This window comes from Benincasa hispida, chromosome 2 (assembly GCF_027475165.1).
Source record: "Benincasa hispida cultivar pf3 chromosome 2, pf3_genome.v1.1, whole genome shotgun sequence".
NCBI classification, from domain to species: Eukaryota; Viridiplantae; Streptophyta; class Magnoliopsida; order Cucurbitales; family Cucurbitaceae; genus Benincasa; species Benincasa hispida.
Genome location: NC_143479.1, coordinates 56,160,232 through 56,221,179, shown reverse-complemented (window position 1 = coordinate 56,221,179; position 60,948 = coordinate 56,160,232). Strand labels below are relative to the sequence as shown.

Genomic DNA, 60,948 nt, shown 5'->3' with positions numbered 1-60,948 from the left:
TCCACCGTCAGTACCATGGCTCATCCCCCCAATCCCTCTCCAATTAACTCAAATAGCCCACCCACCTCCTCTCCAACCCACACATATGCTTCCCCACCTTTTAGTTCTTCTTCTTCTCTGTAGAGATCGAATCTCGAGCAAAAGCGTGATAACACCTTGCATTTGGTTTTTCCATTTTAAATGAAACAAAAATAGCAAGATTGAACAGAAACAAAATAGGATAAACAACATACTTAGCATGCAATAAAAGGAGAAACAAAGGGATGAACAATTCTTACTTTTGTAGACTCCTAAGCTTCTCGAAATTTCTCTTGTTCTCCACACGAACATCTTCTCAACGATCACCAACACTACCACAAGAATAACCTTGTTATTCTCTAGGATTCCAAGAGTTGGATGAATGGTCTCCAACCTTTGGAAGAGAAGAGTAAGAGAGAGTGTAGAGAGGAATTAATTTTGTGGAGGTTAGGGTATATTTTCACCAAATCAATTCTTGCCCTAAAAGGGCTAATAAGATAACTTTACATGGAGAAGGGTTTACCCTTCTCCAAGTATTTTCCTTTTTACCCTTGATGTCAATTAATTAAATAACCTCTTATTTAATTAATTGACACATTAATTAATTAATATATATATATATAATATAATATAATATAATATAACAACTGGATCCCTACATATTATGGTCCAATCACTACGACGTGCATACTTAGACATTTCTATCATGAGATGAGTTTTGGCAAAAATCTCAAAAGAACATATCTAAGATTTTATTAATTTAGGTAGAAAACTATATCAAAAGTTTATTTTACAAAAAACCAGGATCCATAAAACACTAGCGTAGTGATACAAAAATGCATATGCCTATAATAGTGAGTTTGATGGTTGGCCATTTGAGTGACGTCCAGTTCTGCCACCTACGTTGTGTCCTTACCTACAAAGTCTGTAAAAATAGGATGAGTATATAATATACCCAGTAAGTAGTTCTCATGTAAGGTAGTGACCAAATGCACAATCACATGCAACATGTCCTGAAAACATATGATTGGGACCGAAAACATATAATAACATGTGATGGTCGGTTATGCTTCTAATGTAAATTTCTCCGCCCTGATAGGAAGATGAGAACTTAGGCGGAAACTAACCTATCTGATGATTAGCGGGTCATGCAGTCAGTAGGGCTAGAGTCGCATCCAACATCAACCATTAACATAAACGTAAGATTGGACTAGAGGGGTGCAACCATACATACCCTGTTAGTCCTTAGCATAAACTTGACATAGAATTGGGTCTAGAGGGGTGCAACCATACATGCCCTGCTAGCCCTAGAATAATCTTGACATAAAATTGGGTCTAAAGGGGTGCAACCATACATGCTCTACTAGCCCTAGAAGCATAACCTTTATCTAATTAAAATTTAATCTTATGAACAAACATAATGCATGGGTCCCTTGTCGATAAACGTATTTTAAACATGTAATGCAACATAACAATAACATAATTATGCAACATATTAGAGGTACACTACCATGAAATACTGGTGAGATAACTACTAACCTTGACTGCGATCCTAGTTATTCCTTATGGTTTAATCAGTAGAGCTTTCCTTCTTAAATCAGAAGGAAATTTGGGCAGCATTTCCTTCGTGTTTCCTCCTTCAAACTAACAGAATTACTTCACCCTTTTCACATGATTTTTACTACTGAGTTTTGTTTGAGAATGGGTTTAAATTCCAACCCAAAGCCTCCTATTTATAACCGTTTCTAGCTCTTCTTTGTGTGACAACTCATCCTATAAATGGCTTCTTTAAAATTACTTTGGTTTAAGAATTTCTCTTAATAAGACACCTAATTTTGGCTAACGTTTGCCCTTACGTCTTCAATCTTTGTTTGTATTCAATTTTAGGGTTCTCCATGTATAATCTATAAGATTGTGGCCAAATTCAACGCATAATTCACGCTTCTGTCCAAATCTCGCTCTTTCTGTTCTCAGAATCTAGCTCTCTCCAGCTTTCTCGTTGGTTTGACTCTCGTGACTCTCGCTCCCGCTTCTGCTCCTACTCCCACTCCCGCTCTCGCTCTCCCTAATTTTCTCTCCAATCTCGCTAGTTTTCACGCGTGGGTTGCCTTCACTGCTTGTGGATTCCACTTCCCCTTTTTAACTTTTTCAAATTTTAAGAGTATATGGACAATTAATTCACCTCCAATTCTTCCAATGAATAGTGCCCAAACAAAAAGTTATCTACTGCCCGTTGTCTCCTGAATTAGCTAGCGTCCAACTTCTAATTAATCCTCCCTGATTCTGCCCCCTTATTCATTATTTTTGGATAATTAATAAATTTCTCATTTTTTTCCAATTCTAAATTTCCACCCGATTTTCCTATTAAGTTTATATATTTTTTATTTTTAATTATATATTTTATTTGTTTTCCTGCTTTCTAAATTAGGGTTAAGGTATTACATTTATCATCCCTTTAAATAAAATTTCGTCCCGCTTAATATTTGACATTTAATTCCCTATAGCGTATGTGTACAAATTTGGGTTGTTACATATAAACATCGCATGTTTATATTATTCTATCTCTCTATCATTTCTTAATCAATTAATTAATCAATTAAGTAACTACATTAAATCATATTTAATATAGAGTTAATTAACATATAAATATCACATATTTTTATGTATACATCTCTTTTGGAATCCAGTTCGTATAAATATAATATTTGAATCTCATTCAAATATATCTCTCTTACATAATTTGAATTATAGATCACATCTATAATTAATTATATATTAATCACATCAATATACAATTCCCTCAATTGATTTGAATAATTCAAATCATTCCTCATTAATATTCTTTAGTGGGCTAACAAGGGGACCTAGTGGACCTACAAATCAAAAGCTCTAACGATATGAGATATTGGCTAAACTCATTAACCAAATTAATCAATATTCGTTAACTGTGGGTATACTCTACTAAAGACCCACAGTTGCACTCTTCTCACTGCAGATATATTTTTATGTCCTCGGATATAGACCAATAACAACAAGTTAATCCTTACGAGTGTTCGTAACACCATTTGGGTCAAATTACCGTTTTGCCCTTGGGTTACCTATGTATCCTTAAGTACCAATGCTTATCTAATAAACAACTTGTTTATGGTCCAACCATTAAACAGAAACCTCTCTTGGGCAAGTGAGAGAATATGACCCTTTGTTCAAGTCTCGGAGACACCATTTAAGGGAACATTAATTTACTTACCCTAAAATCAGGAAGAAGTGAATTTCATATTGTATTATTATGTTTTCAGCTCCCCATTCTGTCTTATTCCTAAAATGGTAAACTTATTGAGTCGGCAAATTGGTCACTCTTACCCATACAAATCAAAGGACAATCCTTCGTGAATAGGAGTTCATAATACACTCTGGATTAAGACTAAGTTGCCTAGGTCATCCTATTGAAATAGAAACCTAACTAGTCAACGGTGTTACATCTAGTGGTTACTATTTCACGATTCGATCTTATGAAAACTCATTGAATTGGATACCCCCATTCGCATGTCACCTACACGAACGCATTGGATCATTATGTTTATATCAAATACAAAGTGGGTCGTATCTATAGTGTCACTAGGATAAGGTACCCAACCTTATCTATACTATAGACCATTTAGGTTGTATCTTGAACATTGATCTCTGTATGTCTCCACATACTGTTCAAGACTCATAAAACAATCTTGGATATTAGTTTATTGGATTTAGGGTTATTAAGACAAAATAAAATACATCACAATCAATGACATTTATTGAAAAAACATCGATAACTCTTAATTGATGATGGCTAATTAATTACATTTACTGTCAATGAGTTTTAGGGCATAAAACCCAACAAATTCCCACTTGAACTAAAACTCTAGTTAGTGGGATATACATAATATCGCTCTAAAGCAATAGGAATGGTAAATAAATACAATAAACTAGGGCATCTATATACTTATTACACATATTCCACTTGCCTTAGATTATAAAATGTACATATGTCACAGACATAGATGCTCTAGATGACTCTCGACCACTTTACACGAAAGAGGCTTCGTAAATGGATAACAATGTTGTGCTCCAAACTGATCTTTGTGACAATCACATCTTCTTGTTGCACAATCTCCCGTATCAGGTGATACTTTCTTTAAATATGTTTTCCTTGTTTGTGGCTACGAGGTTCTTTAAAGTTGGCTACTGCCCCACTGTTGTCACAGTATACGGTGATAGGCAAGTCCAGTTTGGAAACACTTCCAAATCACTTAGAACTTCTTGAGCCAAACTGCTTCCTTTTCTACTTCACAAGTAGCTACATATTTCGCCTCCATAGTGGAGTCTACAATGCATCCTTTCTTTATGCTACGCCATACTACAGCTCCTCCGTTCAAGGTAAACATTGATCCTGACTGCTGGTGTTAATGTTCTAAATCGAGTGTATCTTGTAGTTTGTAAAGACAAATTATATATCTAATAAAATAAGAGGTATTTTATTAATGTTTAGACTATATTAAATCAATCCAATAAACTAAGACCCAAGGTTCTTTTATAAAACTTAATCATGTATATGGAGACATACAGGTGCATCACATTTAAATGATAACCTAAACGGTCTGTAGTAGATGGATAAGGTTGGATACCTTATCCTGGTAACACTATAAATACGACCTGCTTTGTAGATGTTACAAATGTTGTAAAGTGCTACAAATGATCTGATCCTAATCATTCATGTGGAGACATGCGAGCGGCGGTATCTATACAAAAAGTTTGTATAAGACCAGACTGCGAAATGATCTAATCATTTGTAAAGTGATACAAATGATCTGATCTTTATCATTCATGTGGAGACATGCGAGCAGGGGTATTCTATACAAAAAGTTTGTATAAGACCAGACTGCGAAATGAATAGTCTCTCTATATAACACCGTTGCTAAAAGAGACTTACATTTCACTAGGATAACCATAGGTGACTTAACCTTAATTCTGAGTGAGTTGTGAACTCCTATCTATGAGGGCAATCCTTTGATTTATATGGGTGAAAGTGGCCTTGTTAGCCGACTCAACAAGCCTACCACTTTGGTTCTCAATGGTTGCTTTGATTTGTGAATTCCTATCTATGAGGGAAATCCTTTGATGATCTCCTTTTTGACGACTTCTTTCATCGCATGATTAAGTTTGCGTTGATTCTCAATGGTTTCTTTGTGGTCGTCCTCAAGACAAATGTGGTGCATGCAGTACGCGGGGCTAATTCCTCTGATATCAGCGAGCGTTCAGCTGATAGCTCGCACATGCTTTTGGAGAATGCTCATAAATGCATTCTCTTGATCAGCGTTAAGCGCGGAGGAAATTATCACTTCTGCCCATGAAATGCGTACTTCAGGTGTGTTGGTAGGGTTTTTAGTTCAAGGGTTGGTGGCTTCACAAGAGAAAGTTGTGTTATTTTTCTTTCTTCCTTCGGTTCCTCTTCTTGCATTACGATCGATCCTTCTTCTTTGTTTGTTTTTGCTACGATCGCATTGCAGGTAGTTACGGATGCGTCGACATCCTCTTCTTCATACTCTTCATAAGACTTTTCTTCTTCAATCAAATTCAAGTCATCTTCCAAATTTTGTAGGTCTTCCGCATCAGGTAATTTCATGGCACGAATTATATTAAATTTGAGCACGACCTGTTGATAGGAAAGGTCGCCTCAAAATGATGGTCACATCTTTATCGTCCTCATAATCTAGGATGATGAAGTCAGCTGGCAAAATAAATGTATCAATCATGATCAGCACATCCTTCACCTTACCCTCTAAATGAACCAGAGATCTGTCGGCCAGTTGGAGAGTCATGGATGTGAGCACAAGTTTCCCCATATTTAGTTGTCGAAAGATTGATAGTGGCATCAAATTTATGCTGGCCCCCAAGTCACATAGGGCTTGCCAATATAGAGTCCTCCTATGGAGTAAGGAATAGTGAAGCTCCCAGGATCGTTCATCTTCAGTGGGATGATAGATTTGGAACTTTGCATTAATACCACCGTGGCAAATTTTCCAGTGCCTCTTTTCTTAGTTACCATGTCCTTCAGAAACTTGGCATAGGTAGGCATTTCCTCAATCGCTTCACTGAAAGGAATGTTAACATGTAATTGCTTTAACATAGATAGGAAGCGTTGGTACTGTACCTCTCCATTTTTGTTCTTCTTTAGCCTCTGAAGGAAATGTGGTAACTGGACTCTCACGGTTCCTGTTTCATTTGACTTTGAGGTTGACAAAACCTCAGGTTCTACTGCTTCATTTTCTTTTTCTTCTTCTTGCATTGCCACAATCGCAAGTTCAGCTACGATGGAGGTTGATCTATTCCGATCCTTCTTTTCTCCCTCTATAGTCTTTCTACTGTGCAATGTCACAACCTGACATTGCTCCTTACCTGAACCCCCTATGTTGCGTGGAAGCTCGGTTGAACTTGGCAGTACCCCTTGCGGTCTATTTTTTAGCTCATTTGCAATCTGGCCCATTTGTAATTCAAGGTTGCTGATAGACGTAGCCTGACTTTGAAGCACCGTCTCATTTTTCTCTATATATTGCTTTAATAGGCCTTCTAGGGAATAAGATTGCGGTGGTTATTGTGAGCTACTTGCTTGGTTGCTCTGTTGACCGTTACTACATTGAAAGAACCCCAATGGCCCTTCTTTTTGTGCCACAGATTGAAAGTTTTGTTGTGGATTCTTATAAGCAAAGTTTGGGTGGTTTTTCCACTCGGGGTTGTAGGTGTTGGAAAATGTGTTGTTCTTTACAAAATATACAGACTGTGGGTTTTGAGGACAATCCTCCATCGCATGCCCATCACCGCAAGTCGCACACCTTGCGGTGTTTTGACTTATTGCGTTAATTTCCCCACCTTGCAGTGTTGGGCTGTTGATCGTCATTCCTTGAATCAAATTCATCATTGCGGTCATTTGGTTTTGCAATGAAACAATAGCACCGTTATTTGCGTTAGAATCTTTGAGTCTTAATCTCGGGTCGCTCTCCTTCTAGTCTTCATAATTCTTGGAGATGCAATCTAGGATATTCTTCGCCTCATCATAAGTCTTGTCAAGCAGACCACCAGCTACTGCCACATTGGCAGCGGTCTGCGAAGCAGGATTCAAACCATGGTAGAAAATTTCCATCTGAAGGCAGCCTGGCAACCCATTATGCGGACAATCTCGGACCAACCTTTTAAACCTCACCCAGGCATTGCTGAGCGATTCGTCCATGTCTTGTTCAAAATTAGTAATAAGTTTTCTTCGTCTCGCGTTCTCTGTAGGTGGGAAATACTTCTTCATAAATTCTCCACCACCTGCTCTCAAGAAGTGATCTCTTCTAGTTCGAGTGAGTAAGCCCGGAACACAAAAGTATTGTAGATTTCAATAAAACTTCGGAGGTGGGCTTGCGGATCCTCGCCACGCCTTCCTCCAAATTGACCTGCAGCCTGGATCATCTGCAGCATCACTGGTTTCATTTCAAATCTAATTCCGTTTAAGGCAGGCCTCATGATTCCCGGAGATAAATCATAGAGGTTTGGCGATGCATAGTCCCTAATGAGCCTATTGCGTTCGTTGGCCAACAGAATTGGATTTGCAATGACATTGTTGTTGTTTGGTGTTTCATTCCTAGGCTACTCCACCATCTCTTCTTTATCGGATTGTGATTGCTATTGGAGGTTCCTTAGTCTCCTTCGAAATATTCTCTCAATCTCTGGGTTGTAGTTCGCCAGAGATTGAGAGTTCTGCAAAGAATTCACAAAAATAACCGTTAACAACTATTTTACCGAAGTCCCCGGCAATGGCGCCAAAAACTTAATGCGTTATTTTATTAAGTGTAGAATATGGATGATATATGTTGATGGCTAGCGTTGTGCACTTAAGTTTCCCCAGTGGAATCCTCTAAGTTTCCTGGTAAGTCCAGGGTCGATCACAGGGACTTGTGAAAATAGTTTGCGTTGATAATTTTCTTATGAAAACTTTGCGGTAACCGGTAAAATAAATAAGGTGGTTGGTTTGTTGTTGCGTTAATGAAAATAATAATAAATGCGCCAGAGTTCAAAAAGAGTTGGCAATGGGAAATACGATGAAATACGGTAAACGGGTTGAGAAGGGTTTCGACTAACACTCCTTAGGTTGTGTTCATGCCTTGCGATCATGCAACATGCATACAATAGTAAACCACCTCTCGGCGTGAATGTCACGGCTTCTAAGGCTAAAACACATGCGATAAATATGCGATAAGTCTACAGGGTTTACACATAAACCTCTATTTCTATTTATGCAATGACAACATGACATTCACACAAATATGCGACCGTATAATATCATTCCTATTCCTAGGATGCATGCGATGCAAGTTGACAAACAGAGCTTATCTCTAAGTCCCTATTTCTTGTTTATGCAGGCCTAATCTTGCTCTTTCAAGTCAAATTCTAACCTAGCTCTCTCGAGACATTAGGTTATTTCTTTAAATTCTCTCTCGAGCAACTCTAAAGGGATGTTTCGCACAGCATAAAACAAGACAATCGCAAGCAATAAACTTCCTAGATCATGTTAGCTTAGTTCCTCTCAACTCATTCAACTAGTTTAGTTACTCATGCGTATTAAGAGAGTGAGCAGATGTAGAAATATAACTTCCATTGAATAGATAAAAGATGAAGTACAGAATAACAATGCAAGTATAGGAAAGAGCCTGGAGCAATTTCTTGCCACCAGGTGTTACACTGTTCTACTCGTGCTCTAAAGATATCCTAGCTTTCGCGAGAGTCAACCCGCTCTCTGCTCTTACGCCCGAAGGTTCTCTCTCGAGCCACCTTAAACGATCTCCGGCGTCACCACTCTTCTCTAGCTCCACCGTGAAATGGAAAAGAGAACTATGAACAGAGGTGTGAACTTGTAAAGTGATGAAGTAATCGACTACTTAACCCCTTCTCTGAAGAATGCACTTGGTATTTATAGAACATCAAAGGTGAAAGGCGGCTTCTCTCTCCTAGCTGTACAGATGGGACAGCTTTAATTCCTGACTGATGCGCCGGATAATTGTCACCGATAAAGCTGGATGTACTTTATGACCGTTATTGGCTGTTAACTTAATTTGGATTCGACTGCTGTCAGCTTTCTGTCCCATCGATCTTAATTGTCCTTTCGTCCGGATGCGCCCACCATGTTGCGATGATTCTTCTTGGGTGGATGTTTGCGAGTACGATCAACGCTAAGTCTTGTGGTGAAGTTGCGCTCGACCAATGTATTCCTATGATCGCATTCTTTGCATTGCGTTAACGCATTATTCTGCACAAAAATATAGAGATCAACTGCCTAATGCGTTGGACGCATGCGACCACAGTATTGTAGAATTTATGCTTAATGGACGCAATTTAACATATTTTATCAATGCAATCCAACATTGTTTAAGAACTAAGTACTATGATAACGTGCATTTCTGCCCGTTATCACACCCCAAATTTAAACAATGCTTGTCCTCAAGCATAAGCTAAAGATTCCTTTAGCAAGTTAGCCACAAAGTTCTTTTCCTAGATTTCTCAAGAATTCTTCATTCAAATCCTATATACTAGAATTTTCTTAAGTCTTATTCAAGTCTACTCTTAAAATATTTCTAAGACCTAGGGACTGCAAGTTTAACTTTCAAAAGGACTTTACTAAATTTTTGGAACATCGCATGATTTATTTCGAAAAGAAAATTTTCTACCGGGGTGATAAAAGATTTATCCTTGCACAAAAATTTTCTTTATTTTTATTTTTTTTTCTCTGACCTTGCGCTGATCTGAGTGCCTTGCCTTCGTTTTGGTTTGCCCCCACGGGTGTCATGCAGACATCCAACTACAAGTATTGCATTCTTTCTCAGACTAAACTCATACCGATTTGGCATTGGAATTGCGGTCATTGATTTATGCGTTGATCTTGGTAACTTACTTTCGTTTTGGCATAGCATACATTAAGCTGCCCACAGCTAAGGCATAGAGAATATGTCCCATATCCTCAACCTCTTAAGGTGTCTTAGAATACCGTTTCTTAGACAAGTGAACCCCATGTCTGAAAGATAATAAACCTTTTTTAAAGTTCTGCATTGAATATCAAGTCAACATTTTATCGATATAAGTTATTTGAGACAGAGTTAGCGTCTATTCTTGCGATCCCTAATAATTTGGATCCCAAGTGAAGGAACCGATGAAGATTCGCAGCGGAAGTGGGGATCGGTCCCAAATCCCAATTTTACATAAACATATAGAATGATTTTGCATTTAAATTAAAATTACAGCATGCAACTATGAAATTAGAAAAGCGAGATAAGGAAGACTAGAAACTCATTAGTGAAGATCAAATCTTCTTCATGTAATCCTCTTCTCCAAAATTGCAACAAACTCGAAACCCTAATTGGGCCACTACCACAAAGATTTTCTCTGTATTCTCTAGGATAAGAATCCAAGGAGTTGTGGGCTTTTGGTATTTTGGAAGACAGGGAAATTTAGATTGAGAGGAATGAGAGGGAGAGATCTTGAGAACTATTCTCAGGGAATTCTTCTATCAGTTTTCCACAGAGTTCTTTGTGAAAAACTCAAAAAATGGAAGAATGAGAAAACCAACAAATCTGTTCATCACTCAAGGACGCACGTTGTAGAGAGAAAAAGGGGGAGGGAGTTACAACTCCCACCCAAAATAATTTTTCAAAAATTTATATTAATTAAAAGAAATTTTAATAAAACATTAATATATATTTATATGACAACTACTTTATCATATAATATATAGTAAACTTTATGTTATATCAAATATAACATGTAACCTATAGTTTAATATTGTATCAAATACAATATAATCTATAGTTTTCATTCTCTCATTAATGCATGGTATTTAATATAAATCTCATTTATACTAAATTTAATTATATGAATCCAATTCACATAATTAATATTTGAATCACATTCAAATATTTATTTCCTCTCAAATAAACTTTATATTATAATGTTCAAATACAATATAGTAATTATATCATATATAAGTAAATTAAATTATATCACATATAATTAATTCCTACAATTAATTTGAACAAGAATCCAAAATTGATTTTTCATTTAATCTCTGTTGAGCTACAGAGGGAACCTCATGGACCTGTAGCTTGAAGCTCCAATGGTATTTGAATAATTAATTAAACTTCTTTAATTAAATTATTCAACATTCATTAGCTGTCAGGCACTCCATTAAAAACCGACAGCTACACTCTTCACACTACAGATATATTTTTGTGTCTATTGGATATAACCAGTCAATAACGTGATGACCCCTCACAAATTACTCGTAAGTATAGCTGGGCCAAAATTACTGTTTTGTCCCTGTAGTTACATCTAACTCCTTAAGTACCACTGATCCCTCTAATGAACAATAAATCATAGTCCAACTATGACCAAACCCCTTTTGGGCCAGTAGAGAGTGTGGCGCCAGATTGTTCAAGTCCCGGAATCAGCCCTTAAGGGAGCAATTTATCTACTTACCTCGACATTGAGAAAGGAGTGAATTCCATCTTGTGTAGCTGTGTTCCCAGCTTTCCAATCAGACGCATCCCCAAAATGGTAGGCTTATTGAATCGATGATCTAGCCACTCTCACCCATACAAATCAAAGGTTTGTCTTCATAAGTAGAAGTTTAAAACTCACTCAAGATTCAGGTCATGTCACCTGTGGTCATCCTGGTTATATAATGAACGGTTAGCAAACCTATGGTCATCCTGGTTATAAAATTTAATTTACTTATATATGATATAATTACTATAATGTATTTGATACATTATAATATAATGTATTTGTGAAAAGAAATAAATGTTTGAATATGATTCCAATATTAGTTATGTGAATTAGATTCATATAATTAAAATTTAATATAAATGTGATTTCTATTAAATGTCATTAGTGAGAGAAAAGAAACTATAGTTTATATTGTATATGATACAATATTGAAACTATAGTTTATATGTTATATTTAATATAACATATAGTTTAATATATATTATATGATATGGTATTTGTCATATGAATATATATTAAATAAATAAATTAATAATTTATTTATTTATTTATTTTTAAATAATTAATTTTAATTTTATTTTAAAATTAATTATGGGGAGGGAATTGTAACTCCTTCCCCTTCTTTTCTCTCCACCACAAGACATGGTTTGGCTGGTTGCTAGTCTTCATCTTCCTCTCGCAAGAAAGAAGAGTTAAGAAAAAAACATATAACATAGAGAAGAGTTTTCAGTTCTTTCCCAATTTTGCTTCCTCTCACAAAATTCTTCTTCCCTCAAGCCAAAATTACCAGAGCCCCACGCATTCCTGGGTTCTCAACCCTATGTTATTGAGGTTTCCAAGTGGTAATGCCAATTGGAATTCGAAGGTTTCCTATGAAGAAGGACTTCAAAGGTAGGTTTTCTGAAAACCCTAAAATCCTTTTCTTTTCCTTTTAATTTAGCATGTTGTGTTAATTGATAAATTCATGATCTGTACTTTGTCTTTGTAAATTTTTTTCCAAAATGAATTGGGATTTGGGACGATTCCACTTCCGCTCAAGGTTCCCCTCACAAGGGTTCCTTCAATTAGTATCAAAGTGTTGGTTTTAATCCCAAATTGCCAATTCTTTTTTAATTAATTTTACAGTAATGGTGGGATCTAAATTTATGCATTCTGTGTTTTGATTCATGTGATGAATGACTTTTTATGATGAATGTGGTTTGTTAATGGATGTTTTCGAGATAGGGCATCGATTTATGTTTATAATTTGATTGTAAAGGCCCATGTTTTTTGGGGCATAATTGCTATAGAGTCTGTAAATATTTAGTTTTGAGTCGTTCATGATATTTCCCAGTGGTTTTCTGATGATTCGTAGCTGTTTTTGGATGCTGATTTGAGGGAGAACAATTTTGTATAGTAGCAGATTGCACAGTAGCGTTGAAACGCTACGAGCAGCGAACGAAGAAAATTCTCTATAGCATCGTGACGCTAGGCACAGTGTCGCGGCGCTGCGTGGCAGAAAATTTTCTCCCATTCGCTCGTGGTTTGCTCGGTTCAAGTAATTCGAGGACAGTTCGATTGCTAGTTGGACAGGTTTATGCTTGGTCCAAGCGGTTCAAGGCCTGGTTCACTTGTTTCAAACCGGATGGATTTTTATTAATGTAATAATTAGCTATTTAATTGCTTTATTAGTATCCTATCCCGGTCCATTAACTTTTATTTTAAATATACATGTGATTTATATTTTATTATTATATATGTCATATTGTATGTCATATATAATTAAATCCAACCATAGGTTATGCATTTATTTACATGCATCATATTATATTATAAGTGTTATAATATTTGAATATGCATGATTTAATTATATAGCATGCTCATGCATAATATAATATAATTGATATATTATATACATGCATGCATTAATAACATATACATGCATCATGTATAATTTAAGGGTTATCATATAAAGTATAAGTGTATGTTTATATAGTATGTTATTAATGTCTTTCATTTATTTATTTATAATATATAATTGTTATATATATTAATAATGAAATTGAGAATGATGAAGTATGACACTACTTTAGGTTAATTTATAAATGTTATGATTAACTAAAGTATGTCAAGCATGCAATGATTGTTTTTTAATTGTTTCATTTATTTATAATCGTTATAACTAAATGAAATTAGAATTAAAATCAATAATAATGAGTTGCATGCAAACCTTAGGTTATAATCCTATTTTAAAAAATGTTTTAAAACATGATTGTGATAGACCTAAGATCACATTTCTAATAAGATTAGAAATCTAGCTTTAATTTTTTAATCAGTTTAATAGGATTAAATTGATTCTTAATAAAATATTGGAAGTGTAATAAATGTATCTATAAGAGACCTTTCGTCTAAGGCGAGTTATATCTAGGTTGGGGTACTTAAGATGATGGAAACGTCGCACCCCTGCCTGACAACCTACCTGGAAAGGTGAATTAGATAGACTTGTTACATGCATGCAGGTTTGATGAAAGTTTATTAAAGAGTTTAATAAGACTTCAATCAAAATTCGTTAATCATAAAAAACAAGTGTTTTTTTTTTTAGCAAATTAAACGTTTACTTAGTTAAAAATCAGTAATTGGGTTTTTCCTAAGTTAAATAACCCTAGGTAAAACACTCAGTGGGAGAAAAATGGGGTATATGATACTTCAATTTATCCTCTACACATTTCTCCCTGTAAATTCACACTGTGAGATCTACACTCGGCCTCGAGGCACCATGGGTGTCCCTCTACGGGTAGCATTTGTGTAGATCAATATCAAGGCGAATGGAGAGAGTGTTTATAGTAAGTGGGAGTGAGACGTGTGCCAACACATCCCTCGGTCTCTCTCTTTACGTTGAAGTAAAGTTTCATGCATCGCCTCGTGGGATCGTGGGTATTCCCCTAAAGGATGGTAGTTTTGCATGACGTTTTATTCAGTCTCCAGAAATAGATAGGGTTACTTTAGTTTCATGTCCCAATCGGTTTTTTTCCTACGGTTGGCTCATTGGGGCAAAACTCTAGGACCTAAAATGAGGAATTACACTTACAAGAATTGTTAAGTTAGTTTAACGAATTCTGGATCAAACAATGGTGACTAATAATGACAATAGCAATGAGTTGTTTTGTCTATTAGTTGAGAATGTCTCATTTCAGTGAAGGGACACTTGATCACCCTACGTTGATTTTTGTTCTGCCTCACTGAAACATCATTGCAAATTAGATGTCACTTAGGGTACATTAGAATTTTGCTAAAATCAGTTGGTTGTTTTCGTGATTAATGCAAGTTATCTAGGTAGTAATTTGTTCATTTTCAACAATTTATATTATGGCCACCGCTACATTAAACTTGCTTGTCGGTGACAAATTAACGATTGAAAACTATACATCTTGGAAAAACATGATCAACAAAATTTTGATCATCAATGATCTTTCTTTCGTCCTTATGGATGATTGTCCTCCCATTCCTGCTTCAAATGCTCCTCGAAACGTTCGAGAGGCATACGAGCGCTGGACAAGGGCGAACAAAAAGGCCCAAGCATATATCTTGGCTAGTCTTATCGAAGTCTTGGCCAACAAGCATGAGCCCATGCTCACTGCCCATGAGATCATGGAGTGCCTGAGGGGAATGTTCGGATAGTCGTCCGCATAGCTCAAGCATGACGCTCTAAAACACATCATCAATACCTGTATGCCAGAAGGGGCATCTATATGAGAACATGTTCTCAACATGATGGTCCACTTCAATGTGGCAAAGATGAATGGGTCTTTCATCGATGAAGCCAGTCAAGTTAACTTCATATTGGAATCTTTCCCTGAAAGTTTCCTTCAGTTCCGTAGCAATGCTATTATGAACATGGTTGACTACAACCTAACCACCTTTCTTAATGAGCTACAGACCATTCAATCCTTGCATTAAAACGAAGTTAGAAAGGTGAGGCAAATGTTGCTTCGTCTTTTAAGAAGTTCTATAGAGGTTCAACCTCTAGAACTAAGTCTGTACCTTCTTCCTTCAGCGGAAGGCAAAAGCTATCTCTGGAGTGTTGTACAAGAAGGAAGAAGGCCACCCAAAGCTGCAAAGGGAATCTGTTTCCATTGCAACCAGGATGGTCATTGGAAAAGAAACTGCCCCAAATACTTGGAAGAAAAGAAGAATGCCAAGCAAAGTAAATTTCATTTACTTGTTTTGGAAACTTGCTTAGTGGAGAATGATGATTCTGCCTGGGTTATAGAGTCTGGCACCATTAACCATGTTTGTTCTTCATTTCAGGAAATTAGTTCCTAGCGACAACTAGATGCTTGTGAGATGACGATGCGGGTTGAAACTGGGCATGTCGTCTCGGTTCTGGCAGTGGGAGGTCTCCAGTTGACTTTACAGAATAAATTCCTTTTATTAGAAAATCTTATGTAGTTCCTGGTTTGAAGAGGAACTTAATTTCTGTAAAGTGTCTTTTAGAACAATCTTATTGTACAAATTTTTTAGTTAATAAAGTGTTTATTTCTAAATATGGTGTCAAATATACTTGTTCAGTTGAACTAGAAAATAACCTTTATGTGCTAAGACCGTTAGCAACTAAGGCACACCATAACACTGAGATGTTTAAGACTGCAATAATTCAACATAAAAGACTTAAAATTTCTCCTAAAGAGAATACTCATCTTTGGCACCTAATTTTAATAGGATTAAGAGATTGGTAAAGAACGGACTTCTAAGCGAGTTAGAAGAAAATTCTTTACTTGTATGTGAGTCATGCCTTGAAGGCAAAATGACTAAGAGACCTTTTAATGGAAAAGGTCACAAGGCCAAAGAACCTCTCGAGCTCGTACATTCAGACCTTTTTGGTCCAATGAATGTTAGAGCTAGAGGAGGTTTTGAATATTTTATCATCTTTACCGATGATTATTCCAGATATAGGTATGTTTATTTAGTGTAACATTGTTGGGGTTGATGCCCTAAAGTCTCATGTCTTGTAGTTTGTAAACAGTATGTACGAACGCTTTTGTTGTTAATATATGATATTTACTTCACATTTTATATTTTTTCTCAGTTACTTGTTTTATTTGTTTTACCATAAACCAATAAACATAAAATCCCTGGTTATCTGTATGTGACTCAAGCATGTATATGGTGACATACAAGTGGATCATGTCTTGAGTGATAACCAAAATGGTCTGTGTATATGGATATAAAAGGGAAACCTTATCTTGGTAACGCTATGGATGTGGCCCGCTTTTTGGAATGGTCACAAGTGTTGTGACTTGTCATAGATGGTCTGATCCTAATCATTCATGTTGGGGACATGCAAGCGAGGGTGTCCTATACAAAGAGTTTGTATAAGACCTGACCACAAAGTGTTAACGTCTCGTTATATAATACCGTTCATGACAGAGACTTCACTTTACTAGGATGACCATAAGTAACATGACCTCAATCCTGAGTGAGTTGGGAACTCCTGCCATTGAGGGCGGTCCTTTGATTTGTATGGGTGCGAGTGGCTAGGTCGTGAATTCAAACCTACCATTTTGAGGATTCGTCTAATTTGGGAGTTGGGAACTCAGCTATACAAGATCGAATTCACTCCTTCCCCGATGCAGAGGTAAGTAGATAGATAGCTCCCTTAAGGGCTGATTCCAGGGCTTGAACGATGTGGTGCCACACACCTTCTCTTGGCCCGAGAGGTGCTCACACATAGTTGGACTATGTTGTATTGTTCATTAAAGGAATCAGTGGTACTTAAGGAATGAGATGTAACTACAGGGGCATAACAGTAATTTGGCCCAGTTGTACTTACGAGCATCTGTGAAGGGTCATCGTACTCATGATTGGTTATACCTAATGGACACAGAAATATATCTGTGGTAAGAAGAGTTCAGCTGTTGGTCTTTAGTGGAATGTCTGACAGTTGATGGATGGTGGATTTCGTGGTTAAAGAGTTTAGTCAGCTATTCACGAATCGTTGGAGCTTCAAGCCATAGGTCCATTAGGTCCCCTGGGTAGCTTGTATAAAGTCGAGAACCAATGTTTGAGTTAATTTAAAATGTTCAAATTAACAAGAGGAAGTTCGATTATATATGATATAATTGGATTGGTTAATTATATATGATATAATTGGCTAAATGTATGAGATACATTATTTTGGAGGAAATTAGATATAAATATGATTTCTACCAAGTAGAGGAGAAAATACTATAGTAGATATGTGATATCAAACTATAGGATAAAAATATAATATGATTATATTTATTAATTAATTAGTTGGTTAATTATATGATAATTAATCCAAAATTCACATTCGAACGTGGGTTAGAGGGGCAAGGTCAGTTATTGTAACCGATGAGATAAAATGAAAATTTTTTTCATTTTTGAATGGTTCAATCGATCGCCCAAAATATTTCGAGAGCGCGCGTTGGTAGATTTGTAAACGATCGCTTACGTAAAACGAGAGACTATACGATAGTCCTCTCCGCCTAAACGATCGTCTACCTAGCGCCTAAACGATCGCATGCTATTTTTTACATGATCGGATAGCTTCTTTAAACGATCGTATAGTGTGTCATTTTTGCTAAACGATCCTGTACCATTTTCTAAACGATTGTTTAGTAAAACCTACACGATCGTATAGCTTCTCCTAAACGATAAGCATTCTGCTATGCAATAGCAGTTTTTTCCCTCCCACATGCTTATCGCCTACACAATTCGTGTTTCCTCTTTCTTCTACCAAATTCACCAAAGATCACCCTTTGGGTTTTCACTCCGAGAATACCCGGGGCTCTTTAGTGGTGGTGTCGTTCCCATGGCGTTCGTGTTCGTGCGGTTGTTCGTGCTGCTATTATTGACGCTGCTGCTGGGCATTGGTAGATCGTGTAGAGGGTTCCACTGCGGTGAGTTCCAAAGCGTCGAAGACTTCAACTGGTATGGAACTCTCTCCCTTGTTATTTATCTTGTTCTTAGTATGCCGATAATTAGTGTTTGTTTGGATAACTATATGTTTGTAATGTATAATATGTATTTCAGTCACTGTGAGATCGGAGCGATCCGAACGCGCTCATGGAACTCTTAGATATGAGATCCTTCAAACATAAGTCTGAGTCTTTTGAAGAGTTCAAAGAATTCAAGGCTGAAGTTAAAAATGCATTAAACATAACGATTAAAACATTTTAATCTGATCGAGGTGGATTATGGTTCTAACATTCTAAAACTATTTGATAGCACATTGAATAGTATTCCAACTCTCATCACCTGGTACACCTCAGCAGAATGTTGTATCAGAAAGGAGAAATCGAACCCTGTTGCACATAGTTTGGTCTATGATGAGTTACGCTTCCTTACCTGACTCATTTTGAGGTTATGCAATAGAGACTATAGCGTATATTTTGAACTGTTTTCCATCTAAGAGTGTTAATAGAATACCTTTGAAATTATGGAATGGATGTAAAGCTAGTTCTAGAATCGAGCTGAGTTGTTTACTGCCACACGAGGAGAGTCTCCTACTACATTGTAGGTCTAAATGCATGAAGCCCTATTGTAATTAGTTTACATATCACAAACGTTATGTATTTGAGTTTTGGGAGTGTGGGACAAAAGAAGTTGATTGTTGTGTAGTTTTTTAAAGTTTTTTGTTGAGAGGAGTAGATTTAAGAAAAGGATGGAGCAAGAAGCTGCAATAAATGTTGTGCAATTACCTCCTCGAGCCAACAACGTGACAAATTCAATAGAAGGTTTACTTCGGTACTTTCAAGCAAAGGAAGCTTTAAACCAAGTTATAGTGGTTTTTTCAGTTTTAATTCGGGCAGAGGAGGAGGATTTCCGTCTATTAGCAGTTCAAGATGACCATCTGAGTCCACAATAGGTTCACAGGTAAGATCAACCATTGGTGCATCTACAGGTGTTGAGAGGATACCTATTTGTATAGAATGTGGTAGAGGTCACTAGTGTCCATGCTTTAGAAAGAATGATGTATGCTTCAATTGTGGACAACCTGAACATTTTCACAAAAATTATCCTAAGTTATTGCGATAGGGCAATACTACTCAAAGAACCATTTCTCAAAAATTTGATCAGCCAACTATGCCAACAGCTTCCAAAGGTGAAGGTTCGAGTGGTGCTAAGCAGAAGGCACCAGTGGGTCGCCCCCATGCTCAAAGGAAAGTATTTGCAATGACCCAACAGAAAGCTAATGAAACACCTGATGTCGTGACTGGTATGTTAATTGTTTTTTTATAAACATGCTCATGTATTGATTGATCCTGGTGCTATGCATTCTTTTATGTCATGTGTGTTTATTGTGGGTGTTAATAAAAAGTTAGAATGTTTGTCAGAAGAGTTGTTAATTAGTATGTCATTGGGTGAAACATTTGTGGCTAGAGATGTATATAAAGAATGGACACTACGTGTTGATGGAAGTGAATTGTCTGCTGACCTAATACCCTTAAGTATCCAGGAATTTGATATTATTCTAGGGATGAATTTCTTGTCAAAATATCATGCCTCTTTAGATTTTCATTAAAATGAGGTAGTGTTTAAACAGCCAGGAAAAGTTAAAGTGAATTTTAAAGGCAACAGACGAATTCTACCTACACGTGTGATTTCTGTACTGAACGCAAGTAAGACGTTAAGAAAGGGTTATACTGCTTTTCTAACTCACGTGATAGATAAACGGGTTGATAAGAAGTTGAAATTAGAAGATATACCAGTGGTGCATGAGTTCCCAGATGTTTTTCCAGACGATCTGTCGACATTACCTCCTGATAGAGAGATAGAGTTTGCCATTGATTTAGTGCCTGGAACAGCTCCGATCTCCCAAGCACCATATAGAATGGCACCAACAGAACTGAAAGAGTTGAAAACTCAGCTGCAAAAACTGGTGGATAAAGATTACATTAGACCCAGTGTTTCTTCGTGGGGTGCTCCAGTATTATTCGTGAAGAAGAATGATGGTACACTAAGATTATGTATTGATTATCGACAATTAAATAAGGTAACAATATGTAGTAAGTATCCTTTGCCACAGATTGATTATTTATTTGATCAGCTAAAGGATGCTTCAGTGTTTTCCAAGATTGATTTATGGTCGAGGTATCATCAGTTGAAAATTAAGGAATCAGATATTCCAAAGACAGCGTTCAAGACAAGGTATAGGCATTATGAGTTTTTAGTAATGTCGTTTGGATTGATTAATGCACCTGCAACATTCATGGATTTGATGAATAGGATATTTCTGTTGGATGGACACCATCACGCAGCGGAATAAATCAGGATCCATAAGCATTTTAATTCATTAATCATGCTAAAAACAGAGTATAAAAGGTTTCATGAACATATCTTGGCCGAATCAATGAAATATCCATTTCCAGCTGCAAAATCCTCCTAATCCTTGTGTAGACCACCACAAGATCTTCTCTACTATCCTCTTGGTGCTCTAGATTGAGTTGTGGGACTCAAAATAAGTTAAAATCAAAGGGAATATGGAGAAAGCTCACTGAACAGAACCCATTGAAGAACACTTTTTTCATCCGAATTTTTGAGCAAAAATTCAGTCGGTTCTCTTGCCTTTCTTCACTCCAATCTCTTCAATATATTGCAGACTATCATGCAAAGAGATGTGCTGCATGTGATGCAGCTCATGCTTGGAGTAAAGCAATAGAAGAGGTGGTGGGTTCTTTGTAAGCTACTTTGAAGATGACTTGAAAAATCCATTTTCAAGTTTTGTGTGATTTTCAATTTCAAAAATCTATTTTGATTTTAAAATCATATTTTATTTCTAAAATAAAAATTTATCAATTTTACAAATTAATTTCATAAATTAATTTTCTAATAAAATTAATAAATAATTATTTAAACAATTTAAATAATTCTAATTAATTTAATATCCATATTAAATTAATTTTTACACAAATTCTCCAATTCCTTTTGATTCTAATTTGAACGTTTCAAATTAACTTATCACACTACTCTAAAGCTAATCCATTTCCAAGCTAGTAGGGGGACCTCATGGACCTACAGATCATGGGCTCCAACGATCCGAGATTAATCGACTAAACTCATTAGACCGATCTAACCCCCATTCGTTAACTAATGGGTCACTCCACTAAAGTCCATAGTTGAACTCCCCTCACTGTAGATATACTATGTCCACTCGATATAACAATGATTAGTAAGTTAACCCTTCATAGGTTGTTCGCAATAACGGTTGGGTCAAATTTCTGTTTACCCCCAAAATTACCTCTTGTTTCTTAAGTCCCCATTAATCCCCTCATGAACAATTGTTTTGTGATCCACTCACAAAACCGAGTCCCTCTCATGCCAAATGAGAGGGCGGGATCCCTTGTTCAAGCCCCAAAATCAGCACTTAAGGGAACAACCTCTCTACTATCCCTAAAGCAGGTAGAAGTGAATTTCCTCTTGCACCCTATATCCCCAGCTATCTATCCAGTCTTACCCATGAAATGGCAGTCATATTGAGCCGGCGCTGTTGAGCCAACCCTCACCTATGAAAATCTAAGGATAATCTCAGATAAACAGAAGCAAATATTCAGCTCAGGATTAAGGTCAAGTTACCTAGGTCATCGCTTTGAAATAGTCAGTCTTAAACAGTAAATAGTGTTATAAAGTAAGAGTAACTCATTTTGTGGTCCGATCTTGTACAAACTCTTTTGCACAAGGACACCCCCACTCCTCATGTCCAATATGAACGAATTAGGATGACTTCGTTTGTAGCACTTTACAACTCCTTGTAACAACTACAGAGCAGGTCGTATCCAATAGTGTTACCAGAATAAGGTACTCAACCTTATCCATGTACTATAGATCATTTTGACTATTTACTCGAACTTGATCCACCTTTATGTCTCCACATAAAGTTTAAGTACTCATCCAATAGTCAAGGGACTTTTAGGTTTATTGGAGTTCTATTCAAGCAATAGATCTATTCAATAACACCTTTATTGAATTTTCAGAATAAGCTCCATTGTTTACATACCACGAGTTTTAGGACATAAAACCCAACAATTTCATCCTTACCTTGATCATGTTGAGCATTTGAGAACAGTGTTGTAAACATTGCGAGATATGAAATTGTATGCAAAGTTCAGCAAATGCGAGTTTTGGCTCGAACAAGTGATGTTCCTTGGACATGTGATTTCAGCCAAAGGTGTTTCAGTGGATCCACAAAAAATAGAAGTAGTATTTAAGTGGGAGCAGCCCAAGACAATGACTCAACTACGTAGCTTTCTGGGTTTAGCTGGTTATTACCACTGCTTTGTTGAGGGATTCTCAAAGTTGGCACTTCCATTAACAACTCTAACTAAGAAGAATGCTAAATTGTTATGGACGGAGGATTGTGAAAAGAGTTTTTCATGAATTGAAAAGAAGATTGGTTTCAGCACCTATTATAACACTTCCAACACCTGGTGTTGAGTACGAAGTTTACTGTGATGCTTCTCGCCAAGGTTTAGGGTGTGTTCTTATGCAGAAGGGTAAAGTGATAGCTTATGCTTCCAGGCAATTGAAAAAGCATGAGTGTAATTACCCAACACATGATCTAGAGTTAGCAATAGCAGTGGTGGCGCTAAAGATTTGGCGACATTATTTATATGGGGAAAAATGTTGCATACTTACATATCATAAAAGCTTGAAGTATGTCTTTGATCAGAAAGAGTTAAATATGAGGCAAAGATGGCTATAATTGATCAAAGCTTATGATTGTACCATTGATTATCATCCAGGTAAGGCTAATGTGGTAGTTGATGCTTTGAGTAGGAAGGCATTATGCCCAAAGGCTTCATTGAATGCTATTAGTTCATCTCTTGGATGTGAACTAAAGGGTTGTAATGCAGTGTTAGCAGCAAATAATCAGGGAAGTTTAATTGCACAAATTCAGGTAAGGCCTACCCTAATTGATAAGATTGTTGAGGCACAAAAGAATGATGAAATGTTGAAGCAAATACGAAAAATAGTGGAGAAAGGTCATCAAGCAAACTATGATGTAAGGAACGATGAAGCTGTAATAAGATATAACCATGTATGTGTTCCTAATAGGATGGACTTAAAGCAAGAGATTTTAGAGGAAGCCCATAGCTCAACCTATACAATGCATCCAGGTAACACTAAAATGTATCAGACTTTGAAACAGTTCTACTGGTGGCCTAGGATGAAACATGATATAGTTGAATATGTATTGAAATGCATGATTTTCCAGCAAGATAAACCTATCAGATAGAAAACAGCTGGGCTTCTAAACCCACTCACAGTGCTAGAATGGAAGTGGGAGCATGTTACCATGGACTTTCTATTTGGACTTCCTCACACTCAGAATGGTCATGATGGCACCTGGGTGATAATTGAAAGGTTGACTAAAATAGCAAGATTTTTACCAGTTAAAGCCACTTATTCCTTGGATAAGTTAGCTAAAATGTATGTAGCAGAAGTTGTTAGTCGTTATGGAGCACTAGTATCAATTGTCTCTAACCAAGATTCGAGATTAACGTCGAAGTTTTGGCCAAGCTTGCAATAGGCTTTTGGTACTAAACTTAAGTTTAGCACAGCTTTCCATCCCCAGATAGATGGGCAGTCAAAGCGAACTATCCAGACTTTGGAAGACATGCTTTGAGCCTGTGTGATACAGTTAAAGGGCAACTAAGATTCTCATCTTTCACTAATGGAGTTTGCATATAATAACAGTTATCATTCCAGTATTGAAATGGCTTCATATGAAGATTTTTATGGGAGGAAATGTAGAACCCTAGTATGTTGGGATGAATTTGGTGAAAGGAAGTTGCTTGGTCCAGAATTGGTACAAATCACTACTGGTACTAGTAAGATCATTAGGGAAAAACATAAGATGGCTCAGGATCGTCAAAAAAGTTATGCTGACAAACACCGTCGAGAGTTGGAACTTAAGGTAGGAGATAGAGTTCTTCTGAAGTTTTCTCCTTGGAAAAGAGTTTTACGCTTTGTGAGGAAAGGAAAATTGAATCCGAGGTATATAGGACCATATGAAATCTTGGAACGCATAGGATCATTAGCCTACTGTTTGGCATTGCCAATAGAGCTTTCTAGGATACATGATGTGTTACATGTGTCAATGTTGCGTAAATATTTTTCAGACCCATCTCATGTTCTAGAATCACGATCGCTAAGATTTAAGGAAAATTTGTCCTATGAGGCAGAACCTGTACAAATCTTAGATAGGAAGAAGCAGGTATTGAGAAACAAGACAATTCCACTAGTTAAAGTGTTGTGGAGAATGGAAAAAGCAACCTGGGAAAGCGAACAACATATGAAAGCCAAATATCCTCAATTTTTCTCCTTATGACTTTTAACTGAATTTCAAGGACGAAATTCACAAGGGTACTAACTTGTAAGCCCTTGTTCCTTTTCCTCTTGTTGATGGTTAGGATTAACCTATATAAGTGAGCTTAGTATGTACCTAAATGGATAACTTGGATTGTATGACATAAGAAAGTTTTGATGCTAAATGTTGAAGTTAAAGTTAGAAATTATTTGACAAATGCAAGTTCTTTTAGAGACGTATTAATACTTGTTATTGTTGGAGAAAATTATCATGATTGGCCACTTGACTAGTGAATAGAAGTTGTGTTTGGCTAAGTGTTACAAGGAAAGAAAGAACAAAATTTTGTGGGAAATACAAGTTGGCCAAGAGGGGAGTTAGACTAATTTGGCTTGAAAAATCATTTTTGGATGAATTTCCTAAAATCTAAAATTAATTTAGTTTAATAGGTTATTTAAGGCTACAATGAAACTGCAATGTGCATTTTGAACATGGTTCCCTCGAAAAGTGTTTCTGAAACACCTTACGAGCTCTGAAGATGACGTAAAGGAAGTTTATATTGCTTCAGAATCTGGAGTTGCACAGCACATGTGTTGGTACAAAATCCTAAAAAGTTGGAATGTCGTTCAAAAGTATGTTTATTTGTAGGTTACCCTAAAGAAAGGAAAGGTGGTAACTTTTATGATCCTCAGGAAGATAAAGTGTTTGTGTCGACAAATGCAACTTTCTTGGAGGAGGACCACATCAAGAATTATCAACCTCGTAGTAAGCTAGTAATAGAAGAAATGTCCGAAGAAATGATAAATGCATCAACAAGAGTTGTTGACAGAGTGGGTCTATCAACAAGAGTTGTTGATGAAATTGGTATTTCACATCCTTCTCGAGAGTTGAGAATGCCTCGTCATATTGGGAGAATTGTGCAATAGTCTGATCGGTAGATGGGTTTGATTGAAACTCAAGTCACCATACCAGATGATTGCTTAGAAGATCCATTAACTTTCAAACAAGCAATGAATGATGTGGATAAAGACCAATGGATTAAAACCATAGACCTTGAAATGGAATCTATGTAGTTCAATTCTATCTGGGATCTTGTAGATCAACCTAAAGGGGTAAAACCCATCAGTTGCAAATGAATCTACAAGAGAAAATGAGACCAAGCTAGTAAGGTACAAACCTAAAAAGCAAGACTTGCGGTAAAAGGGTTTACCTAAAAAGAGGGGGTAGACTATAAAGGAACTTTCTCTCTGGTTGCCATGATAAAGTCTATATGAATACTTTTGTCCATTGATGCATTTTATGATTATGAAATATGGCAAATAGATGTCAAGACAGCCTTTCTGAATGGCTATCTTGAAGAGAGGATCTACGTATCTCAACCAAAAGGATTCATCGAACAGGGTCGAGGGCAAAAGGTTTGCAGGCTTAATTGATCCATTTATGGGTTGAAACAAGCATCTAGATCCTGGAATATAAGATTTGATATTGCGATCAAATCTTACAACTTTGAACAAAATGTTGACGAATCTTGTGTTTACAAGAAAATTGTTAACAAAACTGTCGCCTTTCTGGTGTTGTATGTTGATGATATTCTACTCATAGGAAATGAAGTAGACTTTCTAGTTGATGTTAAGAGATGGTTGGCTATGCAATTCCAAATGAAAGATTTGGGAGAAGCATAGTATGTTCTTAGGATCCAAATAGTTCGGAATCGCAAGAACATAACTTTAGCATTATCTCAAGCATCTTATATAGACAAGATGTTGTTTAGATATAAAATGAAAAATTCCAAGAAAAGAACGTTGCCTTTCAGACATGAAATTCATTTGTCTAAAGAACAAAGTCCTAATACACCTCAAGATATTGAGGTTATGAAAAGAATTCCATATGCATTAGCAGTAGGGAGTTTAATATATGCAATGTTGTGTACTCATCCCGATATATGCTATGTAGTTGGAATAGTCAGCAGATTTCAGTCCAATCCTGGATATAATCATTGGACTGTCGTTAAGAACATTCTCAAGTATCTCTGGAGAACGAGAAATTATGTACTCGTGTATCGTGCTAAGGATCTTATCCTTATTGGATACACTGATTCTGACTTCCAGACCGATATAGATTCAAGGAAATCAACTTCGGGATCAGTATTCACTCTGTATAGAGGAGCAGTAATGTGGAGAAGTATCAAACAAAGTTGTATTGCTGACTCCACAATGGAAGCTAAGTATGTAGCTGTAAGTAAAGTGGCAAAAGAAACAGTATGGTTATGAAAGTTCCTGGCGAATTTGGAAGTAGTTCCAAATATGCTCTTGCATGTCACCCTCTGTTGTGATAACAGTAGAGCAGTTGCAAATTCAAAGGAATCTCGAAGCCATAAACGTGGAAAGCACATCAAGCGGAAGTGCCATCTCATCAGAGAGATTGTACACAGAGGAAATGTGATCCTCACATAGATAGTCTCACAATACAACTTAGCTGATCCATTTACGAAGTCCCTCTCGACTAAAGTATTCGAAGGTCACCTAGTAGGACTAGGTCTACAAGATATTTGTCACTAGGGCAAGTGGGAGAATTTATGGGTATCTGATACCTTAGTTTATTGTATATATACCTTTTATTCTCTCATTGTAACTCAACATCGTATATATTTGTATATATTGATCCACTGAAGTTTCAGTCCAAGTGGGAGTATTGTTAGGTTGTGTGTCCTAAAACTAGCTCTTTGTAAAGTTAAACACATTCTATTATCAATAAAGATGTTATTCTTTTGTTCAAGAAAGTTGTTATTGAATATTTAAAATTGCATTCATACAATCTAAATCTAATAAACTAAGATCCATGGCTATTACATGAATACTTGAACTTTATGTAGAGACATAAAGATGGATCAAGTTCGATTAGAAAGCCAAAAATGATCTATAGTATATGATTAAGGTTGGGTATCTTACTCTGATAATACTATTGGATGCGGCCTACTCTATAGCGATTACAAGTTTTTGTAAAGGTGCTACAAACAAAGTGATCCTGATTCGTTCATGTATTGACATGAGGAGTGGGGGAATCCTATGCAATGAGTTTGCATAAGATCGGACCAAAAAATAAGTCACTCTTACTTTATAACATTGTTTACTATTTAAGACTGACTATTTCGCTTAGATGACCTAGGTAACTTGATCTTAATCCTAAACTAACTATGAACTCCTGTTTATTCAGGATTATCCTTCGATTTGCATAGGTGAGGACTAGCTCAACAGTGCTAGCTCAATAAGCCTCCCATTTCAGGGGTAAAACTAGGTAGATAGCTGGGGACATAGGGTACAAGACGGAATTCACGCCTACCCGATTTATGGATAGGAGAAAGGTTGTTCTCTTAAGTAATTAAATCTAGATCTTGAACAAGGGGCCCCACCCTCTCACTGGCCCGAGAGGGATTTGGTTTAGTGATTGGATCATAAACTAATTGTTCATTAGAGGATCAATAGGAACTTAAGGACCAAGATGTAATATCGGGAGTAAAACAGCATATTAACCCAACTGTTATTACGAACAATCTGTGAAGGGTCAACTTATTGGTTATGGCTAAATCATGTGGACACAAATATATCTACAGTGAGGAGAGTACAACTATCGAGCTATAGTGGTGTGACTTGATAGTTAACAAATACTGATTAATTAAGACTAAAGAGTTTTAGCCAATTAATCTTAAATTGTTGGAGCTCATGATCTGTAGGTCTATAAGATCCCTCTACTAGCTCGTAAAACATGAACACCTTGAATTAATAAATTGAGTGAATTTGGAATGATATCAATTTGAATTGTTCAAATTGAAATCCAATTTGAAAATGTTCGAATTGAAATTAGGGTTTGAATTTGAATAGGTTAAAATTCGAATTAGGGTTTGTTTAATTATATACGATATAATTAACGTTTAATTTGTTGAAAATAAATGAAATTGGAGAGTTTAATATATTTAAATATTGATTTAAATGTTAAATTATATGAATATGATTCATGTTAAAATTAAGTGTGTGATTAATTTAGTATTTGATATTAAATTAATTAATTAATTATGTTTAATTAAAAAATCAAATTAATTTCCAACTTTTATCCAATTTGAGAAATTGGACTTGGTTAATTGTGAATTAATCAAATTAATTAATTTGGAATTAATTATAGAATTAATTAAATGAAAATTAATTTGAATTTTGAAATTGGAGAAAGTGGGTTTTTCCCCACTTTCCCCAAGCATGAGGTGTTCCTCATGCATAATCCCACCTAATTCCACTTGATTTCTCAAGTAGCAGCTGGCCTTGATGAAGAGCTTCAGTGGTTGCATACTGCGAATGATTAAAAGTTCCTGAATTGAAGAAGAAATCAGAGTTTGAAAGCTGGAAAATAAGTTTTCTACTACTTCTTCTTCCTCCTCTTCAAACCCACAAAAATATCTTCACAAATTCACTCAAATTTGAGTTCCACCACTCAAATTCAATGCTAAGAATAGTAGAGAAGATCTATTGGTAATTCACTAATAATTTGGAGCTGATTTAACATGAAGAGCAGCTTGGATTCAGAAGAATTCATCAAAGGTATATAATCAAAAACCCTCTTGTGTTTTTCTTGCAAAAGCATGCTTTTAGAACTCAAATTAAATGTAATTAGAGTGCTTATTTATTCTGTTTACTTTTGTTGCATGCTTGTGTATTCCATCACTAAGAAGGCTACTTTATCACTGATGATTTTCTTGTAGACACAAGGTTCATCAACGTTTTGATCAAAACTAAAAGATTTTATCACAGTATCAAATCTAATGTTCCAAGATCTGGACACCTGCTTTAACCCATAACTGAATTGATTCAGCTTGCAAACTTTTTGCTATTGACCTTGACCTACGAACCCCTCGGGCTGAAAAATAAAGATGTTTTTTTCAAGATTACCATTCTGAAAGGTAGTCTTGACATTCATTTGTCATATCTCATAGTCATAATATGTGGCTATGGATATGAGAATTCTTATAGACTTAAGCATAGCAACAGGGGGAAAAATTTCCTCATAGTAACCCCATCTCTCTGGGTATAACCCTTTTCTACAAGTCTAGCTTTGAAGGTCTGTATCTTTCCTGCTACATCTCTCTTTCTTTTATAGATCCATTTACACCCTATGGGTTTAACCTCTCCAGGTAAATCTATAAGTTCCCATACTGAATTGAAGTACATAGACTTAATTTCAAGGTTCATGGCTTTAACCCATTAATCGTTGTCTACGTCATTTGTTACCTGTTTATAGGACAATGGATCCTCAATGTCATCATTTGGTATGACAACCTGAGTGTCAGTTAAACTTAAGTAACGATCAGGTTGTGATATAACTTTCCCACTGCATCGAGGCACTCTCAAGGATTGAGAAAGACGAGACTAACCTGCAATGTTGGCTTCTTCATTAACTCTTGATGAAGGACCAGCTGTATCAAAAACCCTTGTTTATTCTTCAATAACTTCATTTAATACTAAATTTCTATGTGGTTTATGATCTCTCATGTGGTTCTCCTCCAAGAATGTGACATTTTTCGATACAAACACCTTGTTTTCTTGAGGAACGTAGAATAAAACACCTCTCGTTTCCTTAGGGTAACCAACAAATTGGTATAACCTTAAACGTGATTCCAACTTCTTAGGATTTTCCACTAACACGTGTGCAGAACAACCCCAGATTCTAAAGTGGCGTAAACTAGGTTTACGTCCCCTCCATAACTCGAAAGATGTTTCAGAAACACTCTTCGAGGGAATATTATTCAAAATGTGAACTGCAGTCCCTACTGCATACCCCCACAACAAGTTAGGTTGAGCATAGCTCATCATAGAACGAACCATGTCCAATAAGGTTCTATTTCTTCTTTCTGAACATCGTTCTGTTGAGATGTACCAGGTGCTGAAAGTTGGGATTCAATTCAATTTCTATCATATAGTCTTGGAATTCTAAATCCATATACTCACTACCTCGATCAGATTGAAGTGTTTTAATCATTTTATCTAATAGGTTTTCAACTTCAACCTTGTACTCTTTGAACTTTTTAAAGACTTCAGATTTATGTCCCATCAGGTATAAGTAACCATACCTCGAATAATCATTTTTGAAAGAGATGAAGTATTTGTATTCTCCTCGAGCTTTTACATTTATTGAGCCACAAAGATCTGAATGTATGAGTTTTAAAGGCTCTTTGGCTCTATATCATTTTTCTCTAAAAGGTCTTTTAGTCATTTTTCCTTCAAGATAGGATTCACATAAAGGTAAAACTCGCTTAAGAGTCCATTCTTTACCAGTCTCCCAATCCTATCAAGATTTATGTGACCTGACCTCAAATGCTAAAGATAGATATTATTGTTACCTAGAGAAATTCTTTGCCTTTTAGTTTAAGTATTCGCAGCTTTAAACATCTCATGATTTAGAAGTGCTTTTAATTCAGTTGGTCTTAACACATATAAATTGTCTTCAAGTTTAGCTTAACAAATTGTGACACCAATTTTCATAATGAAAGCTTCATTGAATGAAAAAGAAACAGAATATGATTGTTCAATTAAACAAGTAATAGATACAAGGTTCCTCTTAATTTTGGAACTATATAGAAATTTTCCAAAGTTAAATATCTATTTCTGGAAAAAAAAATTAGCAGCTTCCACTACACGAGCTGAAAATGGCGTCTCTCGGTCCAACCTTGAGCATCATTTCACCCTCTTTGAGCTATTGGAAGAAACTAATTCCCTATAAAGAATAACAAACGTGATTAGTAGCTCTCAAATCAAATATTCAAACATTATGGTCATTTTCCACTAAACAAGTTTCTAAGACCAGTAAATCATATTTACCTTCCTTCTCTTTCTTCCTCTCGGCGAAGTACTTGGGAAAATTATGTTTCTAATGACCATCCACATTGTAGTGGAAGCATTTTTTCTTGTCAGCCACCTTGGCCTTGTCCTTGCCTTTCCCAACAGCGAAAGACTTCTCCTTTCCTCCTTTCTTTTTTTGGATCTTCTTAGAACCAAAAGGTAAGGGAACAGACTTAGTTCCAAAGAATGAACCTTTGTGGAACTTCTTGGAATGGGAAACATTTGTCTTTCCTTCTATCAATCCCTTACTTTTCATAAGAGATTGATAAGTCTGTAACTCATTCAGAAGGGTAGTCATGGTGTACTCTTTTTTATTTATAACCGCATTGTTGCGAAATTGGAGGAAACTCTTTAAAAGAGATTCCAGAATAAAAGACACTTAACTTTGCTTGTCAATGACCACGTCATTCATCTCGGTGAAATTGAATTGAACCATCATGTCGAGAACATGTTCTCTCACTGACTAGCCTTCCTTCATGCGCGCATTATAAACGTACTTGAGGGCCTCGTGTCAGATCTAAGAGGATGGTTGTCCAAACATCTCCTGGAGGGACTCCATGATCTAACGTGCAATGATCATGGTCTCGCGTTTCTTGGTAAGAATGTCAAACAAACTTGCCAAGATATAGACTCGAGCCTTGTCATTGGCCTTTGTCCAGCGATCATAAGCATCCTTTAATGCTTGGGATGTATTATGAGCAGGGATTGGAGGACATTCCTTCGTTAAAACGAACTGTAGAACATTTATAACTAAAATCGTATTCAAGTTAGATTTCCACGTTCGTATGAAAACCAGTTAGTTTTTCGTTCTTAAGTAGGGAAAATATTGTGGAGGACATGTTGAAACAAGTAACAAACAAAATGAAAGTATTAGTTATATTTGTCTTAACTCATTATAAGTATCCAATCAATTTAGCAAGAAAACAAGTAAACAAAGAACCATAATTAAACTATTGATTTAGTTTTTGCAACAATACTTTTGAGGTTTAGAGCAACAGCCACCAAAGAGTGATCAGCTACCCTTCCTCTGAATTAATTGAGACAATCTTAGTTAATTACTAATACCAGAAAAAATCTTATTCCTATCGTTTTTCGGTCAAGGATTCATTAACTAGCTTAATTCATCCCATAAGTGTGACCCTACCATTTTCGAATCCCAGAGGTATGCTTCAACAGGCTACCGTAAGGAAAGACAATCATTGAAGATTAACCTAAGAAACCCTATCCATTACTAGAGTTTGCATTATTCTAAATCCTATGATCAGGCCCTCCAAAGGGATGGTCGCTCCAAGATGACATGCAGGCGGACCATAGGACTCTCACGGTGCAACCTAATGAAGGTGATCGTAGGATAAGTTGACATGTGTCCTTCTCCTACTTACTATGAATACTTTTCCTATTTACCTTGGTATTGACCCATGCAAACACTTTCCAAAGTGAGGTCGTGACCAAGGCGACACAAAGCCAAGCATGGATCTCACGATGTGAACTCTCAAGGACGTGAGAGCTAAAAATTGATATATCTCACATATCATTTTTCTCCCACTAAAGTATTCTACTATTTTAGGGTTTTATTATACTTAATTAAACTCTGGCTAATGAATCTATCTAAGTCCTTCTTAATTTGCTCAACATAACATTTATATTGGATGTTTAAACAATACTTGACTTCATTTATTAAACTCTTTAATAAAATCAATCATCTATTGCATGCTTATAAAATATTTGTCCAATTCACCTTCCAGGTCAGTTCCTAGGTGGAGGTGTTCCATTTTCGTCAGCCTTAAATACCCTCACCTAGATAGAATGTTCTTTAGACAAAAGTCCTTTATGGACAATTATTTTATAAATTTAATTTTTTAATGGAATTCATTTTAATCATATAAAAACAAATTAAAAGATTAACCTATTTCTAATCTCATTAGAAATACTTCCAACATTAGTCTATATTTGTATGCAACTTTTGATTATAAGTTTTACCCATTAAACATATAACACCTATATTTTAATGTCATATTAAAACCTAAAATTTGCATCTAATGATGTTGATCAAATATAACGATTATATTTATCTAAGTGGTGTCATGCTTAATGTAAGGTTCATTTTCATTGGAAAAATATGACATTTATATTTGTCATCCATGAAAAATAAACATGCATATTCATCAATCCACCATACATTATAACATTTATAACTTTGTATGATGCATGAACATACTTAATTAATCACGTATCAAAATAATATAACACTTATATTATGATGCATGGACATGCTAATTAAATCATGCATCCATAAAAGATAACACTTATATTTAATCATGATGCATGAATATGTTTATCTTGAGGTGGGATTTTTGAATCTATATGATATACATTGTGTAATATAAACTCAAACATTATTTTAAACATACATCCAATGCTTAATAAATTAAGCAGCAAATATTGGACCATATTTTAGCTCTCTAAAAAATTAATTAAACTAATATAACTAATTTATATTTATTCAATTAACAAAAATAAATAAAAACTACATAATATAAGAAAATCTGCTACAAACAACCAAATAGAAGGCTCAAACTCACGACCGTCAGACCCCTCGCGTGCACCTATGATGTTTGGAGCATTGCATTGCAGAAGAGTAGCGTTGCAATGCTACGGATGTTGTCTATCTCGCTTGGCCCTCTAGTGTCGCAATGCTTCGATAGCAGCGTCACGACGCTGCAGTCTAGAATATTCTCTTTTGCTACATTTTGGTTCGAACATGGACCGAAAACCTCCGTTTTCTCACCGATCTCTTCAGCAACTCTTGCTCCTTGAACAACATGGACTTACAAACTTGATATAAAAACATAAATGCTTAAAAAGCAACGGACCCTTACCTTCATAGGATAGCAAGCTTGAACATAAACGAAATAGGATAAACAACATACTTAACATGCAATAAAAGGAGAAACAAAGGGATGAATGATTCTTACCTTTGTAGACTCTCAAGCTTCTCAAAATTCCTCTTATTCTCCACATGAACATCTTCTCAATGATCACTGATACTACCACGAGAATAACCTTGTTATTCTCTAGGATTTCAAGAGTCGGATGAGTGGTCTCCAACCCTTGAAAGAGGAAGAGGTAGAGAGAATGTAGAGAGATTGTGGAGAGGAATTAATTTTGTGGAAACTAGGGTATATTTTTTACCAAATCAATTCTTGCCCCAAAAGGGCTAATAAGATAAATTCATATGGAGAAGGGAACCATTCTCCATAGTATTTCCCTTTTTACGCTTAATGTCAATTAATTAAATAATTGCCAATTAATTAAATAATCATATATTAAATCTAATTTAATATATAGTTAATCAATTAATATATATAAACATCATATGTTTATATTCTTCCACATCTCTATCATTTCTTAATTTAAGTAACTACATTAAATCATATTTGATATAAAGTTAATTAACATATAAATATCACATATTTATATGTATACATCTCTTTAGGAATCCAATTCATATAAATCTAATATTTGAATCTCATTCAAATATATGTCTCTTACATAATTTGAATTATAGATCACATATATAATTAATTATATATAAATCACATCAATATACAATTTTCTCAATTGATTTGAACAATTCAAATCATTCCTCATTAATACCTTTAATGAGCTAACAAGGAGACATGGTGGACCTACAAATCAGAAGCTCCAACAATATGAGATTAATTGGTTAAACTTATTTACCAAATTGATCAATATTCGTTAACTGTAGGTACGCTTCACTAAAGACCCACAACTACACTTTTTTCACTGCAGATATATTTTTGTGTCCATGGATATAGACCAATAACAGCAAGTTAGTCCTTCACGAGTGTCCATAGCACCAATGGGGTCAAGTTACCATGTATTATTATGTTCCTAGCTTCCCACTCGGTTTTATCCTCAAAATAGTAGGTTTATTGAGTCGGCAAACTGGCAACTCTCACCCATACAAATCAAAGGAGAATCCCTCGTGAACAGGAGTTCATAATACACTCAAGATTAAGACTAAGTTGCTTAGGTCATCCTATTGAAATAGAAACCTAACTAGTCAACGATGTTACATCTAATGGTCACTATCTTATGGACTGGTCTTATGCAAACTCATTGCGTAGGATACCCCCACTCAAATGTCACCTACATGAACGCGTTGGATCATGATGTTTGTATTAAATACAAAGTGGATCGTATACATAGTGTCACCAGGATAAGGTACCCAACCTTATCCCTAGGGGTGATCATTGAAACATGCTTCAGCGGTATAAAGCATGTGACGTGGCCAAAGGTTTTCATCAGAGTCCAAGCATTGATTTTTTTTAGACATTCAGTCCTATTGTCAAGGCCTCCATTATTCGAATGGTTCCATCTCTTGTTGTCTTTTTGAAATGAGGCATTCGGGAACTTGATTTCAATAATTCTTTTCTAAATGGTAACTTAGATGAAGATGTGTGTATGGCTCAACCTCCGAGGTATGTTGATTCTCATTTTCCCAACTATATCTGCAAGTTGAATAAAGCCATCTATAGTCTTAAACAAGCCAGATGCACCTGGAACAAAACTTTGTAAAATACCTTGCTATCTTGGGGCTTTACTAATAGTTGTTCAGACACCTCACTATTCATCTATCAATAAAGTACTTCCTTAGATCTTGTTCTTGTCTATGCTAATGATGTTATTATCACTGACAACACTCATCCATTAATTGAGCAGTTTGTGAAATAGTTAGAAAGTGTGTTTGCTCTAAAAGATCTTCGAGTGTTAAGCTACTTCCTCAGCATCCAAGTTTCTTGGTTGAGTTCTGGGTTGTTAACACGATCTAAGTACATTGGTAACACGATCGAGCGACGAGTTGACTATACAATAGTTACTCGCTTGCTCGTTGCTACATGATCGAGTAGTAAATCTATACGATAGGCTTCATCTTCTAAACAATCGAGTACATCGTCTATAAGATAGACAGTCTTTATCTCCCACTTACTCGATGTTTACCTCCTATTTTCCTCAATCCAAGATCTTACAGAGCTCACAACTCCTAGATTCTCACACCGAGAATACCAAGGTAACCATTATGGTGGTGTTCTAAATTCAGCTCGAGAATCTAGTTTGACTCAATTGGGTTCGAGGTGCATCCAGTTATTCATGTTGTTGGATGTTTCGTTCATTGTGTTCATGTTCGTGCTGACTGAACGGTTTGTTGAACGATCGAGGGATATTTGAAGAAGAGTTCTTCAAAGGTACGCATACTCTATCCTTTGTATCTTCTTGTAGCATGCTGTAATTTCTAATTATGCATAATCTGTTTGTTTCTGTTTAAGACTGTAATTGTTTATGTTCATTCTGAATGGGATTTGAAATGATCCACTTCTGCTGCTCATGGAGATCTCTGTTTAGATTTCCATCAATGGGTATCGGAGCCAGATTGTTCTGATATTCCAAATTCCATTGTTGTATTGAACTTCCTTTACAGTCGTGGTGGGTATTAAGTTTTTTACAATGTGTTTAAGAGTTAAATGTGTTTGTGGATGTGTTGATGGATGTTTACAGGATGATTGCCTCTGTTTAAAGCATTCATTAAATTTACAAAGTGTTAATTTGTAAGGGCCTCTACATTTTTGGGCATAATTAACAAGAAATTTAGTTTGTATTCAAAGTGTTTAAAGTTTTTTTTTTTTTTTTTGAGTCATTCATGATGAAGTTTCAAAGCATGGAGATGTTGTTCTCATTGAGGAAGAAGACCAAAGGTTGGTCGCATCGTGTAGCCCAAGCTAAATGATCATTAAGATTTGGCTAAATGATCGTATGAAAAGTTCTACCCGACCGTGTAGTATTTACTAAACAATCGTATAGCTGATGCTAAACGATTGAGTAAAGTTCTTACTCTATCGTGTAGCATTGGCTGCTCAATCACGTGGACGCTTGAGGTAAACGATCGCATAGAGTATTTGATGCTCGTCGTTTAATAGGCGGCGCACTAAACGATCGTGTAGTCCAGCATGCTTCATCGCATAGTCACTGGCTACACGATCACCTGGTATACGATACTTGACGCTTGCTCTGCAATCGTTTAGACGATTATGCTTCACTGCATCATTGTCGTCTACTTGATCGTTTAAGGCATGCGTTGCACGATCGCGTGACCTTCATGTTTCATCGCATAGTTAAAGGTACTCGATTGTTGCTAAACGATCATTTATGCTCATACAGCGTTGCTAGACGATCACAAAGAGCTGGATCAAGGAGATGCGACTTCGCCCGGACAGTTCAAGACTCGGTTTGCCTATTTGAACTGGTGGACTCAATGCTCTTTGTAATAGTTAGCTTTATTTTTTTCAGGATTTGGGGCTAATTCTCCCGGTCCATCAACTTTTACTTGATGTACATGAGATGTATATTTTTTTTATATGCCATAATGTATGACATATAGATTTAAACCCACCTTAGGTTATGCATTTTATTCCTGCATCATATATTATAAGTGTTATAATATAGTAAATGGCATGATGAAATTATAAGAAAGCATGCTCATGCATCATATAATATAAGCGTTATATTTATACATGCATTAAGCAGATTCATGCATCATCTTTATATTATAAGAGTTATAGTATAAGGGTGTATGAGAGCTTGTATGCTTGGTTCATTACTTTGTTATATAAGAGTTATATAAAAGTAGTAATGAATGAACAATGTATGGACCATGACACTTAGGCTTATTTATAAGAGTTATGAATGCCTTGTGAATGTGTTGCTTTGCATTATGGTTGGTTTTAGTTGTTTCCTTTTATAAGAGTTATAATGGAAATTAGAACTAAAATCAATAAGAAAGAGTTGCATGCGAACTTAGGTGAACTCATGTTTTAAAAGGGTTATAAAATTTGATTGAGATAGACCTAAGTTCATGGTTCTAATGAGATTAGATACCTAAGTTTAATCTTTTAAATCAGTTTAATAGGATTACATTGATTTCCATAGAAGATTAAATTTGTATTAAATCTATCTATAAGAAACCTTTTGTTTAAGGCAGGTTTTGGCTAAGCTGGGGTATTTAAGCTGACGGAAACGGAACACCCCTACCTGGGAACCTACCTAGAAAGGTGAATTAGATAGATTTGCTACAAGCATGCAACAGTTGATCAAAGACTTCGTCAAAGTGTTTAATGAATGATGATCAAAATTTGTTCAACTTTCCAAAGTAAGAGTTACTTTTGGGCAAACCTAAAAAGTCACTTAGTTAAAATCATTAACCGTGTTTTTTCTAAACACTAGTTTTAAAATTCTAATTGGGAGGAAAAGATATACAAGTTTCTCCCTAAATGTTCACACCGTGAGATTCATGCTTGGCCTCGTGGTGCCCTGGGAGCATCCCCCTTCGGATAGTATTTGCATGAGTCAATATCAAGGTGGACAGAGAGAGTATTTATAGTAAGTGGGTGAATGATGTATGTCAACATGTCCTGCAGTCTCTTTCATTGGTTTTCACCATGAGAACTTCTTGCACAGCCTCGTGGCGCCCTGGGAGCGTCCACCTTCAGATGGTTTGTGCAGTTGGTCAATATCAAGGTGAACTTCAGAAATGGATAGGGTCGTTTTAGTTTTTGCCCTAATCGGATTTTTTCCCTTTGGATTGGCTACTTGGGGTGGAACTCTAGGATCTAAAATAAAGGGTCACACTTACGGGAAATTGTTAAGCAAGTTAATGATTTCTTGACCAAATCAATGATGGCTAGTCGTTATAGGAACAAGAGTTGTTCTAGTGTTAATGATTGGTTGAGAGTGTCTCAATTCAGAGGAGGGGTAAATTGACTACTCTTCGGTGGCTTTTGTCCTAAACCACTAAAGTGTCATTGCAAAACTAGATGTCACATGGGGTTCATTTAGATTTTGCTAAACCAGATTGGATTTTGTTTTCAAGAGTATTTGCTAAAATCTAATGTAGATCAATGTGTTTGTTTTTTCAGCAACATGTCATTATATGATTTTCCGTTAGTTGTCTCTTTTAATTTGAACAATTACATACATTGGAAAGAGTCTCTTAAAACATATTTCGTGGTAAACGACCTTGAGTTTGTCATGGTTGAGGAGTGACCTCAAGTTCCAACCCTTGATGTACTGCAAAATGCTCGTAATTCATATAAGGTGTGGATGAAGGCTAATTCGATGGCCCAACTTCACATTTTGGCTAGCATACCTGATGCATTGACCAAAAGGGTTGAGAACATGGTCATTGCATGTAAGATCATGGACTGGTTGCAAGAATTATTTGAACGTCAGTTCTCACTTTTTAAGCAAAAAGGGATGGATGACAAAGAAACTAGTAGTATCAGTTCCTGAGATAACCTCCAGTTTTTCATAAATATCAAGGGACTAAAAGAGAAAGTAATTGTTGCTGACTTAGATGAAATTCATCGACAAGAATTGTTCTCTGAAATGGAACTTAGAGCTTATTTAGGTTTTGATACCGATCCCACTACTCTCTACAAGAGGAAAAAGTCTAAAGATAGTAAATGTGATCTATTCGTCTTGGAGACGTGTTTGGTAGAGAATGATGATTCTGCCTGGTATACTTGATTCAGGTGCTACTAATCACATAAGTTCTTCCTACCAAGGATTTAGTTTCTGGAAAAAGTTGGAAGATGGATAGTTGACTCTTTGAATCGGTACTGGTGAGGTTGTTTCAGCTGTTGTTATAGGCAGGCTGAAGTTATTTTGGGACAAGAAACATTATCTGTTACTGGATAATATTTATGTAGTTCCTCATATCAAGAGGAACTTAATTTCAGTTTCTTGTCTGATTAAACACGGTTATACCGTCTCCTTTTCTGAAAATAAAGTGTTTATTTTCAAGAATGGTATGGAGATTGGTTTTGGTTCAATGGAAGATAACTTGTATGTACTAAGGTCGTTAGTCATAAAAGCCTTGCTTAATACTAAAATGTTCAAAATAGTGAAAACTGCAAAAAGACCAAAGGTTTTTCCTAAGGAAAATGCCCATCTTTGGCATCTAATGTTAGGTCACATCAACCACAATAGGATTGAGAAGTTGGTGAAATTTGGACTTCTAAATGGTTTAGAATAAAAACTCTTTGTCGGTATGCGAATCATGCCTCGAAGGCAAAATGATCAAACGACCTTTTACTGGAAAAGGTTATAAAACCAAGGAAACCTTGGAGCTTATACATTCAGACTTCTATGGTCCGATGAGTGTAAGAGCTCGAGGTGGGTATGAATATTTCATCTCTTTCATAGATGATTACTCAAGATATGGGTATCTATACCTAATGTAACATAGGTCTGACGCTCTAGAAAAATTCAAGGAGTATAAGGCTGAAGTTGAAAACTTGTTAGGTAAGAAGATAAAAACACTACGATCTGATCGTGGTTGAGAGTATATAGACTTAGAATTCCATAACTATATAATAGAACATGGAATCACGTCCCAACTCTCAACCCCATGTACACCTCAGCAGAATGGTGTATCATAAAAGAGAAACAGAACCTTGTTGGACATGGTTCGATCTATGATGAGTTATGCTCATCTTCCAGACTCGTTTTGGGGATTTACAGTGGAGACTGCATGTTACATTTTAAACAATGTTCCCTTAAAGAGTGTTTATGAAACATCTTTTAAGTTATGGAGAGGCCATACAGGTAGTTTACGCCACTTCAAGATTTGGGGATGTCCAGCCCACATACTTGTGGCTAACCCTAAAAAGTTGGAACCGCGTTCGAAAGTTTACCTCTTTGTAGGCTACCCCAAAGAAACGAGAGATGGATACTTCTATGATTTGAGTGAGAACAAGGTGTTTGTATCGACAAATGTTATCTTCTTAGAAGAAAACCACATAAGGGATCATAAACCACGAACTAAGCTTGTTTTAAATGAGATTTCTGGTGAGACTACTGAGAGAGTTCAACAAGGGTTATTGAACAGACTGATAGATCAATAAGAGTTGTTGATGTTAGTTCATCTAGTCAACTATCTCAAGAGTTGAGAGTGCCTCGACGTAGTGGGAGGGTTGCGAACCCACCAGAACGCTACATGGGTTTGACTAAAACCCAAAACATCAGGTCTGATGATGGAGTTGAGGATCCATTGTCTTATAAGCAAACAATAGAGGATGTTGACAAAGATGAGTGGATTAAAACCATGAATCAGGAAATGGAGTCTACGTACTTCAATTTCGTCTGGGAACTTGTGGATCAACTTGTGGGATAAAACCTGTAGGGTGTAAGTGCTCGTGAATCGTCATTCCATTCCAGTGGATGAAGAGTCAGATGTGGGGCTGGCAATCAATGTTCTCTTGGAGCTACAAGAGAAAATAAGGTATAGATGGAAAGGTGCAGACCCTTAAGGCTAGACTCATGGCAAAGGGTTATACCCAGGTCGAGAGAGTGGACTATGAGGAAACTTTCTCACCTGTTGTCATGTTGAAGTCTATAAATATTCTCCTATCCATAGCCACATTTTATGATTATGAGATATGGAAAATGGGCATCAAGACTACCTTTCTGGATGGTCATCTTGAGGATACTATATACATGGCTTAACTAGAGGGATTCATTGTTCCAAATCAAGAGCAAAAGGTTTACAAGCTTAATAGGTTCATTTATGGCTGAAATAAGCATCTAGATTATGGAACATTAGATTTGATAGTGCGATCAAATCATTTGGCTTTGATCAAAATGTTGATGAGCCTTGTGTTTACAAGAAGATAATCAACAACTCAGTAGCTTTCCTGGTGTTGTATGTGGATGATATCCTACTCATTGGGAATTATATAGGTTTTCTGACTGATGTTTAGAAATGGCCAGCTGCCCAATTCCAAATGAAATATTTGGGAGAGGCACAGTTTGTTCTAGGGATCCAGATCATTCGGGATCGTAAGAACAAAATATTAGCCTTGTCTTAAGCATCATATATTGACAAGATGTTGATTAGGTACTCGATGTAGAATACTAAGAGGGGTTTATTACCCTTCAGGCATGGAATTTTTTTGTCTAAGGAACAATGTCCTAAGACACCTTTAGAGGTTGAGGAAATGCGACGGGTTCCCTATGCATCGACTGTTGGTAGTCTTATGTATGCAATGTTATGTATTAGACCTGACATTTGCTATGCCGAAGGGATTTTCAGTAGGGTTGGCAAAAAAACCCGCAAGGACGGGTTGCCGCGGGGCCCCGACCCGAGGGTCAAACTGAAGAAAATATTCAAGGCCCCATCTGGGGATGGGGACGGTATCCACGCCCTGACCCCGACCCCGATTGTTATATTTATATTTTTATAAATTATAATATATAAAAGAATTCATTTATATATATGTTTACTCTTTATTGTTCAGCCCAAGGCCCCAAACTTAAAAACTTAAAAAGCTCTAAATTAAAAAGCCCACTGTACCAAAAAGTTTCCCTCTCCACCTTCCCTTCTGTTCTGCCAAAGATCGAAGTCAAAAGTGCCTCACCTACCCTCCTTACCTACCGAGTACGAGTATCGTGTCATCTGTCGTGCATTTGTGAGTTCGTGAGCCGAGCGTGAAGGAAGACCGATTCGACTGAAGAAGTAAGTAGGCGCTGGCCGTTGGATGAAAACTAAACTTAAAGAAAGACAGAAGGGTGAAGCGACTGGACTAAAGCCGAACTTCGAAAGGTCTTGTCATCTGGGTGTTGCGGCTTGCCATCTGGGTGAGTGGAAGGAAGACCGAACATCTGGTCGTCTAGGTGTTGCATCTGGCCGTTTGGGTAAGCATGAAGGAAGAACGAGCGTATGGTCGTCTGGATGTTACGCTGGCCGTCTGGGTGAGCGTGAAGGAAGACCAAGCGTTGGGTGAAGACTGAAGGCGAATGGCCATGTCTAGGTGTTGCATGAGCCATTTGAGTTCGCTTTAGAAAACCTTAAAAAATAGACGTAATTAGTAATACCTAACAAGATTGTCCGTTCAATGTAATACATGAGTCTGCTTTCAAGACTGTCCATTTGAAAAATAGAAGTATATATTTTGATTCTTTTGTTTTGTTTTTCATTTGAAGTGAAGAAGACTTTGTGTTGTTCCGAGAGGTGAGATCTGTCCGTTCAAGGCTTCAAGTCACTGCTGTCTGAGATCTGTTGCCGTTCAAGCCAGCAAAAATTTCCTTTGCCATTTGAAAAGTATGTTTGTGTATGTTTGAATGCTTTGAATTTTAGACTTGAATATGTTTAAAAAATGTGTTTTAATGCTTTGAATTTTGGGGTTTAATATGTTTGAAAAGTATCTCCATAATTCTAATTGAATGCTTTTGGCATTTGAATTTTAATTCTAAGAAATTATTTGAATGCTTTGAATTTTGGGGTTGAATGCTTTGAATATGTTTGAATGCTTTGAAATTTAAATCCAAGTCTAAAGAGGGTATTTAAATTAAATCTTTGGTAGGTCGAAAATAATGTCTTCATCACCTTCTACAAATAAAGATTCTCCAAGTCGAATTCCAAGTCCAATCCTAGATCCAACCCCAAATTTACTTCATGCTCTTCGAATGATGATAATTTAAATGTTGATAATTGTGTTATTTTTGGTGAGGATATTGAGAAGGGATCTTTAAAGAGGAGATTGACATCGGTTGTTTAGAACCATTTTAAGAAACAAAAAATAAATGGAGTAGACAAGGCAGTTTGTAATTATTGCAAATGAAAATTAGAGGGTGAAAGTAAAAATGGAATCAAACATTTGCATGACCATATTAAGATATGCCCATATAAAGGACAAAAGGACATACGACAATCCCTATTGAATCCTAACAGAGAGAAGAACAATACATTGAGTTTATATAACTTTGATCAGGAAGCTGCAAAAAAAGCATTACCTAGGATGATAATAAAACATGAAATATCCTCTCTCAATAGTTGAGCATGAAGGTTTTAGGGAATTTTGTAATGTCATCCAACAATTGTTTAAGATTGTGTCAAGAAACACAATAAAGAAGGAGATTTTGAAAATTTATGAGACTGAAAAGTTGAAAACCATGACATTGTTGAATGAGATCAAAGGAAAAATTGCCCTTACAATGGACATGTGGACTTCCAACCACCAAACAAAAGGCTATATGGCTGTCACTGCACATTTTGTTGATGATAGTTGGGTTTTGCAAAACAAAATAATCAGGTTTATATATGTCCCTTCTCCACACACTTCTGAGATCCTTCATAAAGAAATAATGGAATGTCTATTAGACTGGAATATTGATCGAAAATTGTCATCTGTAATTGTAGATAATTGTAGTACAAATGACTCTATGGTTAATATGCTTGTTGATAGTTTGTGTGGAAACTTAATATTGGATAGGAGTTTATTTCATATGTGGTGTTGTGCTCATATTCTGAACTTGATTGTGAAAGATAGGTTGGCAGTGATAGGAAATGGGAACGAAAAAGTATGTAGTAGTGTGTCTTTTTGGGTGCATACACAAAAAAGGAGAAATTTGAGGAAACTGCGAATGTTTATGATGGTCAATTGTTAAGTCTTTATTGTTGCACTAGGTGGAATTCTACATATTTTATATTAACCATTGCATTAAAGTAAAAGGCTGTTTGTTATCGATTAAAACAACGAGAGCCAAAGTACAAGTGTTTGCCTTTGGATCAAGATTGGGTATTAGCAAAAGAGATGTGAGAAACTGAAAATATTTCATCATGTGACTGAAATATTTTCTAAATCTAAATATCCTACTGCTAATCTTTTTTTCCCAAAAATTTGTAAATTGAAATTGGCTATTTCTGAGTGGACGAATTCTGGCATTCAAGAGATAAGAGACATGGCTTTAAATATGATTTCAAAGTTTGATAAGTATTGGAAGAAAATTCATGGGGTAATGGCCATAGCTGCAGTTTTAGATCCACATTACAAATTGAAGTTGATTGAGTTTTACTTCCCTAGAATTTATGGAGATAGTTTTTTTCTTGAAGTGGAAAGGATTAAAAAACTTTGTTCGGATTTGGAAACGGAATATCAGCTGAAGCATGAAGGTGAAGGTGATAATTATCACTCTAAAAATTTAGATGGAACCTCACATATATAGAATTTGATGATTTTAATGATTATGACTTGTTTGTATCAAATTCCAAGAATATGAATCAAAAGCAATAGTTTGAAGCATATTTGTATGAACCTGTCTTACCTCGGACATCTGATTTTGACATTTTGAGTTGGTAGAAATTGAATGATGTCAAGTATCCAATTTTACAAGAAATTGCAAGAGATATATTAGTCATTTCGTTATCTAGTATTTCATCAGAATCTGCTTTTTAGTACCCGTGGTAAGATTGTAAGCCCACATCGTAACAAACTTCATCCGAAGACGATAGAGGCTTTGATGTCCACTCAAAATTGGATTGCAACTGAATTTTTGACAGGTTAGTTTGTTTATTTTGTTTTACCTCTTTTTAGCATTTAGTATATTAATAAATATTTTCTTTTATTACAAATATTGACAATATAAGGTACTAGTACGGAAAAATAAATGGTTAAACATTTAGTAACTGTTTTAGAAGATGTAGACAATTCTGATGAAGATGGCATGGTGACTAAGGTATGCTCAAGGATTAACATTATTTTGTGGTCTAGCTTTTTTTTTTTTTTTGTGATATTATTTGTTAATTACATTTTAAATATAGGAATGAATAATACTCACGACTAAGGATGGGATGATGCCCAGAAAGGAGAAAGATTTGAATGTAAAGTCATCGATGAAGAGAGAAAGACGAGCTTTATTGAATTTTAAGTTGTAAACTTATTTGAATGTATAAGACATTTGTCTTTAATTGACCTCCTTATTCAAACTTTATTGAATTTTAAGTTGTAAACTTATCTAATGGATTTGTTAGCTTTTAAATTGTCAATTGTGTTTATTTCATAGATTAGTCTATTATTTTTGTTTATTTTTTGTAGACTAGTCAAAGTTTAAATAAAATCACTTGAATTAAAAAAAATGAGGAATTCGATAAACTTATTTAATGGATTTTTTGTGGACTAATCAAATTTTAATTTTAAAAAAATGGGAAATCCCCACAGGAAAACGGGGAATGGGGCCCGGCGAGGACCCCGTTTCCCTAACGGGGAATCCCCACCCCCGTCACCGCCTTCAAATGGTGAGGACGGGGGCAGGGATGAGGGAGAATTTCCCCCACGAGGCTGAGGACGGGGGATGCCCCCTCGCCCCGCCCCGACCCCATTGCCAACCCTAATTGTCAATCGATATCAATCCAATCTAGGATTAGATCATTGGACGGCAGTCAAAACGATTCTAAAGTATCTTTGGAGAACGAGCGACTATATGCTTGTGTATGGAGATAAGGATTTGATTCTTATAGAATACACAAACGCTGACTTTCAGACTGATAGAGATTCTCAGAAATTGACATCAGAGTCAGTGTTCACTCTAAATGGAGGGGTTGTAGTTTGGCGAAGCATCAAGCAAGGATGCATCGCAGACTCCACTATGGAATTCGAATATGTAGTCACTTGTGAAGCTACTAAAGAGGTTGTTTGGCTTAAGAAGTTTCTTACAGATTTGGAAGTTGTTCAAAATATGTCTTTGTCGATCACACTCTATTGTGATAACAGTGGGGCTGTGGAAAATTCTAAGGAACCTCGAAGTCACCGAAAAGGCAAGCATATTGAACGAAAGTATCATTTGATCAGGAAGATTATGCATCATGGTGATGTGATAGTCACGAAGATCACGTCGGAGCACAACGTTGCTGATCCGTTTACAAAGGCTCTCATGGCTAAAGTGTTTGAGGGTCATCTAGAGAGTCTATGTCTACGGGATATGCGACACCTTGTCTAAGGCAAGTGGGAGATGATACTGGGGTATAGAGTATGCCCTAGTTTATTGTATATTGTACATTAGTATCCGGAGTCATTAGGACAAGTGGAAGATTGTTGGGATTGGTGTCCTAATTCTCTCGGTGGTTTCGTAGTTTGTAAAAATTTTGTATACACATTGTTATTAATAAAATAAATGTTATTTTATAAGCATTTACTAAAATCCAATAAACTAAGATCTGTGGTTATTTCATGTAACTTAAGCATGTATGTGAGACATACAAGTGGATCATGCCTTAAGTAATAACCTAAATCGTCTATAGTATATGGATAAAAGAGGGATACCTTATCCTATTGACACTACGAATACGACCCGCTTTGTAGATGTTACAAGTGTTGTAAAGTTCTACAAATGGTCTGATTCTGACCGTTCATGTGGAGACATGCGAGTGGGGGTATCCTATACAAAGAGTTTGTATAAGACCGGACCACGAGATGATTAGTCTCTTTATATAATGTCGTTGATAATTGAGACTTACATTTCACTAAAATGATCTTAGGTGACATGACCTTAATTCTGAGTGAGTTGGAAACTCCTGCTCATGAGGGAAGTCATTTGATTAGTATGGGTGAGAGTGGCCAGATTGCCAACTTAACAAGCCTACCTTTTTGGGGATTCGTCTTATTAGGGGGTTGGGAACTCAGCTACACAAGACAAAATTCACTACTTCCCCAAAGCAGGGATAAGTAGATAAATTGCTCTCTTAAGAGCTGATTCCAGGTCTTGAATGAGTCCATTGCATACTTTGGAAGAGAGGACTCAGTCATAGTAGGACTATGACTTATTGTTCATTAGAGGAATCAATGGTACTTAAGGAGTTAGATGTAACTACATGGACAAAATGGTAAATTTGCCCAGCTGTACTTACGAGCGATTTGTGAAAGGTCATCGCACTGTTGATTGGTCATATGGACACAGAAATATATCTGTAGTGCGAAGAGTGCAGTTGTCGATCTTTAGTGGAGTGACCAACAGTTAATGGATGGTGGATCTCGTGATTAAAGAGTTTAATCAATTATTCATGTACCGTTGGAGCTTTAAGCTACAAGTCCATGAGGTCTCCTCAGTAGCTCAATGGGTTCAAGTTGAGAATCAGATTTTGGGTTGATTTAAAGTATTCAAATTAATAAGAGGAAATTAAATTATATATGATAAAATTGATATGATGTATTAGATACATTAATTGGAGGAATTAATATAAATATGATTTATATTAAATACCATAAAATAGAAAAAGAACTATAGTTTATATGTTTCATATGATCAAATGTTAAAACTATAGGTTATAAATATAATATGATAAGTTGGTTATCATATTTATTTATAATATATTAATTATATGATAATTAATTATTTTTCTCTAATAACTGAATTGAGTAGGAGGTTATTGGAAGTTTTATGGTAACCATGAGATAAAAAAGGAAAATGGTTTTCCAAAATTATGTTGTTGATTCATGTGGAATTAATCTCACAAAAAAGTCTATCAAGTAAAAAGTGTTTTTACTAAGCGATAGCGTTGAGAGCATACACGATGAGCTACAAGTTGACTATACGATAGTTACTCGATTGATCATTGTTACACGATCGAGTAGAAAATTCTATACGATAAGCTTCATCTTCTAAACGATCAAGTACATCGTCTATACAATAAACAGTCTTCATCTCCCACTTACTCGATCGTCTACCTCTTGTTTTTCTTAATCCAAGATCATACAGAGCCCACAACTCCTGGATTCTCACACCAAGAATACCAAGGTAACCATTGTAGTGGTGTTCTGAATTCAGTTCGAGGATCGAGTTAGACTCAATTGGGTTCAAGGTGCATCTAGTTATTTGTGTTGTTGGATGTTTCGTTCGTGTTCGTGTCGATTGAACTATTTGCTGAACGGGATATTTGAAGAAGAGTTCTTCAAAAGTACGCATACTCTATCTTTGTATCTTCTTGTAGCATGTTATAATTTCTAATTATACATTATCTGTTTGTTTCCGTTTAAGACTGCAATTGTTTGTGTTCATTCTGAATGGGATTTGGAACGATCCACTTCCGCTGCTCATGAAGATCTCTGTTTAGATTTCCTTCAAAAAGGTCATTTATAGATAGATTTGGTACATATTTAATCTTTTATTAGTCAATTTAATCCTATTAAACTGATTAAAAAATTAAACTTAGGTTTATAATCTCATTAAACTGTGATCTTAGGTCAATCTCTATCAAATTTTAAAACTCTTTTAAAACATGATTCAAGCCTAAGTTTGCATGCATGTCTTTCTTATTGATTTTCTTTCTTATTGATTTTAGTTCTAATTTCCATTATAACTCTTATAAAAGGAAACAACCAAAATAATCCACATAAGCTAGACTAGGTATTTATAACTCTTATAAATTTAACCTATGTGTCATGCTTCATGCAATGTCCATTTATTACTATATATAACTCTTATATAAAAAGTAATTAACTAAACATACATGATTCCATACACCCTTATACTATAACATTTATAATATAAAGATGATGCATAAATATGCTCAATGCATGCATAATTATAACTCTTATATTATATGATGCATGAGCATACTCTTGAAGTAATTTAATCGTGAAAACTACTATATCATAACTCTTACAATATAGAGATGATGCATGACAAATGCATAATCTTTAGTGGGATTTAAAACTATATGGCATATAATTTAAACATACATCTCATGTACATTCACAAAAATTAACGGACCGGGGTGATTAGCCTAAAAAATCGAAAATAAAAAAACTATCTATTACATAAACCATCGAGTAAACCGGTTCAAACAGGCGAATCAGGTCTTGAACCGCTCGGGCGAAGCCTCGCTTCCTGATCGTGTAGCTTTTCCTTGTGATCATCTAGTAAAGTTAGTCAAGTAACCACGATCGTGTAGCAACGATCGAGTCCCTTTGACTATGCGATGAAGCATGAAGGCCACTCGATCGTGAAGCGCACCAAGTTTAAATGCAAGCCTAAACGATCGAGTAGACGACAACTATGCGATGAAGCACGATCGTCTAGACGATCGAAGAGCAACCATTGAGTAACACTTACCGAATGATCGTGTAGCCAGTAGATATGTGATGAAGCATACTGGCCTACACGATCGTTTAGTGCCTGCGCGTACCATGTAACGAGTATCCCATACTCAACGATCGTTTACCCCTATCATTTACACGACCGAGTAGCCAATATAAACCGATTAAGTAAAAACTCTACTCATTCGTTTAGCCTGGGCTACACAATCTAACCAACTCTTGGTCTTCTTCTTCCTCGAAGTAAACAACATCTCCATGCCTTGAAACTTCATCACGAGCGACTCTTACACACTCAAACTCTTTGAATTACAGACTCAATAGCAAGTTAATATGCTCAAAACACAGGGGCTCTTACAATTAACTTTGAAATGTAAAAGAAAACAATAACTAGAGGCAATCATCCCAGAAACTCCATTAATCCACATCCACAAATACATTTAATATTTAAACATAATGTAAACATGCTTAAAACCCACCAATAATGTAAATTCAATTCAATACATTGATGGATTTGGAATATTAGAATAACCTGGTTCTGATACCGATTGAAGAATCTCTTATTCAAGAGAATCAGTGAGTGGAAGCAAGATCTTTCCAAGCCCATTATGAAAGAATAAATGCATTCACAAACATACAAGAACAGTTATGCATTATAGAGAAAATTACAACATACTTTCTTACTAAAACAAAAGGAATTGAGAGACATACCTTTGAAGAACTCTTCTTCTATCAATCTCTTGCTCTCGTGAGCAATCGTCTAGCAATCTCTCACTCTTGTCACAATCACAAATTGTCTGATCCTCAAACAGCAACCCTCGACATTACCACTCAGCAACCTTGGTATTCTCAGAGTGATAATCTAGGAGGTGTGGGCTCTATATGAATTTGGTAGAGGGAATGAGGAAGTATACAATCAAACTACATGATCGAGTAAGTGGGAGAAAGGTTTAGTCTATCGTATAGACAAAAAGTACTCGATTGTCTAGTAATCTCTCGCTTTCGTGAGCAATCGTCTAGCAATTTCTTGCTCTCGTGAGCAATCGTCTAGCCAATCTCTCGCTCGATCGTTTAGTCTCTCGAAAGGGCTATCGTATACTCTCTCGTGAGCGATCGATTAGTAATGCAAGAATGAAGCGATCATCAAAAAAATGAAAACCCTTTTCATTTTATTCTCCAATTAATAAAACTGAAAATAAACTCTCACTTGCACGGTTAAAGAGAAAATAAATAACCAACTAAAACAATTATCTCATAATTATTTTTATTATAAATAAATATAATAACTAGTTTATCATATTATATTTATAACCTATAGTTTTAATATCACATCATATGTAATATTCAAACTATAGTTCTTTTCTCCTTTATTCAATAAACCATATTTATATCAAATTCCTCCAATTAATGTATCTAATATATCAAATCAATTATATCACATATAATTGAACCAATTTAATTATATCATATATACTCAAATTCCCTCTTGTTAATTTGAACACTTCAAACTAACCCAAAAACTGATTCTCAACTTGAATCCATTGAGCTACAAAAGAGACCTTATGAACCTATAGCTTGAAGCTCCAACGGTATGTGAATAACTAATTAAACTCTTTAATCACGATATCCACTCTCAGTTAACTGTCGGACACTCAACTAAAGACCAACAGCTGCACTCTTCTCACTACAAATATATTTTTGTGTCCATTGGATATAACTAATCAACAGTACGATAACCCTTCACAGATCGCTCGTAAATACAACTGGGCCAATTTACCGTTTTGCCTCTATAGTTACATCTAATTCCTTAAGTACCACTGATTCCTCTAATGAACAATACACCATAGCCCACTATGAGTGAACACCTCTCAGGCCATGAGAAAGTGTTGGTTCGGACCGTTCATAATTCGACAAGTACTTCCGCATGGTACGGTGGAATTATCAAATGACGACGGAACCAACATATGCAAAGTCAATGGGCAGCGAGTAAAGGCATACCATGGAGAAGACTGGCATCGCCAAGTCGATTTTATGGAACTAAGAGACTTTGAATGAAGAAGAAAGTAGGTGGTCCCTGCGTTATCAAATGATCGCAACTTATTAGGGACCCAAGTTTTGTGAAACCTCAAGTCTTCAACTCTTTTCTCCACTATTCGAAATTTTCACTACCTTTTCAATTTTGATTTATCCTTACTTTACTATCACTATCATTTTTAAAGAAAAATAAAAATAAAAAATGGCGATAACGAGTTTTATTTTGTTTAAAATATTTGACCCTCTCTTTGTTTTTCTTAAAAAGATCGAGGCACTAGATTGCGGAAATGTTACACAAAGCAACACTTATCTTAATACATCACCATAACCCAACAAAGAGTGATCGCTGCAAAGATGGATGCGTAAATACAATGTGGGCGACAGCGTAAAATTTGGAGGTGTACTCTTCCTTAGCTCTATTTCCAATTTTGCGTTATCACATTGCATTTTAGTTTTCAAAAGTTTATCACTACATCCTCTTTAATCACCGCAATCATTTGACACAGATAAATTTAGTGAGTTATCCCATTCTGTTTCTTATCCAAGTATGTTTTCAATGATGATAAATATACTTCTATCTTTCGTATACACTAGAGTCAACTTAGTATTAAAATAGTCACCTCATGAAATATTTCTAGGAGTTAGGGGTTTGCTAGCTTTCTTTCAAACTCTCTTTACAAGCATTGTATGACCATCACATGACCTATTTTAACTTCTTTTGGCAATGAGGACATTACCACATTTTAAATTTAAGGGTGAGGTATTTATTTTCGACCTTTCTATCTTCTACAAAAAAAACATTTTTGAAAATAACAACTCCACTGTCAATGCAATGGGAAACCCTTGTTGATAAGAGTTAAGTTGTGAAAAGCACTTACCCGTAGTTGGATATCCGCATGACACACGTTGAGGCAAGCCAAAACGAAAGTAAGTCACCAGGATCAACGCATAAATCAATGACCGCGACTCCACTGCCAAATCGGTATGAGTTTAGTCTGAGAAAGAGTGCATTGCTTGTAGTTGGATGTCCGCACGACACACATAGGGGCAAGCCAAAACGAAGGCAAGGCACTCGGATCAGCGCAAGGTTAGAAAAAAATAGCAATGAAGAAATTTTTTGTGCAAGGATAAAATCATTTGACACCCCGGAATAAAATTTTCTTTTAAAATAAATCATGCGATGTTCCGGAATTTAGTAAAGTCTTTTTTAAAGTTAAGCTTGCAATCCCTAAGTCTTAGAAATATTTTAAGAAGAGACTTGAATAAGATTTAAGAAAATTCTGGTATATAAGATTTGAATGAAATATCCTTAAGAAATCTAGGGAAGAAAACTTTGCGGTTAACTTACTAAAGGAATCTTTAACTTATGCTTGAGGACAAACATTGTTTAAATTTGGGGGTATGATAACGAGCAGAAATGCACGTTATCATAGTGCTAAGTTCTTAAACAATGTTAGATTGCGTTGATGAAATATGTTAAATTGCGTCCATTAAGCATAAATTCTATAATATTACAGTCACATGCGTCTAACGCATTAGAGCAATTGATCTTTACATTTTTGTGCAGAATATGCGTTAACGCAATGCAGAGATTGTGATTGTAGGAATATATTGGTCGAATGCAACTTCACCGCAAGACTTTACATTGATCGTGCTCGCAAACATTCATCCAAAAAGAATCACCGCAACTTGGTCAGCGCAACATGGTGGGTGCATCCGGGTGATAGGATAATTAAGAGTGATGGGAGAGAAAGTTGATGACAGTCGGATCCAAATTAAGTTGACAGCCGATAACGGTCACAAAGTACATTCAACTTTATCGGTAACAATCATCCAACATGTCAATCAGGAATTAAAGTTTTCCCATCTGTACAATCAGGAGAGAGAAGCCACCTTTCACCTTTGATGCTCTATAAATACCAAATGCAATCTTCAGAAAAGGGGTTGATCAGTTAACGAATTCATCAGTGCTCTGTTCATAGTTTTCTTTTCCATTTTACGGTGAAGCAAGAGAAGAGTGGTGACGTCGGAGAACGCCCAGGGTAGCTCGAGAGAGAACCTTGGGGTGTAAGAGCAGAGAGCGGGCCAACTCTCGCGAGAGTGAGAATATCTTTAGAGCACGAGTAAAAACAGTGTAAATGCTTGGCAGCAAGAAATTGCTACCAGGCTCTTTACTATACTTGCATTGTTATTTTATACTTCATCTCATATCTATTCAATGGAAGTTCTATTTCTACATCTACTCACTCTCTTAATACGCATGAGTAGCTAAATTAGTTGAGTGGGTTGAGAAGAACTAAGCTAACATGACCTAGGAAGTTCATCGCTTGCAATTGTCTTGTTGTATGCTATGCAAAATACCCTTTAGAGTTACTCGAGAGAGAATCTAAAGAAAGAACCTAATGACTCGAGAGAGCTAGGTTAGAATCTAAACTCGAAAGAGCAAGATTAGATTTGCATACACAAGAGATAGGGACTTAGAGATAAGCTCTATCTGTCAACTTGCATCGCATGCATTCTAGGAATGGGAATGATATTATGTGGTCGCATATTTGTGTGAATGTCATGTTGTCATCGCATAAATAGAGATAGAGGTTTATGTGTAAACCCTGTAGACTTATCGCATATTTATCGCATGCGTTCTAGCCTTAGAAGCCGTAGCATTCATGCTGAGAGGTGGTTTACTATTGTATGCATGTTGCATGGTCACAAATCATGGACGCATTCTAGGGAGTGTTAGCCAAAACTTTTCTCAACCCGTTCACCGCATATTCATCTTATTTCCCATTACCAACTCTTTTCAAACTCTACCCCATTCGTTATTTATTTTCATCAACACAAACAACAAACCCAACAATTTATTTATTTAACTGGTTACCGCAAGTTTTCATAAAAATCACTAACGCAACTATTTTCACAAGTCCCTGTGTTCGACCCTGGACTTACCAGGAAATTCAGAGGAATTTACACTTGAATTCCACTGGGGAAACTTGAGTGCACAACACAATCCATCAACGCATATCATCCATAATTCCATTCAATAAAATAATGCACCACAGCGTACCAAGTTTAAATGTAAGCCTAAACGATCGAGTAGACGACAACTATGCGATGAAGCATGATCGTCTAGACGATCGAAGAGAAAGCACTGAGTAACACTTACTGAATGATCGTGTAGCCAGTAGCTATACGATAAAGCATACTGGCCTACACGATCGTTTAGTGCGCGCACGTACCATACAACGAGTATCCTATACTCAACGATCGTTTACACGATCGAGTAGCCAACACAAACCAATTGAGTAAAAACTTTACTCGTTCGTTTAGCCTTGGCTACACGATCTGACCAACTCTTGGTCTTTTTCTTCCTCGAAGTAAACAACATCTCCATGCCTTGAAACTTCATCACAAGCGACTCTTACAGACTCAAACTCTTTGAATTACAGACTCAATAGCAAGTTAATATGCTCAAAACACAGGGGCTCTCTACAATTAACTTTGAAATGTAAAAGAAAACAATAACCAGAGGCAATCATCCCAGAAACTCCATTAATCCGCATCCACAAATACGCTTAACATTTAAACATAATGTAGACATGCTTAAAACCCACCAATAATGTAAATTCAATTCAATACATTGATGGATTTGGAATATCAGAATAATCTGACTCTGATACCGATTGAAGGATCTCTTATTCAAGAGAATCAGTGAGCGGAAGCAAGGTCTTTCCAAGCCCTTTGTGAAAGAATAAATGCATTCACAAACATACAAGAACAGTTATGCATTATAAAGAAAATTACAACATGCTTTCTTACTAAAACAAAAGGAATTGAGAGATATACCTTTGAAGAACTCTTCTTCTGTCAATCTCTCGCTCTCGTGAGCAATCATCTAGTAATCTCTCGCTCTTGTCACAATCACGAACTGTCTGATCCTCAAACAGCAGCCCTCGACACTACCACTCAGCAACCTTGGTATTCTCGTAGTGAGAATCCAGGAGGTGTGGGCTCTGTGTGAATTTGGTAGAGGGAAGGAGGAAGTATACAATTAAACTACATGATCAAGTAAGTGGGAGAAAGGTTTAGTCTATCATATAGACAAAAAGTATTCGATCGTCTAGTAATCTCTCGCTCTCGTGAGCAATCGTCTAGCAATCTCTCGCTCTCGTGAGTAATCGTCTAGCCAATCTCTCGCTCGATCATTTAGTCTCTCGAAAGGGCTATCATATAGTCTCTCGTGAGCGATCGATTAGTAATGCAAGAATGAAGCGATCATCAAAAAAATGAGAACCCTTTTCATTTTATTCTCCAGTTAATAAAACTTAAAATAACCTCTCACTTACACAGTTAAAGGAGAAAATAAATAACCAACTAAAACAATTATCTCATAATTATTTTTACTCTAAATAAATATAATAACTAACTTATCATATTATATTTATAACCTATAGTTTTAATATCACATCATATGTAATATTTAAACTATAGTTCTTTTCTCCTTTATTCAATATAAATTATATTTATATCAAATTCCTCCAATTAATGTATCTAATACATCAAATCAATTATATCACATATAATTGAACCAATTTAATTATATCATATATAATCAAATTCCCTCTTGTTAATTTGAACACTTCAAACTAACCCAAAAACTGATTCTCAACTTGAATCCATTGAGCTACAAAAAGATCTTATGGACCTGTAGCTTGAAGCTCCAACGATACGTGAATAACTGACTAAACTCTTTAATCACGATATCCACCCTCCATAAACTGCCGAGCACTCAACTAAAGACCGACAGCTGCACTCTTCTCACTACAGATATATTTTTGTTTCCATTAGATATAACCAATCAACAGTACGATAACCCTTCATAGATCGCTCGTAAGTATAGCTAGGCTAATTTACCGTTTTGCTGTTGTAGTTACATCTAACTTCTTAAGTACCACTAATTCCTCTAATGAACAATACATCATAGTCCTACTATGAGTGAACACCTTTCAGACCATGAGAAAGTGTTGATTCCACATTGTTCAAGCCCCGGAATCAGCCTTTAAGGAAGTAATCTATCTACTTGCCCCTTTTTCGGAGGAGTAAATTCCATCTTGTATAGCTGAGTTTTCAGCTCCCCAATAAGACGAATCCCCAAAGTGGTAGGTTTGAGTCAGCAGTCTGGCCACTCGCATCCATGCAAATCAAAGGATCACTCTCACAGGCAGGAGTTCCCAACTCACTTAGGATTAAGGTCATGTTACCTATAGTCATCCTAGTGAAATGAAGTCTCTGTCATGAACAGCGTTATATAACAAGACTAAACATTTCGTGGTCTGGTCTCATACAAACTCCTTTGTATAGGATATCCCCGCTCGCATATCTCCACATGAATGATCAAGATTAGACCATCTGTAGCACTTTACAACACTTGTAACATCTACAAAGCGGGTTATATCCGTAGTGTCACAAGGATAAGGTTTTCCTCCTCTATTCATATACTACAGACCATTTAGGTTATCACTTAAGGCATGATCCACTTGTATGTCTTCACATACATGCTTAAGTTACAATGATAACCAAGGATCTTAGTTTATTGGTTTGTAGTTAATGTAACTAAAATATCTCATATTTCATAGACAACAGTGAAGAAAATATTTCATATTATTACATCACAAATGTTTGTTCATACATGTATTCACAAACTACAGGACCGTACGAGATTTAAGGCATCAATCCCAACAAGTTACATCTAGTGGTTACTATTTCGCGGTCCGATCTTATGTAAACTCATTGCATAAGATACCCCCATTCAAATGTCACTTACAACGTGTTGGATCATTGCGTTTGTATTAAATATAAAGTGGGTCGTATCCATAGTGTCATCAGGATAAGGTACTCAGCCTTATCCTTGGGGGTGACCATTGAAACTGCCAAAACCGAATTGAATGCTAAATCAAACTGGAACCGAATTGAAATTGAATTAATATGGTTTGGTTCGGTTTGATATATTTTCAAACCAAATGATTTCGGTTCGATTCAGTTTCAAATCTGAAAATCGATTTGAAATCGAACCGAACCGTTTTTTTAATAAATGTATTAAAAACACTATATATATATATATATAGATAGATAGATAGATAGATAGATATAGATATATGTTTGTATATATATATGTATGTGTATATATATGTATGCATATATTATTTCATTTATTTTTTATTGTTTTTAAATTTCAAGATTAACAGTCAAAACTATCTTTTTAAATAAATTGTTTCAAATCATAGAAATTTAGAAAATATAAAAAAGAATTAAAAATTTTAAAAATAAAAACAAAAAATAAAAAAATTATGAACTGAACCGAACTGAACCGTTATTTGCGATTCAGTTCGGTTTCAGAAAATACATGTTTTAAATTTACTATTCGGTTCGGTTTGAGCCCCAAATCGAATCGAACTGAACTGTGAACACCCCTACTTATCTCTAAACTATAGATCCTTTAGGCTGTATCTAGAACATTGATCCTTGTCTGTCTCCACATACAGTTCAAGTCTCATAAAACAGCCTAAGATGTTAGTTTGTTAAATTTAGGGTTATGAAGACAAAATGCATACAACACTATCAATAATACTTATTGAAGTAACATCGATAACTTTTTATTGATGAAAGTCAATTATTTGCATTTACTATCTACAAGTTTTAAGGCATAAAACCCAACATGATGTTCATTGGATGGTTGCCAAACGGGTACTTCGATATCTCAATGACACCAAGTATTTGAGGTTATTAATTTAACTAACCTCTTACTTGTCTATTTCTGCTTACTTTGATGTTGACTAGGCATCGAATATTGATGATCGTAAGTCCATAGCGGCTTATTGGGTTTTCATTGCCTCTTTCACTTGTCTCTTGGTACTTTAAGAAACAAACTACTGTTACTCACTCTAGCACCAAGTCTAAATTTAGGGCCTTAGCACATGCTTCTACTGAAATTATTTGGCTTCAATAACTTGTCACTGAATTTGGCATCCACTCGTCTTCTACTCTGGTATTGTGGTGAGATAACATTAGTGTTGGCGCCCTGGCCACCGATCCTATCTTCGACGCATGAACTAAACACATTGAAATAAATGTGCATTTTATACGAGACCAGGTCCTCCATTGAGATCTCAAAGTTTGTTATGCACCATCAACTAATCAGTTAGCCGACTGCTTGACAAAGCCTCTCACACATTCACAGTTTAGTTATTTGCGGACCAAACTCGGTGTCATTGAACTTCCCTTTCATTTGCAGGTGAATGTTAAGGAAAAGCCCAAAGCTTAACTCTCAGAATGAGTCCACTGCATACTTTGTCTTTAGATGCCGACATCTATAAAATACCTCTATCTCTGTAAATAAAAACCCATCTTTGGGGTTTACATAGATAAAAATACAAAAAAGAAAGTTTGTAGAGTATCCTCCTTTCTTTATCTTTCGTATCGAAACTACATATGTTGCACATATTTCATAACGTTGATAGTGAAATGTCATGTATAAGTTGAAAAGACTATTAAATCTAAATTTCGATCTCACACAAATATTAAAAAAAAACACAATTTACATTAAATGATAAGGAAAAAAATAACATACCTTAAGAGAAAAAAAAGATTGTGATTTTTTTTCAATGTTTCACTTATTTAACATGAAGTAGATATTAGTTAGAGATAAAATGTTATTTTAAAAAAAATACATTTATTTAATGTGAAGTAGATATTAGTAAGAGATAAATTGTGATTTTTTAAAAAAGTATTTTTTTTCCTTAAAAAAAAGTAAATATTAGTTAGAGATAAAAATGTATTTTTTTTAATTCCCTTTATTTAAGGTGAAGTAGATATTAGTTAGAGATAAAATGAGATTTTTTAAAATATATATATATATATATTCTCTTTAAGACATTAGTAAGAGATAAAATGTGATTTTTTTGGAAAAAAATTATCTATTTAACGTGAAGTAAATATTAGTTAGAGATCAAATGTGATTTTTTTTCTTTTTTCATTTTGATGATTCGATTATATTCTTAATTTCAAACGTTGATTTGAACTCAGATTTTCTTTTTTCTTTTTTTTTTTTTGAAATTTCATAATAATTCTTTCTTATTTTTTTTAAAATTTTTTTTTTATTAGATGATTTGATAACCCTCCTATTTTTTAATCTTCAAATTAA

At 35.8% G+C, this 60,948-nt stretch overlaps 2 protein-coding genes across 2 annotated transcripts; both read left to right on the top strand.

The window, feature by feature from the left end:
- The first annotated feature begins 22,671 nt into the window (after positions 1 to 22,671).
- LOC150038023 (uncharacterized) lies at positions 22,672 to 24,115 on the top strand. The gene is made up of 4 exons (XM_090311115.1): positions 22,672 to 22,942; positions 22,986 to 23,123; positions 23,328 to 23,605; positions 23,915 to 24,115. The coding sequence occupies exons 1-4, from the start codon at positions 22,672 to 22,674 to the stop codon at positions 24,113 to 24,115; spliced, it is 888 nt and encodes a 295-aa protein (XP_090167241.1).
- Positions 24,116 to 24,259: 144 nt separating this feature from the next.
- LOC150038022 (uncharacterized) lies at positions 24,260 to 27,334 on the top strand. The gene is made up of 3 exons (XM_090311114.1): positions 24,260 to 24,802; positions 27,001 to 27,126; positions 27,188 to 27,334. Exons 1-3 carry the CDS (start codon positions 24,260 to 24,262, stop codon positions 27,332 to 27,334), a joined length of 816 nt encoding a protein of 271 aa, XP_090167240.1.
- The last annotated feature ends 33,614 nt before the right edge of the window (positions 27,335 to 60,948 follow it).

Coding starts and splice junctions, on each gene's coding strand:
- LOC150038022 (XM_090311114.1), top strand. CDS start 24,260: ATGGAGTTTGCATATAATAACAGTTATCATTCCAGTATTGAAATGGCT. Junction 24,803..27,000: donor TCTTAGATAGGAAGAAGCAG/GTATTGAGAAAC, acceptor TCTGACTTCCAG/ACCGATATAGATTCAAGGAA. Junction 27,127..27,187: donor TGGAAGCTAAGTATGTAGCT/GTAAGTAAAGTG, acceptor ATTTGGAAGTAG/TTCCAAATATGCTCTTGCAT.
- LOC150038023 (XM_090311115.1), top strand. CDS start 22,672: ATGAAATTGTATGCAAAGTTCAGCAAATGCGAGTTTTGGCTCGAACAA. Junction 23,124..23,327: donor GCAATTGAAAAAGCATGAGT/GTAATTACCCAA, acceptor ATTATCATCCAG/GTAAGGCTAATGTGGTAGTT. Junction 23,606..23,914: donor ATGTAAGGAACGATGAAGCT/GTAATAAGATAT, acceptor CCTCACACTCAG/AATGGTCATGATGGCACCTG.